The sequence below is a fragment of the Lepidothrix coronata genome, unplaced genomic scaffold (genome assembly GCF_001604755.1).
Source record: "Lepidothrix coronata isolate B3197 unplaced genomic scaffold, Lepidothrix_coronata-1.0 Scaffold84, whole genome shotgun sequence".
Classification (NCBI taxonomy): domain Eukaryota; kingdom Metazoa; phylum Chordata; class Aves; order Passeriformes; family Pipridae; genus Lepidothrix; species Lepidothrix coronata.
The window spans coordinates 2145719-2217429 of record NW_016690264.1 but is presented as its reverse complement, the minus strand read 5'-3'; the positions used below and the strand labels follow the sequence as shown (position 1 = coordinate 2217429).

The 71711-nt window shown below is 43.4% G+C and overlaps 2 protein-coding genes across 12 annotated transcripts in view; one reads left to right on the top strand and one right to left on the bottom strand.

Moving 5' to 3' along the window:
• The window catches only part of LOC108500118 (glutamate receptor-interacting protein 2-like), a 41015-nt gene extending 31842 nt beyond the window's left edge, over positions 1-9173 (top strand). For 2 of the 4 annotated variants that reach the window (XM_017820661.1, XM_017820663.1), the window contains 3 exons: positions 2463-2699; positions 4429-4575; positions 7029-9173. In XM_017820661.1, coding sequence (XP_017676150.1) covers positions 2463-2699; positions 4429-4575; positions 7029-7226 — 582 coding nt within the window. In that variant the 3' untranslated portion in view covers positions 7227-9173. Of the gene's footprint in view, positions 1-2462; positions 2700-4428; positions 6239-7028 lie in introns of all 4 variants that reach the window. The other 2 variants (XR_001875756.1, XM_017820662.1) reach the window with 2 other exon arrangements.
• A 2427-nt stretch (positions 9174-11600) lies between these two features.
• On the bottom strand, positions 11601-69045 carry SLC6A6 (solute carrier family 6 member 6). 8 transcript variants are annotated; one of them, XM_017820554.1, is made up of 17 exons: positions 68778-68850; positions 64376-64411; positions 61762-61827; positions 57354-57410; positions 44797-45036; positions 44079-44213; positions 41975-42209; positions 36006-36138; positions 32502-32636; positions 30474-30577; positions 30235-30359; positions 25663-25775; positions 22883-23020; positions 21720-21822; positions 20713-20813; positions 19864-20034; positions 11601-18401 (listed from the first exon to the last, which is right to left on the bottom strand). In XM_017820554.1, exons 3-17 carry the CDS (start codon positions 61814-61816, stop codon positions 18261-18263), a joined length of 1986 nt encoding a protein of 661 aa, XP_017676043.1. In that variant the 5' UTR covers positions 61817-61827; positions 64376-64411; positions 68778-68850; the 3' UTR covers positions 11601-18260. The 8 variants fall into 8 exon arrangements, with proteins under 8 accessions (XP_017676043.1, XP_017676041.1, XP_017676044.1 ...); XM_017820552.1 differs by lacking the exon at positions 68778-68850 and adding an exon at positions 68186-68395; XM_017820555.1 differs by lacking the exon at positions 57354-57410 and having other exon boundaries at positions 68778-69045.
• Between the last annotated feature and the right edge of the window lie 2666 nt (positions 69046-71711).

Here is a 71711-nt window from a genome sequence, read left to right as displayed (position 1 = left end):
CTGTTTTGGCCTGTATGGTGACAAGGGACTTACTAATTGTCCTTTCCTCCTTGATCCTTAGCAACTGTAAGTGGATGAGGAAATCTCAATTAAATTTATTGTGCTGAAGCATGAAATGCTGTTTTTATTATCGTAGACACTTAAGAAAATGCTGACTTAAAAAGAAAGCAAATCACACAAAATCCCAAATCCCCAACCTCCCCAAACTATAACTTTTTCCCTTGATCACTTATTTCCTGGACCTGAATGTATTTAGAAATGAGCTTAGGCAGCCACTAACAAATTTTCTGAACAGTTATTGACTGCTTAAGAGGAAGTACTCCTTTCTGTGATGCAAAAGAAGGGATTTTGTGGACTCCCTTTCCTTTTCCAGGCATCTGTGATGCAGTTGCTGTTTTAAGGCTTTGGAGCTTTGACAGTTGTAGCAATGCTTTTAAACATATAAAGGAATTTTACTGAAAGCTGAGCACCTCCAGGGTTTTGGTGTATTTAGCACACTTCTAGAGTATTTTGAAAGTTCTGGGGACAGAAGGGAAGTGCTGTGTTTTTAGCGGGAGTCTGATGGGTTCAACTCCCCTTTTATCAAATCCAAATTGCCACTGATCCGTTCCTCCCTTTCCATGTGCCCAGCCTTCCTGAGGCATGCTGTGGGATGTGCAGTGCTCATTGGGGTTTTTGCTGTATTGCAGGTTTCTCAGCCCCAGCTCTCAGCCTCCTGTGATTTTAGACAGTCACAGATTTGATTTTATTTCATTCTTTCTTTTAAATTTTATTTTATTTTGACCCTTCATGCTTCACATTTGAAAAGAAAAAAAGAGTCCTGCAAGGTGACCCAAGGTAGCCTGGAAACAGGTTCACACATAGTAGCAATCCACTTCCAGAGTATGGGTATGGGTAGAAACAGGCTTTTTCTGGTATGTCTAGTGGAGCGTGTGTCCCTGCTTTGCTTTGAGGGCAGCCAAGACATGGGAAAAACAATGTGGGGCAGCCAAGCCTGGAGAAGTTTGAAATTGCCCTTTCTGCTGCTTGCATTAAACCCAAAGCACCTGGGACATTGCTTATGATGCTGCAGGAAGGATTTAAGTACCTTGAAGATAGAGAAGGAGTCAAACGCTGTTGGGTGCTGGTTGGTTACGGTATTTGCAGCGATGAGGGAGGGCAGCAGCACAGCGTGCACAGACCTTTCTGCTCTCCCTGGCTCTGCAGTGCTGGTGCTGGTACAGCACAGCACAACACCCTGGGAGTGTTGAGGCTGCCTGAGGTCAGTGAACAAACGTACCCAATGTACAGTTGGCTGTACTGCTGTTTGTTAATCTACCTTTCAAGTGTGTGGTAAGTCAGTGTCCTTCCAGCACGTAACAGGTGTTTGAGTTTTGCCCAAACCTGAAAAGTGCAAAGCTGAAAGATTTTCTGTGTTTTATCCATCCCATTTTGGGATAACGTGGGTAGTGCTGGCATTTTCCTACTGCCACCATAAGTCACTTTATTCGCCTTTGCTCCAGCTTGAAGCAAAGAGCTGGAGGGTCTTGATTAGAGACTCAGTTGTGTGATATTTCCCCTGTGCACAGGAGAAATTGCTCTTTGACTTGCCATGGTCAGCGTTGGAGAATTTTGCTATCTGCTCCCTACCTTTCATTTCCTTTCTTCTACCTTTTGACATTTAATGGGACTGCAGACCCTTGAAGACTAAACTTTGAAATTACAGTTTTCATTACGCTGTTTAAATGGACTCTGTGACCTGGAGCCAGCTGAGGTTCCACAGACTGGATTCTTGACTCCTTCGTTAGCTTTGATCAATGTAATCTCATTAGTGAAAAGCATTGCCAAATGGAATCGAAGCTACTTAGGGGCATCTTTTAATGGATTCTATCAAGGATGACCAAGCTTAAATACTACTTAATTTCATATTTTTAACTCAGTTTTGCTCAGTGACAGCTCCCATTTACTGACAGATAAAATCCTCATTTCTCTGCTGAATTGGCCTCAGTGGAGTCCGAGGTATTGACTTCCCTGGGCCATTGCCAGCACTGTGTGATACTGGTGGGGACCTACAGCCTGCAGGGGTAGGCTGGAGAGCCAGGCAGACTGTGGTTCCTCTGGGAGCTCCCTGAGACTGGGATATTCATCCTTCTTGACTGTCGAGATGGTTCCTGCACAATATGAGGTCTGTCTGGTCCTGTTCATTAAAAAATAACGAGATGCTTCACAAGTGCTTCCTTCTGAGACAAAGCTCCCTGTTGGGGTGGGGATGGAGAGCACAGAGTGGGTCAGCTATAGACCTGGAAGCAGGCTCGTGAGGTCTGGGAATGGCTCTTACAGCTAATAGGAAGAGATTTTTGGTAGTTATTTTCCGATTAATGAGAGCAATGGTACCGCGCTGTTGTTGTCTGTGCCGCTTTAGTTGCTGCGTGGTCCCTCCTGCTGCTGGCTCAGCAGAGTGGCATGATGCCCTCTCCCTACAGGCATCCATCATGACAGGGAGTGTGCACAACCTGGGCTTGGAGGGCAGCAAACTGCTCCTGGACTCTGTCAACCCATCGGGAATGAGCCCATTGAGGAAAGCGAACTCCAGCTGTAGCGACGGACAGACTGAGGGCAGCAGCTCCCCTGCCAAGAAGAACGAGAGGAACCTGGACATGAAGAAGATCGAGAAGGAGATGCAGGAAATCATGTCCCCGACTCCCCTTGAGTTTCACAAGGTTTGTGTTGCCAGGGGTCAGTCTAGCTCTAGCACTGCAGTACCTTGATGGTTAAGGCTGTAGAAGCTTTACAACCCTGTAAAAAATCTTCTCTGTTCAGAGGGATCCCGGGAAAATGTTCCTTGTTAAAGCTGGCCCTCACCAAGGTCAGAGCAAAGGTTTCCAGAGGGTCAGATTAAGATGAAAGGGACTCTTCAGAAGAGTAACAGGATTTAGTTGCCATCATTCAACAGGGTTCAAACCTGTGCTTTGCTGTTTCTCTTAATATATAAGATTTCCAGATCCTTGTGTTCTGGAATTCATTAATTGGTACTACAGATAAAAATGAAAGAGCTCAAAGTGTGTCCCTGTGGAGATACATCAGCCCTTTTCCTGAAGCACACTCCATTCAGTAGGCCACTTCCCATATAAAAAATAACTTATTTCCCCTCCCCTTCCACTCCACCTCCAGTGTTTCCTGTAGGGGTGACAGCGGTAGGACTTCAATGGTGGGATACTGGTTTGAATTCAGCATCCGGATGAATGTAGCCAGTTTAAGCATGGTGTGAGGCAGCAGTAATTAGAAGAGGTAATTAACTGTTGAACCTGCTGATGCAGAATGCAAGCAGGGAAGGGAGCTGGAGAGTTTTCAAGAATTTGATTGTCTTTTTCTTTCCTAGTGTGACTTTAGAATAAAACCTGCAGTTATGGTAGATGGAAAAAACAACCTTTTCGTGGTTGATCTGCTTTTGCCCTTCAGGGCATGGCAAATGTGTATTTAAATAAAACTCCTTCGTACCTGAAGGAGGAGAGCTGTGTAACTAGGCATGTTATAGGGTGACTCTTCATTCTGCTGGAGCATCTGGTGTTGGCTGTTTGGAAACGAGGTTGAGGCCAGGTGGGCTGCTCCTGTGTGTCATCCTGAGCATTGTCCTTCCCAAGGACTGCACATCCATGAGGCTTACCCAGCCAAGAGCACAGTTATGGAGTTAGAGCCACAGTAGAGATGCACTCCCAGTTCATGAGAGGCAAAGGGAGATTTTGGTAGTGTTGGAGAATCAGTTGTCCCTGGTTCCCAGTGTTACCTCATGGCAAGGCACAGTTCAAGCAGTGCTCTCCTCCTCTAGACAAGGCCAAAGTGTGATGTGCTCAAGGGAAGGGCAATGAGGTTACGCATTTCTTGTCCTCAGTACGTCAGCACTTATCGATATGAGTTTTCTGAAAAGAACTTGTGAATAATATGCAGAATTTGAGATGCTCCTGCTGAGTGATGTATTAAAAATGAGCTGCTTTCACATTTCACTCACTACATTGAAATTTCCCTGAGAACATGTTAATTTTTCGTGTGGTGGTCTGGCACACACGGAGGGTACATGGTGTACCCTGGCCAGGGAAGGAGATGCTCCATTAATAACACTTGTTTGTTGCTCTTTGGGTGAAACAGCAGATGTCTGTATTACCCTGCTTGTGTTTCCTTCCGCATCCAAGGGTGAGGGACTGTCGTGGGGTTGGTTTTATGCCAGTCACCAAAGAAATTTGCCATGTGATCTACCTGAGGTGATGGTGTCAGGTAAATAAGGCTCAATCTGTGTTAACTGCACAGGCTAAGAAAAATCTGCCCAGGAGACACAGAGCAGAATTTCTGTAGGTCTGCATGCATTACCTGTTCTACTGCCAACCTGCCAACCCTGCACATCACCTCCTTACTCTGCTGCATTAAAACATGCTTTGTCTGTTTCTGCCTCTCCAGATGACACTCCACAAAGACCCGGAGAGGGAAGATTTCGGATTCAGTTTGTCGGATGGCCTGCTAGAAAAAGGTGTCTATGTAAATATGGTCCGTCCGGATGGGCCAGCAGATCAGTGTGGCCTCAAGCCATATGACAGAGTGCTTCAGGTAATAAATGCAAAATGCAGTTCTGGAGACTGGGACGGAGTGAATGAGTGGCTGAGAGGAAGAGAGAAGTGAGACCCATCCATGACAGCACTAACTTTAATGAAAGGTAATAGTTAGCCAACTAGGTGAGCTCTTAGCCACCAAGCACTCAATGAGACCTATGTTTTATAATAAGAAATCACTAGGTAGTACCTTCAGGTGGTACCCCAGGCAGTACTCCTATTCCAGGACACAGCCTGTCCCAGCACTGCCTTTTTTGAGCTTGGACTGCTCAAAACAAGCAAAAAACTGTGTTGCTTCCTCTCCTCACTCGGAATCCTTTTCCTGGTTTTTAGATGAACCAGATCATGTTGGCTGATACATGTTCCTGTGAAGCCCCTTGCAGAGTTAAGTAATATTCATGAAGTTTTGTGCATGCCTTTGACAACTAAAGAGTTTTCTAGGAAACACATCCTTCAAGCAAAGTGTTTTATATGGATATTTTTCTTTGAAAGAGACTTGATCTGAAGTAGGTGATGCAGAAACAGAATAAACACTCTGGCCAAAAGCACAGTCTGTAACGTGTGTCCTGGACATATCAGACTACCAGAGGGACAGAAAGAGCGTGGTGAGTTTTGGAGATTGGAGAGGAGCTTTATATGGATGAAAACCAACTATTTTAGCTTTGGGGCAACTCAGCAACTGAAGGAAGTGCAACCTCAATGGAAAAATTGCCACCATTTGGAAATGTAGATATTGTGACCATATTTGGAAACACTCAGAAAGATGTTTAGTTTTACTGATTTCTAGGCGGGGGTTCTTAGCAGTCGGAGTAGAGCCAGTATATTATGTACATCAGGTAACTGGAGGACTGGCAGCACTGTGGGGAACCTTGTTTAAGCTTGTTATGGTCTCTAGCCAGTTGGCTGCTATACAATTACTCCTTCTCAGCTTCAAATAAAACATGGTGCAAGAATGAACAAGAAGCTAATTAGGCTCTGGGCTGCCTTTCTGTTCCATGTTGGATGTGATGCTTTTTTGTGAGTGCCAAGGGCTCTGGGAGGTGTGCCCAAAATCCTAAACAGAACGGCATGGAAACTTTCGACACCCTTCTCGCACATGCTGTGCCGCACAGCTCACACCTACGAGCAGATGAGGTGATTGCCGTGGCGTTGACGTGTGGAGCTGTGAGTGAGGGATTGCAGACCCGGTACAGGTGGCTCCCCTCCAGAAGTACAGAGGTGCATTGCTGAGGATGCTTCACAGTGCTGCTGATCGTGGGCACGGCGATGTGCCTGAAGGCCAGCGGAACACCTTGTCACTGCTGTCACACACCCTCTGCCGCTCGGCTGGATGGATTAACCGGAGCGTGGCATTGTAGTAACGGCACTTCTGCACTGGGACTACCTGGCTGGCATAGAGCAAGGGCAGAGCAAGCTCATTGTTTATCTCTCCTTTTCCATGAGTTGGCTAGAAATTGTCCCTTGTTACTACACTGTAAGGAGCAGTATTGGGGTCAAATGTGTGGACACAGAAGGACATCACTACCATTAGAGAGCCCAGCTATGTGGGCATGCATTAATTCTGGGAAAGGGTTTGGAATGGAAGGGTTGTATGGACTCATCAAGCCCTTATCCAGAGAAGGAAGGAACACCTGGACCAAAGGGTTATGTTCACTCCAAAGGTGGGTGGGAAATCCCTTTCCCCTTTCTCTGCTTCCCTTCCCCTGCTATTTGCCAGCCTGCTCCATCCCAGAGCTCTCGTGCCACCAAGCCCAGGTGTTCTGTGAGCTGTAGGCAAGAGAGCAGGGGTTGTTTCTGCAGATGACCCAGCCCAGAACTGTACTTGAAGGCCTGCAAGAGCCAGCAGTACCTGCTTTCACTGTTGAATCCTATGGGGAGAATTTGCAGCTGCCTCTTGAGCCCACATGAAACGCATCCAGATTCCTGTGAAATGAAGAATGTAAATGGGGAGAGGAAAAGCAGAAACTCTTCAGTATAGTCTCAGTTTATTGCTGTTTGAGCTGGCAAATGGTTGCCAGAAGCCTCATGGCTTTATTTGTTTTCTAGGTGCTGAATACTCAGCACCACAAATTTAGGGCCAGTAAAAGCCATGATGGCAAAAATAAGCATGGAAAACGGCAACCTTTTTTCTACAGGCTTGAACTGGAGAACTGTTTTTGAGCCCTGCAGTGTTTGATACTTGTACTACTGCCCCAGGCACTGGGGTTCAGGGGTCATGCCTGATCCAGACTTTTTTTCCCCCTTCCTCTGCATCATTCCTCAGCTAAGCAAGGATGCTCAGTCTGAAGGGGTGCCTCTGCTCTGCTCCATTCTGAACCTGGAATCGGGGACCCCCAAGCGTTGTGTGTTTTCCCGGGTGTGGGTTTAGCACTAATCTTTATATTTTCTGACTAACAAACGTGATCTTTCTCTTGTTCCTCCCCATGGCACATCCTAAATCCATCCCCGCAGGTAAATCGCATCCGAACAAGAGACTTTGACTGCTGTCTGGCCGTTCCCTTGATTTCGGAGGCTGGAGATAAGCTGGACCTGGTGATTAGCCGAAACCCCTTGGCACTGGCCGCCAACGCTCCCTCGGAGGGGAACAGAGAGCTGCCGGTGCAGGTGTCCCTCGGAGCCGAGGTCAAGGCAAGTGTCCAGACGCTCTGAGCGTCTGGAGCAGAGCAGACGTTGCCCAGGGCCTCTGCTGAGCCGTTGTGGTATTTGGGGTGTTTCTCCTGTTTTTTGCACTGGTATTTGTAAATGCTGTGTGTACCATAACCTGCAAGTGGGGAGGTGGGTCTTCAGTGAGCCTGTGGACCGCCAAATATTGCTGGGAAGGTCAGAGCTGGATGTGCATCTGGGGGCTGTGGCAGCGATGGCGATGGGACGAGCTGCCGACGGGAGGAAGGAGCATCCACAGCCATCTCCCATGGCAGATCATCCCCCTGTGCCCCAGCCATTGAGTGTGAAGGGTCCTGCCTCTGACATCCTCCTCGCCCTGAAGGCCTTGGCCATCCTATAAACACACATGGTGCTATTATGTTCCTTGTTTGCTCACTTAATTGCATACAGCAGGACTGAAATGCCTTTCCTTTTATGTTGTGCCCATCTCCATCCTTCCGACACTCCTGACAAACCAAGTCCTGCAGCCCCTTGCACTCCCGGTGCAGGGCAGTGGAGAGCGCTGGCTAAAAGACATTTCAAAATGTGCTGGAGGGTGGCTAGATTCAATTCTTGTTCAAAAATTGGTATTTGCAGCTGCCTCCTGACAGCCCTGTCCACACTCCCCCAGGCCTGGCTCGCCCCACAGTGGGATGAGGGACCTTGTCTTGGCATGGATTCCCATGAACAATGTGGTTACCTGTGCTGCAGTACTTAATACAGAGTAGAGGCTGTACCCAAGGGTAAAAGCCTTGAGTACCTGCTCAAATCCCCAGCCACCTTGTTTGTCTGAGCTTTATGGAGATCTCTTGCTTGCAAACCTGGCCTGTGCCTGCAAGTAAATAGCAGAAAAGCGAAATTCCCAGAGCTGCCCCTGATGTTTTGAATTAATGAAACCTTGTTGTCTCCCATCAGGCAGTGGCATGACAAGCCCTTTGTTAGGTGGAGGTTGTGTCCCTGTGTCCCATGGGAGCTGGGCAGTGTGTGTTTGCCTGTTGCTGGCCTCATGTAGCTTTCCAAGCGTGATGCTCCCCTCCCTCCCCAGAGCCCCCGGCCCCGCCTGGAAGAGGGGCTGTGATGTTTGCATTGGTGCCCTCATCTGCCTGCCATGTTCCACCTATTAGCACTTTATGATGATGTTTGTGTCCTGGTGGTGGCGTGATCCTGGCATCGCTTTCCCCGGGAAGGCTGGGGCACAGTGGAGTGGAGGAGCCTGTCAGTCGGACACCGCAGCCCCGAGCCCACTGCGCCCGTTCCCTGCTCACCCTTTTGGCTCCTCCATCACCACCTCGAGGGGTGCCCATAGGTTGTTGGATGGGTGTACAGCACATGTGTGTCGCTTTGCTGAGCCAGGACTTCTCTCCCCACTGTCTGTCCCTGTCATCCCTCTGTGATAGCACAACGTATCAGGGTGTTTCTTCCAGACACGTGCCCGGCCCCATCCAGCTATTTGTCGTCGTAGCCATTTTCTCTTTGAGTATGCAATATCCCATACCATTGCTGCCACACCTAGATAATGTGCCATAATTGATACTGTGGAGCATTGACAGTGCAGCCGAAAGTGTTTTTATATGCAATATTCTGAGCAGTGGAAGCTCACTGGGGCTTCTCACAGGTTTTTAATGAAGACTTTTATTAAAGGCTTTAAAAAAAAAAAAAAAGGAGGAAGAAAAACTTGGTCCTTGTATCCCTTCCTATGCATTTTGAATGATATGAAGATGAAATGCATTACTTAAATGTGTATTTTTATCCATATATTAGAGTGTATTCCTTGTAAAGTATTTTTATATGCTAATTTTCTTATGTATCTATGAAAGCACAATATTTAAAAGTACAGCATTTCAAAGAATATTTTAGTCCTGTTTTGGACCTATTTGTAAATCTCTGTATTTAAATGGGATTGCAATGACTTTGACTTTTTTTTTTTAATTAAATAAAAGCAAATGAAATGCATTTGTTCTGGTTCGTGTCTCTTTCTGCTGCAGGACAATAGTGAGGCAACGCTCTGCTTCCCGACAGCATTTTAACTTGCCAGAGGACCCCCATTTATGAGAGACCTTGAAGGACAAGGGGAGGACATGCAGAGGGTTTTTCTGGGAGGCCACTGTTTGTAGGGCTACCAGTGTAGGGCTGGGGTTGTCCCATGTCACCACACAGCTGCAGGACTTGGGTCGCTTCCCTCCCTGTGCACATGGAGGCAATTTTGCTGTAGCTGGTAGCAGTAAGAGCTGGAGATGCACATGCACGTGCTTACAGCACTGCTTGCAGCTTTTCCACACTGGAAATATTGTTGGGTTGAAGCTGAGCTACTTCATGACAAAACACTGATGTAGCAAAGCACATGGTTGCTGTGACGTGGCAGTGTTTGCAGAGCTGTGGTTAATCTCTGGGGATGGGTTAGAAAACTGCTGGAGGACAATGTGCTGGCAGGAGATGTCCCATCTGATGCTCAGCACCCTGCAGCTCCAGTGGGGTGCCTTGGGGAGCTGTACTGTGGTAGTCAAATTACTCCACCCCTGAAACTAGACATCCAAAGACATGACTAGAGCATGGTGCTAATAACACCAAAGTCATGGGTTTGATCCCTGTATGGGCCATTCATTTAAGAATTGGACTTGATGATCCTTGTGGGTCCCTTCCAACTCAGAATATTCTGTGATTGCCATGAATCCAGAACATAGTTACTTGTGTCCCTATGTTGAGAATTTCTTTCCTATGCTATTGCAAAGGGGTTTGGGGTGCCCCTATGCTCCCAGTGTGGGCAGTACAGGCTGGAATACTCCCTGGATAAGGCCATAGGGAATCTCTGCTCACTGGCAAGGAAAGGGTGAGCTGGGTTTGGCAACCCTTCATGGCCAAGTGGGTAATGCAGGAATTTTCGGAGACTGAGCAGGGTACGGAAATGCTCCTGGTTAGACCTGGGGAATCATTGCCACGTAAACAAGCCTTATCTGACAGATTATCTGCCATCTCTGGCTGCCTTCCTGGGGTAAAGACTTCAGAACAAGGCCCTTCGCACATTTGGCACCAGGGCCTGGCCAACCAAGGCACTGGAGCGATGTCAGGTTGAACCAGTGCCCGTGCAACGTGACCCACAGGGTTTTGGTGTGTACCAGGTAAAAGGTTAACACAGTGCTGCTCCCCTGCTATGTGCCTTGGTGGGCAACTTTTCCTCCTGCTGATGTCACCTTTTATCCCGTGGACCTCAGCTGATGGAAGCAGCTGCAGCCTTGGGCAGGTGACGGCCGCCCATGGCAGGTAGTTGAAACCCTTCAGCAGCACCTCGTGGCACTCAGCGGCTTTTTTTAGTTCCTTGTTTATTTATTTTAACCTGAGGCACACTGCAGTTGCTGTCTGTGCTGCTATCAGGCTGCTCAGCCCAGGCGTTGCAGGTGGTGCCAGTGAGAGGAGAAATCCCTGACAAAGTCCTCAATCACACCCAGCAAAATAACCAATCAAGCCAAAAAACACTAACTAAATACAGGTGTGGGGCTGATCATGGGCATGGGGTGCTGGAGGCTCAGCATGGATATTCAAATGCTTTGCTTTTCACAAGTAGTAGCCACCTACATGTTGGGTTTTTTTTCTTTCCCTACCTCAAATCAGGACTTAAGGAATGGCCTCTCTGGTTTAACCTCCATCTGTTTGACTGAAGAGGTCATCAGCGAGCTTGAAATCAGCAGTCCCATACACCAGGAAAATAAATGTTGGGTTTTTTTTTTCTTCCTATTGTGCTTTCCTGATGTATTTGAACCCTCGTGGTAGTGGTGTCATGCATGGGCTGGGCACTGGTTGGTTAGAGGTGAGAAATGGCTTTTGCATCACTTGTTTTTCTTGGCTTTGTTTTTTACCTCTTTGATGTTCTTTGTTGTGGGTTCTTTTAACCCTTTTTTTAAAATTATTAACCTGTCTGTATCCCAACCCACGAATTTTTGCACTTTTACCCTTTTGATTCTCTCCCCATCCCTGCTGGCTGAGGGGATGAGTGGCTGCGTGGGGCTGAGCTGCCAAAAACAAACCAACCACCCCAAAACAAGTAATAAGTTTAAATGAAGAACTGAGCTACTCAAACACCAAAAAAACCATCCGAGAGCATGGCTGGTTTATAAAGGAAAATTTTATTTTCAGTTATAAGGTGATTACAAACTCATCTAAAAAAGCAAAGATGACTTAAAAATATCCATATACATTTTATTTATCTAAAAAGCAAAACAGAAACTGCAAAATACAAACATTTACCATATACACAAAGGTTAGAGGGTTTTAGGATTAAATTACACTCCAGGATTTTTTTTTTTTCAAATACAAATATTCCATTTTGGAACACACAAAAAATGTTGTAAAATGTTTTAAAAATATTTTTAACGTTTTTTTCTTTAAAAAAAGTTCAGATGACATTTTTAAGGAGGCTATTGTTGTCCTCGCCTCCTTGCTGTATGTGCTACTCATCACATTACTGTAGTCACAGTTGCTAGGAGTTTAAATAACAAAAAAAAAACACCACTGTTTTTTTAGCCAAATACATCAAACAAGATGGACCACCTCTTACAATGTGAAGTCCCTGGCAACATTATCAGGTAACAATCACAACATTACACTGGAGAAAAACAACATCCTATTGAACAACAAGCACTTCAGAACAGTACTGGGATGCTGTGATGCTGAGAGACTGGTGCTGGCTTCCAGGACAGGAGCAGGTGACAAACTAACTCAACTTGCCCCCTCAGGATTTTTTTTTATCAGCCTCTCAACATGATTTTGCCACTGTTTTTTTTTTTTTCCTTTATATATTGAAAAAAAAAAATCAAATCTTTTTAACATCTCAACTGCAGAAGCAGGCAGAGTTAGAAACGGTGTGTATCGTGCTCACAGGGACTCTGATACAGGGCTGAAGCCTCCCCCCACATATGCACACACACAGAGCACCTGCACAGCTCCTTAGCAGAAATCAAGTTTCACTTTTTTTTTTTTATTTTTTTTTCCCCATTATTTCTTCTGATTTCTCAAGTCAGGCCACATTTTCCCTGTGCTGCCAATGGGAAAGTGAGCAGCACCATCCCGCTGTGCACTGCAGAGCCAGGGGGAACAAGCCTGCAAAAACTTGCCCCTTTCCACATGCTTTTTAATTTACTTTACTCCTAAAGCTTGAGGTAATTAAATTCTGACACTTTTACTGATTATTTCAAATTAAGACACAACAGCTGTGTCTGCTCTGACATTCAACAGTCCAGCAATACCAGCAGGGTCAGGCTCTTTTCCAGTCACAAACCCTGTCACTAAAGTTTTCCACCTTCGATGGGGATGAGTGGGGTTATTTGTTTTCTTAATGGTTTCAACCAGCAAAATTTTGAGCCTGCCTCTTTTTTTGGTGAAATGGTGTCTGAAGCTACTTCTGCTCCTGTTTTAGGACATGGGTAAATTGAAATCACCAATTCCCACTGACAATTGGAAAAAAAAACCCACACAAAAATGTGACCTTTTCTATTTATTTTTTTAATAGAAACAAACAAATTGAGATTTTTCTTTTTTTAACAAAGAAGCATTGTCCGTATAAACATTTATTTTGGGCTGGCAGAAAAAAGCCACAATCCAGTGGAGGGTGCAGGGCTGGAGAGGGCAGTTTTCCCGCAGCGGCTGGTGCTGGTTATACTCAAGTCTTTCTTGAGCAATCTTTCCCATAGACTCAAATTGACCATTAATACCATAATAAAATTTCTGTGACCAAAATACGGAGCTCAGGGAGCCTCTTTTGCATTAGTTCATGGGTTTCTTAAGTGTCAAGTGTCACTGAATCGACTGAATACTTTGTTTCTTAAGCTTACCTTTGATTATAAGAAATAAAACAAGCTACCAGGGTCTGACAGTTCCTGACCTTTGCTCATGCAAATATACAAATACACAACTACATGTCAATCCTAACCACAAGGCTTTGGATGCTGATTTTGGAGAAAACAAGTCCAAGGCAGCTGCTTGAACCCACACCACACCCAACCTACTATGCCAGGAGCCATGTAATGCCTACAAGGAGCCAGAAGAGCTTTCAAGTCCAACCTTAAGGCTTCCTTGGAGGGGCCATGGTCCAGGATTTTGTCATTACTTTCCTTCTTCCACCACCCTCATTTAGGAGAGACCATTTGGACATGCTGGTAGGTTGGCTCTTTACAGGCAAGTGGTGCCTAAACCTCCTCAATCCTCATCCTGAACAGCTTGGCAAGACTTACACACATGATTTGCAGCCTAGGAATAGAAGCAATGTCCCCACTGTGTGCGTGCATATGAGGGTGGAAGATTTCATCTACTAGTCTACTTAAACACAGATTTATTTTTATTCTTTTTACTGAAAGTGAGCAACTTCCATTGAACTTCCTTGGAAATGATGTCAGGGTCATCTTTCTTCCAAGTGTACTTGAGCTGCTGAACTAACTTTTCCACTCCATTCAATGCACAGCTTATTTAACATTTTATATACATTATGCCTCCGCGAGTGATCTTGCAGTGACCACAAGACGTGGAAGCTAATAATCAGTTATTCAAAAATGTTCAAATCCTTCTCCCATGGATGGAAGTTTGCCATTGATGCAAAAAGTGGGAGCTTTGAACCCAAGTGTGACAAGCACAACCTCAACGAAACTGTAAGTCTCCTTAGCAAATAAAATCAGACCAGGAGGAGACTTGGAAAAGATCTATCGAATGGAGATGTCCATGTGTCTTCAGATGTACTTGACTTATCTAACGCTGAGACAAAGAAGAGGAACCAGGAGCATCTGCAGTTGAGAAAGGAGGATGCACACAGGACTGAAAACAGCTGCAGACGGTGCGGTCCTGACGGTGACATTAAAGGCTCTGCTGATGGTTGCTGGGTTGGTTTTTGGGGTTTTTTTTGGTGTTACAACAACTGTAAGGCTGCACTTTTTTTTTTTTTTTATTTTCCTCATTTCCTCCTCTCCCCAAGAATAGCAGCGAAAATCAGTTTTGCTGAGCTGTTCCAGCAGACTATTCCTAACTCCCCTCCAGCCCCTAATTCCAGGAGCTGTGCTGCTGCTGTAGGGTGACCACCAGCGCTGTTCTAGATGGCAAATACAGCTGACAGACTTTTGCATTTTCATTTACAACACAGGAAAAAAATCCATTGTGGACCTACTGTCTCAAACTTTAAAAGAGGACTTTTCTAAGTGTGCGGATCTGTTTGGACCAGATGAAAAAGAAAGCTATGGATGAGAAGGAAAATTAGAATAATAACAACAACAACAATAAAAACCAGTTCTATTTATGAAATCATACTGTTTAAATACTGAGATACAGACTACTGGTAAAGTCCCTTACAATAGATGCTCATTCAGTGAGATCATCACTAGTGACAGGTGAACTGAAAAGGTCTGGAAAATTGGAAAAAATAAGAAACAGATCAGAAAATCTCATGGGGAAAATGTTCCCCTTTACATTTCTACTATTTCTTGATTACAGTTCAGCTTGAAACAAATACTGCTGAAATTCTGCCGTTTTCAAGCCCAGAAGAACCCATGAATACAAAGGTACATGAAATATGAAAAGGTGTGCGTTTTGTCTTGGTTTATTCTGGCTTTTATCTCAGGGAGCTGGTTCTAAAGATCTCACACCAAAACTACACTAAGTTTTCCCTGGATCCAAACCAGTTCATCTATGACTAGTCATGATACTTTATAATACAGAGTTCCTCATTTACACAAAACAGGTAAAATAGGTCACAGGAGTTTAAACAAGTAAATATATGAAAAAAATCAGTTGTATTTGCAGTCAAAATAGGTAGAAAACACAACCTTTTTTAAAAAATTATTTTTTAATAAATTTGGCAGAGGATCATGTTGAAATGCAAATTTATCACCAAGAAAAGTTTAGAAACCTGATAAAATTGTTAGGAAAAACCCCCAAACTATAAAAATGCAAATGTTCTCACTGGAACTCAAACCCCAGATAAAACAAGAGGAATTAAGTATATATATTTTTTTTTTTCAGGGAAGAGAGAGAGGAAAGAAAAACTGTTTTCCAGAAACAATAATTTCTTGGCTCTTGGTGAGTCCCAGACCTCCCTTGCAGTTGTGCTGAGGAGCACAGCAGGGCCAGAGAAGCTGACACAGAGAACACTTCAATGAGGTTGTTGCATATGTGCGAGACATTTTCACTTGGAACATGGAAGCGACTGATTTGAATGGCACAGTTTGTATCGAAATGGGGCTGGGTTCTAGTTCTCTAGTAGTTGTATATTTAAAGGTGTAGTATTAGCCCTCTGGTTCTTCACACAAACACACTCTTCCCAACATGGGAGATGTTTAAATACCCAGCTGACTTGCTGGAGATATCTTTGATGTAGCCAAACCATTTTTCCCCCTAACTAAAGCTTGTCTCACCTCTACAGCACAACAGTGATGTGCAAACTATATAATCTCAAACACAGTTGCATGACAATGTATATATATATATATATATAAAAAGAAATAAACATCAGTGTTTCATCTGCGCTCACAAAAACCATTAATTTAGATCCCCCAACCTGCTACTCCCTCTTCACCTGTGCCTGTTTGCTGCAGACACTAATTGTAACTCAAAAATGAGAGTCCAAGCTGAAGCCCACTAAGACAGTTATCTTTGATTACACTTCCTTGCCTTTGATTGTTAAAGGCTATTAAAAAAAAAAAAAAAGCTGTATACATGTTTCTTTATTTTGGGCACATTTGATGACACTCTGTGGCTCTGAGAATTCCTCCTGTGACCTTCGATGGCTGTTGCCACTTGCTCAGGAAGTGTCATTAGATGTTTGCCATCTCCAGCTGTGGAAAAGTTTCATTTAGAGCTCTCATAATACAGCAACCAGAAAAAGAAAACAAAAGTAACTCTACGGTGGCTGGTTTTGTTGCTGCAACTCAGCTATCTGATGTAAAAATATATACAAATTCCAACTAGAAAGATTTTGAAAGTTATAGATGCAGCCACTTTTTTCTTTCTTTAATAATTATTTTGGTCCATCTCTTAGTTTTAAATCACCCCTTTTCTCTTAAAGGAAAACCAACAAGTTAACGAGTGTTTGTGCTGCTGTGGCCAGTTAGCCCATGGGACAAGAAAAAATAAAATAAAACTACTGTGTAGGAATGTTAAGAACTGGTTATGTTCCTGTTTAGATAAATGACAAACTCTGCCCTGACAGACTAAGCTGACAGCAGAATAAGCAGATACAAACTCTGCTTTTATCAAGCATTTCTTCTAAATACCTTTGGATAGCCTAACTGTGGTACATAAGAAAAAACTCTCTTCCTCTAATACAATGCCCACAAGAAAAGGCCAAGTTTCGCCAGAGAACTTGTTCCCAGCACAACCTGCTCAAGTTTTTTAAAAAAAGAAAAAGGCTTTTGTCCATGTTTTGGACAGTCTTCAGGGATCCAATTCCCCATGGAAACATTCACCTGGACCACACGAAGTGGACTCCCCATTCCTACACTCTTTGTAGTGGTTTCTCTTCACTCCCCAGTCTCACCTGGAATGGTACCCAATTCCTACTATCAATATAAAATATTTCAGTGTTACATGTTCCCTTTAATTTAAATTCCAAAAAGCCCTGTTTCTTCAGCATAGAAAATTCATAAATATGTCTTCCATCCTCCTTCCCCCCTAAAACTCAACTCAAATCAAATCAAACCACGGTTTAACCCAATGATGAGCAAGGAGACCAGGGGCTCTAGGTCCACTACTGCTATTAAGTAACATGGGACAAGGGACAGAGTCCTCTTGTCTGTTCCTCCAACAGCAATGACTGACACCCCCCTGTCCCCCCAAAAATACATAGGTAAAGCAAATTCTGGTTACCAAACATGGAAAAGCATTTTTGAGATACATGGATGAAAAGCACCTGTTTGCTGTGTGATATTATTATCATCATTACTATTATTATTGTGTATATCATGTATAATGTGTCTGTTATCAATACCAGTTCACCGGGTGAGTGGTTTTGTTTCTCCTGTCATGGATGACCTGGTCTGTGTTCACTCCTGAATGGTCAGAGTCCAGAAATTATTCTTTTATTTTTCTGCCCCAAACCAAAATCCAAATGAGGAAGTGAACATCTGAAGCACCCAGAGGGCAGGTGCTGCTTTTCCTCTCTCGGCTCCTTAGTGCTCATCCCACTGCCACGGGGGCAGGCTGCCATCCCAGTTTGCAGAATTCAAGTTTACACCAGTGTCACTGCATCAAAATATGCTTTTCTGGAAAACTCAGGAGCAGGTACTCAACCTCCCTGCCCATGCACAAACAGCAGGCATTTCATTCAGGAAAAAAAAATAATTCTAAAAAATAATTAAAAAACCCCCCTGAAAACCATGCCAAATCCTGCTAATGCCTTCCTCAAGTCCTCCTCCATCAGCGTGACAGGCTCCCAATGCTGTCCTTGGGAGGGATGGCCACAAGGCTTTTCACACCCAGCTTCTCTTGCAAACTCTCTGCTCCAGCTGTTTGGCCACACCCTTATTCAGGGACTGTGCTAAACAAAACCCGCTCCCTAAAGTGACCCTGACGCCTGTCATTTACCACAATTGAACCAGAGGGTGGAAATACTACACCTTTGAAAATTCTCTTGAAACAGCATTTTTTTACAAATTGTATCTCTCAACAGAGCTCCTTTTGTGTGTTCTGTAGGTTACCCTGCTCCCAACCATACCAGCACCTAAAATTGCTTTCTGAGACTTGAATGTATTGCTGGTAAGACAATCAATTCAAGTGGTAAGGTGTATAATATTTAGAGATAAAGATATATATATTTAAAAAAACCCAATAATAGTAAATTCCTGTAATATGTCTAGTCTGATATGAAAGCTCTCCCTCTACAGAGAGACGTCTGCTGTGATTACCTTACAAAATATTAAAAAAAAAAAAAAAACCACACACAAAAAATAACTTTCTCTGTGAGAAATAAAAATAAATCCTAGTGCAAATATAAAGCTCTGTAAACCTGGTCCTATGAGAATCTATGGTTAGTAAACGGCAGTTAAAGCAGGTTTATCCTCTCACAGAGAGAGCTCACATCATGGTTTCCACAATGATATGAGTTGGCTTGATCAATCCGCCATTCGAAGTTCCATTGGGGCAGAAGGGGGTGCCACTCTCTGTTTCTTTGGACCACCGATTCACTTCCTTGGGGGCAGCCACCGCCTTTATCCTCTGAAAGAAAGAAGGAAAGCAGAGGTGAGACGACCAGAAGGCCTCTGAGTCTCCACGTGCAGGACGGAGGATGCAGCGACCCAAGGGCACTGCTGGAGCCGTGCGTACACCCCACGGCTCTGCAAGGACACGGGGATCTGTGGAGCCCTGCCTTCAACTTCTGCTCAGCTGCAGAGCCTGACTTGACGCAGGGAAGACAGATAGGAGAGGATATTCCTATGGATATGTTATCCAGCATCCTGCACACTGGGCTTTCAGTGCTGCTGCTGCTGCTCAAATGATGTGTGATCTCCTTCCTCATTTAGAAACAGCTCTGCCGGTCAGCCCAGCCTTCACTGCCAAGTGGCAACTTCTCTCCTACATCTCAGTTCACAAAGGAAGAACTAAATGGCATCTGACCAATGTTTACTCTTCTTTCCTTTCCTAACATAGTCTTTGAGCAGTGTTTTGGCTACTTTTACACTTGTCTCTCATGGTGACAATGGTGACAATGTAGGCAAGAAAATTAACACTTATGCCCTGGCCACAGCTGAAAAAGACCATTAACACTAGGATGAAAACAAATGCGAGTGTTTGTGCTCTGGGAAATGTTTGGTTTTGGCATTTTTTTTTATTCTATTATCTCTTTTTAAATAACCCAAAGTGTCCCACTTTCTCCTCCAAGAATACCCTGGGCTGCATTTAAGATCATCTCATTAGGCAAAAACAAAACTAATCTCAAAATTTAGAAGAGAATTGCTAAGTTGCACAGTCTCTAAAAACTTTAAACTGGAATAAAAGCAAATTAGGGGAACCTGCACTGAACTGCAAAGGGCAAGAGACCGCCTGCAAATCCAAACCCAAGGGAATCTGCACTGTTAAGTCTGAATCAGACTCAGTTTTCCAAAGATCAGGGCAATCTGGATCCAGTGTTTCAATTTGAAATAAAACAGCAACAAATTAAAAAAGCTAAAAAGTGAAGTCCACTGGCAGGAGGCTTTGACTTCTATTTAGTCCCCCACAGGGAAGGCCACGCCTGAGAGCCACACTATCCCCAGGTGTACCCAAATTTCCCTGAAATTCACTGAGCTTTTACACAACCAGGTTTGACCCAGGTCTCTCTCTCTCTCTCTCTCTCTTGCTTTCTCTGTGATTTTCAGCATGGTGCTTCCACGTCCCTGTGGGCTGGAGAAGAGAGACCTGATACTCAGAAACACCCCAGTCCTTGAGTGTTTGTCTGCACGTGGAGGTAATAATTTGCCAAGCTGGCAACTGCACAAGTGGGACACGAGTAAAATCACTTGATGTTTGTCTGAGGACAGAAGGCTTTGTGTTTGTTCTGTTTTTACTGTTTGCTGAAAGGACAGGTGATCTTTAACAGTCCTACCTGGACAAGGTGGCAGTTTTCCAAACATTATTTTGTATAAAACACAGTAAGTTAAAGCCCCCTTTCTCCTCTACACAAACAACTGGTTGCTCTTACCTCAATGAGCGACCCATCTGACTGAATGATGCGGATGACCATCACCATAGGGATGCAGATCATGGAGGAAAGGGCAAGAACCCAGCCCAGGCCAATTGCCCAGTCTGGGTATGTGTAGACCTTGTTGTAGGTCAGTGGTTTGTACTTGGCCAAAGAAAAGATAAAGCACCCCTGTGGATGAGAAGGGAAAACAAAGTGAGGCTCAAATAATAACAAAAGTAGTGGGGCTCTGGTGCTACCACTGGCCCTGAGGAAGACAGGCAGTGAAAGGCAGAGCTGATGGATACCCTATGTATTTTAAACCAATGTGGGAATTATTCTTCCATTTAAATAATTAAAAGAGCATCTGCATCTGCTTATAGCATCTGCTGCTTGAAACAGTGTTAAGAGATGGTGCTGAACAGCTGCAGTAGGCTGCCTGTTTTTATTCAGGGCTCAACTATTTGCTGTACATTGCAAGGAGATTACCAGGATGTTCTTCCCACCCAGTGAAATACTTCATGCTGAGATCTGCCTCAGACTGCTCAAGTCTATTTGTTACAACAGCTCAGCAGTTCTGTGTCTGCTCTTTGGAAAGTGAGTTTTCTCTTCACGATCGTAGCATTTTGCCAATCCTAAGAAAAATACACTGAAATGTAACCAACTGCAATCTGCACAGGCACAGCAGAGAGCTGTCACGTTAGCAACTGACATCTGAGAACATAATGACTTTGAGGGGAATGTTCAAGCCTCCAGATTCTCTCCACAAATTGGCCTCTGAATGCAACAGCTTTCTCTTGAAGAGAAGCAGTAAGAGGCAGCTCAGCACTGCCATGTGTAAAACTTGAAAGAGCACAGGTCAGTACTCACCACGCAAAGAACTGGTGTGATCACAATCCAGCTCCATTTCATCCAGGGACCAGGTCTGTATCCAATCATATCCTCAATGGCATCATAAATATTATCAGCGCCTGTAAGAATTGAACATATAAAAGCCCTCTAAGAACTGCTGGATTAAAGCTGCTTTCCTAGGCCTCAAAGGGGCATTTAAAGGGAAGATGAGGGTGTCAGATGTATTCTTCAAATGCTTCCCACAGCTGTGAAGTCCTACATGATTTTCTAGAGAAGCCAAGGGTTGAGGGACTCTCTCATCCCACCCCTTCTGTCACTACTCGGATGCAGGAGTGCCCCCTTCACACACCCTCTCCTCTCCTCTCCTCTCCCAGACTCTCACTGAACTTGCCAGACGGATCACCTGGGAAGGAGCTGACAGCAAACAGCACACCCTGCTTCCACAGGAATCTGACTGCTGTGAAATTATGGCTTTGTTTGTTTTGCTTTTCTAAGGAGATGGAGTACATAAAGAATCAGAGAAATGACTAGTCCTGACCAGTAAACATCTGATCCCTCCCCAGCTCAGGCAGCTACAGAGGCTACTGTCAGACCTTGGTACTTGGCACTGCCTAAAAATAATGGGGCAGAATACACTCTTCTGTCAGCTCCCTTTTTGTACTCTCTGTTTGGTTGGCTTGGCCCTGTGGACGCTGCAGCCCTGAAAGGAAATTCTCTGAGAGATAAAGAGGAATTTTCATGGCTGGCCAAACTTTCAACTCTCACCTCTAAACTTAACACGTAAATGCTTAATTGTGCCTTTATTAATTAGCAATGGAAAAATACTAATTTTTTTGTGGAAAAACACTGGAGGTTGGCTTCATCCCAGATGCAAATTTGTCTCCAAGAGGTCAGGGCAAATTTATTTTAATGGCAAGTGTCTGTTGCTGGGAAGAAGATTCTGGGGCGGCTGATGATTAAATATTTGGCAAGCAAAATTGTCACTGACTCATCAAAAGGTATCAGAAGAAAGGAGTCTCACTTACCATAAACCCAGGCTACAGCAATACATTCAAAGAATGCAACCCACAAAAGGCATACACCACTAGCTGCATAGTAGTCAAAGAGTTGAAAAACATACATGCCACCCTGTAAAAGAGAGACACAAATGATTGGGATGCAACAGGAAAAACCCAAATATTTCAGGCCCAGCTCCCAGCAACATCTATCAACCTATCTCAATGACTGCTGTCTAATAAGAAGCAGTATCAAGCAAGTATGGAAGGTAAATATTTGGCATTGCCTTCCCCACGGAATATGCATGTTTACTACGGGAAGAATTCCAAACAAGACAACGATTAAACAAAATTAAACCACTTAGTATAATCTACTGACACACTTAAATCTTTCCTTCTCAAAAGCATTTTAGGATGGGCATTTAAAGAAACCAACGATACAAAGAAATAGGTCGTCTCCTAATACTAACACCTCCAAAAGACTGAAAATGGAAGTCAGTTCATCAGGAGGGCCTTCATTTACTAATTGAGTGAAAGGACTTTTTTCATGAGAATAATTCATTTTCTGCTTTCTAACTCTCTTTATTTATACTGTGCTGGTAGACTATTTGCTCTCACTACACTGAACTATATATACCTGCACTTCCACATCAAAACCCATGTTTGTCAGGCACCTCTGTTACAGGTGCTATTTTACCTCTCACATTTGTGCTCTTCCAGTTGTTTTTAAAATCTGGCTTGGATTTTATTTTGGAGATAAATATCACAACAGTGCAGGCACTGGAACATATTCCTGTCTAGTTTATACTAGAATAAACACAGTGGTATTTAATTAATTCAAATCTGTGTAACTAAGATAAAAATCTCTTTCCCTGCATACATTGGATAGGTTCTTAATCTGCTCTGCTGAAGGTTTCCAACGTGTTTCATCATTTAGAGCTAGATGTTAATATACTTGTACTCATGTTGATTGGTACCTGAGATCTGATTGAATTTAATGAGATTTCATGTCTCTGTTCCTCTGACTAAAAAGCAGGTGTATATATAGCTCCCTTTCAAAATGCTTTCAGATCTAGGGATGAAAGATGCTCTGTAGATCTAAAAAGCACTGCTCCTCTGAGTGGCTAAATAGCTAAAACTGGCCTGGAAAATGGCTAGCAAAGAAGGCAATTTCCAGCACTGGTGGTACTTACCTCAGTCACCATAGTTAGTCCCAGAAGATAGCTAAGGAAACACACTATAGCGATGAAGATTTCCCGTCGGTAACCCTTCCTTAGGAAGGATGGGTGCAGATCAACTAATGACGTGATCTGTCCTTCAACTTCAACAAACTAAAGGGGGAAAACAGCAACAGAGAAATGTGACTTGAAGAGTACCCACTGTACATTTCATCCAGGCTCCTACTTGAACAAACCCTCTCCAGCAACACCCCAACTGCACTCTGTGGCAAAATGCTGCTCTGAATAAATAAATCAGAAGCCATTCCTTTGTAACTCAGAGGCTGAAGCGTGGGGGTAGTTTTCAGGCTGGAACAAGCTTTCAGAATTGCTGTTTATTTCCCAGCAGCCTTATGAGCTACCAAAGGGGCTTTGTAAATGCGAGCCACAAGGATAAAGGAGGTTAATTTGATGACAGGAAGGCACTTATGTGGCTTTCATGTTGTCACTGTTCCAGATGAATATAAGATGTATGCTGGAAAAGACGCAGAGAGAAAACACTTAAGAAAGTCCAAGCTAGGACAGTACCTCCCAGCCTTTTTTTGATGTGCCAGAAAACCTCACAGACACTAGTTAGGTTAATTCCACAATTTGATATAATTCTACTCTTGGGTTTGTTAGTGAAAATCCAGCCAAGGCAGACTTTGACGTGAAATAGCAGCTCTTCTTGACTGAATGTGCCTTTTCTGGATCTGTGAGCAGAGTATCTCTGAGTGAGGCTCTGGTCACTTTTGCAAAAATAATGGAGTTGTTCATACAGTCCCCATAAAGTGATTTGGCAAAGTATTTGCACATGTAAACCAAAAATGAAGCTCTGAGTAGATGAACTAAAAATCTTTATCTAGCTTCACAATATCTGTATTTGTACTTGTTTGCCTCTGGAAAACTATACATTTAAGATGTGTAACTTCAGTTAGCCAAATAACCCAAACTGGATTTAAATAAAAGTTTAAATTAATCAAAAAGCAGATGCATTTTGCCCATGGCAGAAAGCAACTACTGAATTTCCCCCAAATAAAACCAAAGACAGGATCTTTAAAGTGATCCATACTTTCAACCTGGGAAGGTTGAAAAAGCACAAAGCTCACTGAAGACATGAGGTATCCACAAAGGCTGCCTCTGTAGAAATGATCTTCACTTTAAGTAGATATATCTTCTTATAACTAATAACTTATGACATTATTATTAATAGATTAATCTAGGACATAGATTATTTCAGGAAAAGCTGCCTTTTCCTACCTGGTACCTCTATCACTCTTACAGTGCCCAGAAGAGCCCTTTAACAACTCTACCCTCTCTGATCACAAACTGAAGCTCTATTTTGGAAATACAGACTGTCCTGCAAACAGATTTTGTCCTACGCCAGATTTTGTTACCTCCTGTCTTGTTACTTTGACTTTTGTAAAACTAGTTTTCTTTTCTAATGTAACCCTTTCCTTTGGGCTGATTTGATCTGAAACTGCTCTGGCATTCCAGAAACCTGCTTGACTGCACTCCAAAAAACCAGAGGGGTGGAGGAGAGAAATTAAGCGCTCCAATTAGTTTTAATCATTCCATGCAGTGAGGAGCTTTTTAAAATTACTAGACAGCTTCCAATTTGCATAAGCATAGGGTTGCTGAACCACGGCATTGGGCACTTTCACATTTACTTTGGAGCGACTGAAAGTTGCTCACCAGAGTTCAAAGATTAAGCCATAAAGAGCAATTTAGGGCAAATGAAATATAAAAAAATGTAAGAGATTAAGTACACAACAACCGGTAAAAATCCATTTACAGAGCTCCCCTCATACGAGAGAGCATTTAGGCTACATAAACATTTCATCCTTACAAATCCCTTTTTTTAAAAAAATGTTAATGACTTTCCATTTGAGTGCAGAAAAGTTTGAATTTTGAATATGCAGTTACTGCATAATCCCTGGTCACCCGTGTTTCCTTGTAAGTGGACTATCTAGAGATGATTTACAGGTTCCTTGGCCGCACTTAGTCCAACATTCCTACAAGCAACCACTGGGAAAAATAACCTAACTTCTTGGACTGAACATTTTGATTTTTTCATGCTCACTGATTAATAGCAGTGTGTGCTTTCAAATTAGTACAGATGGAATATGAGATGCTTTCTGGCCTGTTTGGAGGTACTAAATACACACTGGTGACGTGAAAGTCAGCAGGATCCCACATTCCTCAGCACCTCCAAGCCCAAGGCCACCGAAAAAGGCTGTGGCTTTGTTCTCTCACTGCTCATGAAGCCACCCTGTACAAAACATTTTGTGCCTTTTGTATCTCATGACAGCTTTACTTTTTTGGCACTTGGCAACTATCAAATCCTGTCTTTCTAGTGGTTATTAATTCTTAAGGTGCTTTAATGATGGTGTATACACACTGCAGGTAATCACAACAGCACAAAGTACTCTGTGGAACTGACTGCTGTAGAGTTGCACATTTTAAAATGATTAAGCTCTTCTTCAAAAGAAGAAAATACTGCACTCCAACTAAAATAGTGGTATTTTGTGGTCAGATGGGGACTGAAATTTAGGTTAAGGAGTACTGGCCTAGTCTTGTGGACTCTGCTAACTCCTGATGAGAAAGACTTACTGAGCAACACCATATTACGAATCAACATCCACAGATTTATCAAGTGCAGCCCCTCACTAAAAACCAATACAGACAAATTCCTCTTAATTCATGCCTTAACTCAGCTTTTCTCAGTCAGCAGTGACAATACAATAAGCCACATATCCCTTACCCATCATACTAACCTGGCTATCCAGTCCAAGCAACAGAAGCATAATAAAAAAAAGGATTGCCCAAAAGGTGGGCAGTGGCATCATGGACACAGCTTTTGGATAGGCAATGAAGGCCAGGCCTGGACCTAGAGAAAGAGAAAATAGGGAAGGGGAAAGGGAAGGGAAGAGAAATAGTAAGTACCAGCTCTTTGGTAAAGGTAGCCACCCTCACATTCAGGAATGCCTGGTTCCGTTCAGATAAATCCAAACGCAGCTGGAAATACCAGAAGTGAAACAGTTTGGCTGTTTTATCTGAAATCGAAGCACGCATGACTACAGCAGAAACCACAGGCAAACCCCCGAGGCCATTGCTAACAGATCACCAGTTTTAACATCTGTCTCAAACATGCCAATAATGGAGGTGTCCTACATCTGCCCTGCACAGGACAGTGTTGGGGGCAGGGGAGAGAAGGGGTGACCCAGGGGAATGGCAGAATCCCACTGCTAACCCACATGGTCATGATGAAGATGATGGTGATGAAACTCTTTTGCATGCAGGGAAGGGGACTCTGCTGCAAACATTCCCCGGGATCTTCACTAATGCAACCGCTGCCTACTCTCTGTATGCAACCTCCAAACCCAGCATGGCTTTTCTAAAGCAGGGTTTGCACTCCAGGAGTTTGCTCCTTTGCTTCTGCAAACCCTCACTGCTGCACTGATTAGGCTACTCCTAATTATATCAACTGGGACCCCTGAAAAAATGCTTCCTGCTGTTGGGAACTGCTGGGGTGTAAAATCACTCTGTATAAAATTGCTTCCCCATGCTGTCACATCACCTGCCCCTATCCAGCCAGCCTACACGGTCCTGCCACGGTGACACTGAGTATGACCGACACCAGCCCCAGCTGCAGGATGGATTCTAGCAGTCTTGGAGCACCAGCGGGGCTGGGACTAAGTGCCTGGCTTCTCTGCTCTGGAAAACAAAGCATTGTGTGCGAGGGCTCCTCTCTAGGCTGGGTCTGGTCTGCGCTCTGCACCAGACGGGATCTCACTCACACCCACACACGGAGCTCTCGCACGCTCATCTCCAGAGGCACTCCCACCTGGAGCCAGGTGCTGTTGCTTATGGGAGCTTTTGTGAAGAGGGAGAGAGCCCCTCCACAAGTGGGAGACAGGAACACTGGCAGACTGGCATTTACAGCAGGCTCTCAGAGGGGACGGAGAAATTGGTGAGGCTGACAAAAAATTCTGAGGGCAGATTTAAATTCAGATTAAACCCAGGAATGCCTGGCTTGTCTGCTTGTTTACTTTAAGGAGCCTTCAAAATCCTGGAAAATGCCAGTTATCAAGTGTACGCATGTCATTTTCAATGGAAAAGGGATTTTTTTTTTTTTGAACTGCTGCATTGCAGGGCCAAAAAAATCTTATCTCTGATCTGTAAAAAAAAAAAAATTGCTAACGCTGCTCTTCCTAACTCCCACTTTTCCTTTCCAACAAGAAAGACAGAAAAAGAAGCAAGAGAAAGAGGTAAAAAAAGATGACTTTTTTTTCAAACTAAAGAAAACTTTAAGTCACTGAAAATATTTGAACAGAAATAAATACAAATTAGTCAACAATCAAGCAACTAATTTTATTTAAAATGAAACGCAACTAAGATTTTATACGACAGAGGATACCAAAAAATTGGTGAATGTCTCAAATTTTGGGGGGCTTTGCTTTTTTCCCCCTTAACTCAGTGGATACAGCAGATCTTCCCTAAGGGAGAACTGCTACCAGATGGCATTTGCAGCTGATCTGTGCAATTGATGAGACAGATGTAAAACTGCTCTCCTCAAAACTTGCTCAATTCTGTACGCTTTGGCCAGTGAAACTGTTCTTGCACTGTGATACCAACTAATACAAAGTGCCCTAAGCCCTGTGCTAGTTTTGATTTTCCTTTGAAACTAAGTGTTGAAGTATAAAAAGTCCATGTGAAAGAAAATGTTCCTGGCAACCCTTTAACTGAAACATAAATAATCTAAAAATTGTATTTAATTTGAAACCCTGTTCTTTGGAAGGGTGTTTTGCAAAAGTGAAGCACTTGTGGCTGCTATTAAAAGCTGGTGAGGACTGCCACGATCCCAGCCCACACTCTGGCCCTTTGCCATGGAGTGCTGTGGCATGGCTGGAGAGCTGCAGAGGCAGAGACCGGGCAGGCATCAGGAAACCCAAGGCACTATAGCCAGACCTGTTTAATCTGAATTTGTTTGCAAATGGAATTTTAAAAAGAAAAAAAAAAAAAGCAAATCTTGTGCTGGTTTAACCCTGCTACAAATTGCATGGGTGGTAGAGTATTTCTTCCAGCCAAAGAGAGGCTGCACAGATTAGACAGGACTCACTATGATTTTGTTGAGCCTCCACTGCTTTCCTTTCTGCCCTTAAAATAATTTCAGAAAAAAAAAAAAGAAAAAAGCTATTCATTAAAAATCTGTTTTCACGGAGAGGCCAGAGGAGTCTAAGTTAACTGTTGTGTAAACCCATTAAAGGCAGTGAAGGCCAGCAGTGACCAGTGCTTTCAGCAGGAGCCAGACCTGGCTGACAAGTGTGTCCCTGGCACACGGCACCAAGGCTGAACTTGGCAGCGGTAAAAAATGTGGCCATGAGATTCTGCTGTCAGCAAATTTGTGGATGTTCCCGTGGCTTGCAGGAGGGCAAACAAGGAAACAAGTGATGCCATGGATAGGGCAGGAGGGATTTAACTCCCTGGGGGGAGAAGGAGGTCTGTGGACACCATCCTCCCCCGAGTGCTACAGCCAAGTGGCAGTGCCTCTGCTCACCTTTTTCCTGACCCAGGGGAGCAGTTCTGACCTTGCATCATAAGAAACCAAAAAAAGGCAAGGCCAGAAAAGACAGGCTCAAGTGCCTGCTGGATGCCTCTGAGCTAAGAAGCAGCACTGAGGTAGCAGCAGCAACAAGAGCTTCCCTCACAGCCCCATGTGGGTCCAGGGACACTCATCCCAGGGGGACCAAGTGTCTTCAGCAGCTCTGTAAGAAATCAGAAGCCAAATCTGGAAGCTAATCAGTGCCCCTGTTGTATAAAATTCCTCCTTTAAAAAAATGCTTTTTGAGTTGTTGAAAAAATGCTATGTAAACATTTTGTTAGTTAATTTGTGTTTAAATGTTTTTTAGCAATCCAGTGTTACTATAGAATTGTTTAATTTTAAAAATGTCAAGCGCTGCCAGTATCAGAGATTTAATAATAAAAACTAGAATAAATATTGACCAGATAAAAATCTAATGTGCAAATACTTAAAATACTACTCTTGGAATTGATCCACCTACATACAAATAAAAAAATAATGGGGCTATTTATGATTCATTCAATAGGATTATTCCCTTGCTTCCTGTTTCCAAACAAAGCAATCAACCTCTGATCAAAATAAGCATTAAGGCCAAGACTGTTAACTAATTGCACTTGCAAGAGGTCTGCCAATTGCAGCCACCCAAGAATCCAGCAGTGCTATCAATGTCATTAGTTTTTCATTAGCCCTTGTGAAGTATTTTTCTAAAAGACTTAACTCCCAGAGCCATGTGATTAGAAGATATATTGACTTTTTCATTTTAATAGCATGTTTGCAGAGGAAAGCTTTCAAATACTATGCATGTGAATTAAAAGTGCTCAAAAAAAAATCAGAAAGAAATGTCAAAAGTGCACTCAGGTGACATTGTTATTACTTGAATCTGATTAGCTTTAAGCCTCACGGCTGTCAAGGTCTGATTCATTATTTTTCCATGGTAATTCCCATCTAATCTGTCTGTTCTACGTGAAAACACATGGTTACACCTGCCTTCATGGACAAGAAATGCGCAGAGGAAAAAATGTCATCTGTTTTGTTTGAAACACAGTCACATGCTATGAGGATTTAGCCTTCTTCATCTGCAGTGCATAGCTGATTGTTAATGGGAAGAACCCTTCTGAAATAAGGGAGGAACCTAAGTGTACATCCAGTTTCAAAATGGACTTCTCACAGTTCTGTCAACCTCACCCTGAAACTACAGAGGACAAATGCAGGATTGCAACAGCTGAAGTTCCTGTGGATGAAATGGTCCACAAAACCCTAGAGATGGAGTTCTCCAATTTCTCTTGCCTTTCAGTGAGACTTGGGAATACGTCTGTATGACCCTTCAAAAGGCCAAGGTACTAATTCTACTCTAGTGCTGCAAGTAAGCAAAACTAAGCTATGAAAAATATATAAGCACTGGCAATTTGCATTGGAATGAAAATAAAGGTAGTCTGAAAAGAAGGATGGAACAAACTCTCGAGTCAATGACATTCTGGACCCTAGATAATGGTCTAGTTAACTCTGATCTCAACTCACATGGGTTAGCACACTCTAGGAAATGTGTTCGCTGCCCTGTTAATTAAGACAGAGTAAACAGTATAACCCCGGCTAACCCTCACTGCTCTAGATGGAAGCCCAAATCAACAACGTGCTTATTTTTTCTGGAGATTATGGGAAATCTTGTTCTATTTTATCGCTTAGATGTTAGCTGATTGAGTCTGCAGAACTTTGCTCACACGCTAGGCGGCAGTGCCCACCACCACTGCCACCAACACCATCGTACCTGACTCTGCCACATCAGCAATGTTCACCCCTTGCTCTTGTGCCATGAAGCCCAGGACGGAAAAAATTGCGAAGCCAGACACAAAACTGGTACCACTGTTCAGGCATCCCAGCAGCAAACAGTCCCTAAGTCACACATATGTCATGGAGCAAGTTAATTAAAAAAAAAATTAACCCATTGTCCCTACTTTATTTACATCATTTAGCTAAAACACTAAACCCCCTTAGATGGAAACTTGCCTATAGCAGTTGTATTTGTACTTGTTGTAGCTCCCCAGGGAAGTCATTGCTCCTAAGCAGATTGCATATGAGAAGAAGATTTGTGTCCCTGCATCTATCCAGACCTAAAGGGAAAGATGGAAAAACTGTTATTACCAGCATCATTGCATTGCAACACTCTATGCAAATACACAGTTCAAACTAAGCAATATCAACAAAATAATTGCTTCCATTGAGGGTGAAAGCTACAGGATCGGGGAGACAGGGAAAGAGAACATCACATTTGCAAGTTTGGCTTTCACAGGGAAAAGAAAATTGTTAGCATCAGAGCCCAAAAGAACATAATCAATCTCTACAACAGTTCCTGTTTCCCCTCCCCAGAGATGCTCAGTATTTCTAGTTTCTTAGTCATTCAGCTGATCCTTCCTGTTGGCGCAACAATAAACGTGTTTCAGTGCAATAGGAAATGCAGAAGTATTTATAACATTGCTCATTTCTGTTGTAACTCATTTCAGTTAAGAGTAGGCCGGCAGATTCCTTAAACTGAGGATGTGAAAAGCTTGAGAAACAGGTTTGTGTATTTGGTTTGTTTATTTTTCTAGCTTTCTGGTTGTTTTTGTACCTGTTCAAATGCAAGATAAAAAGCCATAGGGGTGAGGGGAAAACAAGCAAAACACAATGCACTTTATAAGATACATATCCGATCTTGGTCTCATGATTCTTTGTCCCGATTACATTAAAAAAAAAACATATACAGAGTGAAATAACCATACACTATGAACTTCTTGGCTAGTAAATACATAGAGAACTATCAAAATGTATCCTCTGAATCCCATCTGTTCTCCTCTTTCTGCTAATGCAAATCTGCAAACACCAGTAAAAACCACCCAAGAGTCTGAATAAGTAAGAGTGAAGACTGAGGACCATTACCTTCTCCCTCCCACCACTGCTTTCCAGCACCTTGCTGACTAGTGTCTCCTTGGAGTGATGTTTTTGCTAGACTGTGGGAGGGGGCCTGTCAGCTCACATCAATCTCTTCTCCATTATCAGCTGATTCTCTGGTTAGGGCTAACAGTAGATCATAAAAGTGATAGAGTCCCATAAAAGAAGATTAATTCGTAAAATACAACGTCTCCTGTGAAAAAGGTGTCTTGTAAAAGAGGGCAAGACTAGAGAATGCACCTAATTTTCACAGTGTTTCTTTTCATTACACTTTTTCTACTTCGGTTATTTAACTATCACTGGAGTTCTATTTTTACCAATTACTCAATAGAAAGAAATAGCAAAGACAGATGTTATTTCCTATCACTGCGACAACATTTTGTTATTTTCAAAGATCCCTTGTTTTTGGTTTTTTGGAGGAGGGTATTGCTTTTTTTTTTTTCATTTCTCATGTGAACACTATTGGCTGAAATGATGCTGGTCTGCTTGAGTGTCCCACACTTGCACTCAGTCAGCACAGACAGGAATTTCTATCTATACAGTAAGAGTAAGCCTGGCTCCCACTAGCAAGGGGTAAGCAAATGGTAGTTCCTGTGCCTCAGAAAGCATTTTCTTCACCTTTCCATGGGTTTTCATTCTTCTATAATTCCATCCACCTCTCTCCCAATCTCCTCCTATTGAGCAGTGGGAGGTAAGTGACACTGGTACTCACAGTTGTTGCTTGTTGTTCCATCTGTGAAGTTCATGTGTCTCTCCTTTGAAACTAAAGACTATCCTCATTAAAAAAATGCATCTCCCTTACCTTACCAACAAGAAAGCTGAGATTGTATAACGGGACAGAGTCTACAGCCTCAGAGTCCTTTGACACAAAAAAAAATACACACGCATACACACACATACATACACATGGAAAGATGCATTAACACATTTAACAGTGACCTTCTCAAGCAGATCTCTGGAAAATATAACCCAGCATTAGTGTTCATGCTATATTTGGACCTCTAAAGACCATGGAAAAAAGTCTATTGCCATTACATCACCACCGTCACCCTCCACCATCCCCCTTTGCGTAGGAAATTGTCCCGCTCCCTGCTCCTGGTTCTGTACCTGTGGGTCAGCTAACCGTGAGATATCAGGGTAAAGATAAAACTTGATGCCTTCTGCAGCTCCAGGCAGGGTCACGCCACGGATGAGTAGAACAAGGAGCATGATGAATGGGAAGGTGGCAGTGATGTACACTACCTGGAAGTAAAAAAAAAGAAAAAAACCCCAAAAGTATGGTTAGCCTGGGGCAGCCAAAGCTACACCTCCAAAACCAAGAGAGTTCTAATGAGGAAAATTCAAAGCCCCCTCATATCTAAAAAGGACCCAACCTGAGTTTCTGCATGTACTTTTAATGTTTTTTTACCACTTTACTGCCTTAGGCCTAAAGGCAACACATGAACACCTCCAGAGCCCCCCAGTCAGTGGTCATGTCACTCAGGCAGAGGACAAGCACGATTTTATACAACTCATGACTTTTGTTCAAATTCTGCCTTTGCCCTGTTTGTCCTCCTCACATGACAAGTGCACCTCTGCCAGGGAAGTGAAGAGGTTTCCTCACTGAGGGTGCCTGAAACATTACCTCATTCTTTATTGGAACTTTAAAACTTACAAACCGCAACCTGTTTCGCAAGCTCTGCTGCTACCTCTGACCTTGCTGTGCGGCCCCACTACTGCTCCTACAGGCAACTTCAGCAGAGATTAAGGTAATTTAGTCCATGCTCCCATGTCTCCCTTCCCATCATCTTGAACACAAGAGGCCCTTCAGGTTGGCATCAGCCTCAACAGCAGTAATTTCCAGTCCCATAACTTCATCTTGCCCTTGCTGCCTATTCAGCAACATCATTATTGGAAACTAAGGCTCTATTCATCCAGTTTGAGAATATGTCTTCATTATCTTTAACCTCTATTCCCACTCTCTTTGAATAACAGCCTACTTCTTCTCTTCTTGTTATCTCCTCATTCATTTGATGAAAGACCCCTTTGCTTTCATCTCCAGCACGAGGGTTAATTGAGCTTGCATTTGGACAGTTCTATCTTTAGACCCACACTTTTTGACCTCTAACATTTTGCTTTCTTTGCTCATCAGTGCTTTCTCTCATTTTTTATATAACCACTGTGTTACAGTCAAGAATCACTACTGTCCAAGAAAGGACATTTTTCTTGGAGTCAAGATGATTCCCCCAGGTAATTACAGTTTGCTGCCACGAGTTAGAATGCATTTTTGTTTTCCAGAATTTGCTTAACTACTGCAAAGCTCCCGAAATGCTCCATTTTTCTTCTTAAGTGCGTCCTCTGAGAATAACAAGGAGAACTCAAAGCCTGCATTGCCATAATAATTCACAGAGCTGGACTGATTTCATAGAATGAAAGGAAATCTTTTCATACATGTTCTTTTTAATTCTATCCCTGAATTTTCTGTATATTTTCCACTGACAAATAATATGCATTACACATTAGCCTAGTTTCACCGAAACCAGAAGATAAAAAGGGGGATTTCTGCACTTTCTGATTTTTTCTAACATAAATCAGGCCTATGAAAAGTCAAAGTTTTCTTCCAAAAATATATGCCTTGACATATTTTCAGGAACGGAGTAAACAACACTCACAGAGAGGCCTTTGCATTGTGGGTAGAGATTCTCTTGCAATGCCACAGGAATTTTTAAGATCAAGCACTTTATCCAAAGCATAAGCACAACTATTATTTTTCACCATGATTTCATGTTTACTTGTCCAATCCTCTACTACAAGATTTAAAAACTACATCTTTCCCCCTGCCCTGCTCTCCAAAGAGCCATTAACACACTGGAAAGCAGGGAAGTGCTATAAACAACCATCTACTAAAGTAAACTTGACTTCTCAAATAATTCAAGTCCTCCATTAGAATTTACAGTTTACTTTTGTTTGACCCCAAAGTTAATGGAGTCAACCAGAGACTTTCCAATGGTTTTGCTGGGCTTTGGCTCCACACTCGCACGAGCTCAGACGCCACGGAGAGTGGGGAGTGAATTCCTACCAACTGCCTTGTTTTAGAAAAGAGACCATTTTGCAGGATTTCCAGAAAACACAGATTTTTATATAACTAATTTTAACAGACCTTTTTTCAACCTGTTATCCTCACAAGGACTGGAAATAGTGTACCATAGGGAGCGTGGGATGTCTCTCTGTGCTACCGTAACCTTTACTGAGCAGACACCAGGCTTGCCAAAGGTGCTAAAGAAATGTGTGCTTCCACTTGGCTGCTGTGGGACGTTTACTGCATTCACCTTTACTATAAAACTTACACGATCACCTCATGGGGTCACATCAATCAGAGGGAACAGAGAAGCAAACGTTTTTTCCAACGTGTGCTTTAGAGGCGTGGAAGCTGTTTTTTGGGGCAAAGGTGGCAGGAATCCAGGGTAAGGCACTAGCCTTTTAAGGAGGCTTCAGGATAAAAATCACAGAAAGCAAGACAGATACTACAGTAAAGCAAGAAGTTTAATTAACAGTGGAACTGATAAGATCTGGTTTCCGATGGAGTTTTGTCTCCTGGTTGATTTTGCAGTATGCAACAAGCTAAAACTCTTACACGAGGCTCTTTTTGCAGTTGGGGCACTTGCAATTTATCCTCCTGACTTCTCTAGGGACTGGTAAAAGATAAATTCACACTGTGTCCTTTTTCTCAGGAAGGGCACTAATGGGGTCAACTTCCTTCCACCTAGCTAAGAAGAAACATGGGGGAACTTGGTATCTTGAGGTCCCTCTCCCTCTGTCAGACTTATCTGAACGCTGCCTCAAGCAACAGGTTTGAAAGCTAAGAATCACACAAACACAATGGCTTCAAAAGCCTTTTCTCACGAAAATAGGTATAAAACCACTACTGAAAGCAAGGGGCAATAACATCATGCTTCATGCTAAGTGTCTGGCCAAGGTCTGCTGCAATTTGTTTCTTCAGTTGGAGCAGGATGAGGTTCAGGAATGATGTAACTGTTATCCTTTAAGGAAAACATGATTCTGAAGAGCACGCGATGGGACTAAAGCCACAGGCTATCGAGGATCTCTGTTAATGATGGTGCTTCTAAAGGAGTACCTAAGTTTAGTCTTCTGCATCTCCACACAGCTCTTCCATAAGCGAGCGGCATTTCAAAAATGCCATGCATCCAACAGCTTCCACTGACTTAGAACACCCCTACCACAGCTATGTTAACATCCCTCCCCCTGCACTGAGAATGAACTTGACTGGTGTGAGAACACAGACAGGCCAAGCAGCCTCCACCACAAGCCTAAGACCTTCCATGCTCATGGCATGAATCAGTGGGACACTTGTCCTGTGAGAGGCAAAGTGGTACTCAAACCACATTTGTATCTGCCTCTTGATGCCATTCCAGTAATGGCTACTTGACTCACAGGCATTTTGGGCACTAGTAATGACTTTCAGATTGAAAGTTGAATCTGAATTTCCCTCTTATTCAGTACAAAAATACATATTTTTCCATGAAATGGCGAATATCTTCAAGAACAGCATTACTTAGTATTCCTAACATCTGCTAACTGCAATGATTATAGAAAGGGTAAAAGAGGACTTACTTTCCCAGTGGATTTGACTCCTTTCCAAATGCAGAAGAAACATATCACCCAGACTAGGAGGAGACACAGTGCTAGATCCCACTTGATAATACCAATATCTTCAATTCCCGAGGACAAGCTCAGTACATTGCGCCTGAAAGGAAACAAAACGAGAGAGATGCAGGGGCTCAGCTTATGCAGACTCTGGTTGTGCTGGCTGAGAGCACAGGAGGGTGTGCAGGGCAGCCGATGCACAGGCAGATCTCTGACCTTGGAACACTGCTTGCTAAGTCAGTGTGGCTTGTGTGAGAAAAGCTGTGCTTTGCAACCCTACATCTCCCCTGTGCCTGTGGGACTCTTTTGTTCAATATATTCCACAACGTTTTAAAATCTAAGCTCTTTTTAGCAGCCTTTGACCACCTCAATATGAGATAAGAAAGTATTTGCTTCCTTGACGGTCCAAGACCACCTCACCCCAGTGTCGCAACTCACCCCGGCCCTGAAGCCACCCAGCAGCAGCGCACACCATGTCTCCATCATGGACACTTGCAGCTGGCCTGTAGCCTCATGTTTCTCCTCCTTTTCAGTTCATTAGCAAGGCTGCCACAAGGAGGACAGGAAGAAGCAGCGCAGGGAACACTCACGCCCCGCAGCTTTGCAGGGTGAAGGCTGGAGCCATTATCTATTCTCCCCTTGGGGGCCCCCCCACACAAACACTGCCTGGGCGCCACCACCTGCCCTCAGCACCCCCGACACGGGGTCTTGTTTAGCTACCACTAAATATTTGGGAAACTTTATTCTGTCACTTAGCTTAATAAATAAAAAGAAATTCCTAAGCTGTGTCTTAAGGGAACAACATCCGACCATCAAAATGCTCTGGTCCTGAGGGGGAATACCCACTTAGGTTTCTCTCTTCTGGAAATTGCCATGGCTTTTCATTAAATAGTGATTTAAAACTGTTTTTTTAAACTTGTTCTCACACACTGGACAGACATTGTTGTACTAACACTTGCTTCATTTGTCAAATACATAAGAAAGAACAAACTGTTTCTTACTGTTCATTGAGCTAAAACTCCTTTGCAAATGAACCTTCTAAACTCTGAAGAATTTCTGCAAGGTGTTTTTCAGTAAAGGAGTAGTTTGACCTCAATTACAAGAAAAATGCTTTGCCCCAAGACTACAGAAGTGAATTTGTTACCTAAGAAATTGTTAATTTAGTTTTATTTTCAGGCAGCTAAAAAAATCAGGCACTTTCCTTCACCATAGTCACAGAGAGCAGAGCCCAGAACAGTCCAGCTGCTGCACCAGGGTCAGGCCCATCTGTGGCGTGCACAGCTTTGCGTGTGGATCCAGTACAAGACAAACCACTTTGGTTTGGTTTTCCTCTGAATTAAATTTTTTTTTTTTTTTTTGCTATTACCATGGAAATAATAGTAAATGAAGTCACCAATGGAAAATTTGCAATTAGTTTTTGGAAAAGCCCTGGATCGACCAGTTTAATGGGACTCAAACCCTCACCCATCTGTTTTTGCATCTCTGTTTGCCAAACTCACTTGGATTACCTGTGACTGTGTTCTCACACCAAATGCATTATTCTCTCTGAACGTACGTGTATTTTGTTATGGAAAAGGACTAATGGCACCAGACAGGGTAAGTCTGCCCTAATCAGCACAGCTATTCAACAGTTATGAGAAACCCCTTGGTAATGAATATTTGGCATAAAGTTGCAGTCCTGCTTCACCTGAACCTAAAGAAACAAAGGAAAAACCCGCTGTGCGTATACAAAAGAAGAAAATACATTTATAAGATGACAAAGTTCAGCTGCAATCTTCTGTGGCTTTTTTAAAAATAAATGGCAATTTTCCAATCGAAGTGGCAGTTCATATTAAAAAGGCAACCTATAGAGCTGGGTCTCGGGAAACTGCGAATAATTAACTGCAAATGCCTTTTGGAATAGGGAGCCCTACTAATGCATTCAGCTAAGACTTCTTTGCTTTTTATTAGGGAACTAAAAGCAAGTGGTCATTCTCTCCTAGAGTTTGCTCCAGGAATTCTTTCAAGATTTTTTGGAGGGCACCCCAGTGGGTTACTGAGAACCAGATATCTTACTTTTCTATGGTGAGGCAGCAAGCACCCTAAGTGATGTGCTGGCTTTCTCTGTCCAGGGTAATCCCATCTCACAAAGACCAAATACCTCAAGGAATCCACTCAGAATTACCAGGGGAGCCTCAGCACTAAAACTGTTCCATGAGTTCTAAGCCAACGTATTTTCACAGAAGGGGAACTCAACCCGGTTTTGTGATACCCTGTAAATTCAAGCTCAGGAAGGAGCACGAGCTGGGCTGTGCTGATACCTCTTTAGTTTTGTTATATAACCCACTGCTGCTGAGATTCAGCCAAGCCCACTCAACTACCTTCACACCATTTATGCATAGAGTTGTTATTAATTCTAATTTATAGTCCTGATGCTGTCATTAACTGTCACTCATATATAATCAATGGGACAACAGGCTGGGGCTGAGTTTGTTGTAAACATGAGCTCTTGACCCTTGTTCATACACTAATATGCTCTACTGGTGTGCAATATGGAAACGTAACAGGAGCTGTAACTGGCTCTAGAATATAAACAAAAACAAAATGAAGAGAGTTATGCAACCCTTGAAGGATATTCCAGCTCATTAATCAAGTGAATGCAGACAGGACCTTTCGAACCAGGAAAGGTGAAGCACTCTTTCACATTGGATGGACAGGAATAATTAACCCTGAAGTAGTTGTAGAGAAGACTATTAAAAGGAGAATATGAAACAATTTTTAAAACTCTCAAGTTTGCCCTCAAAGGCAGAGACAGCTGCTCTAGATTTTGTTTAGTTTTTTGTGTTGCTCCTTTTAAGATTACATGCCGTTAGCATGTGATGGGCTTTCTTGGGATTTGGACGAATAAAGTCTGCTGATTACCAAATATTTATAAACACTTGGCCAGCACCAGACAATCAGAGGTTTTGTTCAACTATAATTACCCCATTACACTTATCCCTTATGTATTAATATGTGTGTAAGCCCTTAAGGTTTTGGACTTTAAAATAAAATCTTCAGAAATAAACCTGAAGCATGTGATACCAAGAGGTAAGTCTCCTAATATAAAGCCTGATTTGCTTAACCCCCTTTTATTGCTGCTCAAGCAAGCATGTGATTTGCACAGAACATTAATTTAAACGAACTGAAATGTCAGGCTGTACTATACATCCAGCCAGGCTGAGAAGTTCAACATGAAGAGGTTAATGCATCAGTGTGGTCAATTATATCCTGGCAGCATTAGTTTTACAAAGCAATACTGATGAGGACACTATATAAATGTCCCACAATAAAAATGGCATTGGGTTTCAGAAACCAAATACTCACAAACCCCTGAATTAAACTGAAATTAATCGTGCCACAAAGCAGATGGATATCTTCAGTTAAAGACTAATTATTTACCTGTCCTTTCGATGTGGGTGGCTGGCTGGTAGCCAGCATTGTCTACGATGGCAAGCGACCTGAAAGTTCTTAAAATTATTTTTAATTTCAGAACTATAAAGAATAGTAGCATGGCTGGGAAAAAAATGGGGATATGAAATGCTTACACCATGTAAAAGCTATGCTACTTCGATTACAACAGTGCTGCGTGATCTCTGCCCTTACTTTAAGACACCAATAGTTATTTATGCAGAGAGAACAGCTATTTTTAATACTTCTCCAAGTGTCATGACTGCTGAAGGCAGCTCACTCTGTTAAGGACAGTTTTGCCCATGATGAAACAGTGAGTTATGGGCAGTATGTCTGTACTAGTAGGATTATGGAGCCAAACTCCTCCCTAGTGTGACTCCAGGGAAGAGTTCAGCTCACAATGTTTAAAATTGTTATTTGAGGACACAAGTTAAAGTGTCTGCAAAGTGGAAAGAGAGCACGAATCACTGAGCAACCTTTGCTCCAACTGTGCTACAGACACAGTGAGGGCACGATGGAGGAAAGGGAAGTGCTGTGAGGATCAAGGATTCGTCATCCAAATCAAAGTCAGGTACCTCCAACCTGAATACATCAGGCTGTGGGTACAGGAGGATTTTGTTCAGCTTGCAGAGGAGTTTTCCAAAAACAACCTTTCTAACGAGACTTTCTCTTAGAGGAAAGTTAACTAAAAGCTCCACCTCTAACATGGTCCCCTGTGGGGACATTGTTTCCCCAGCCCATGGAGAGGCTGCCTTGCCATAACACCCTTCATCGCATACCTGCAGTGTTGTTACCCACGGAGAGTTCTGGTGTTCCTCTGGAGCCCTCACTCTTTCTTTTACAATCCCTTTCCCCACTCCCAGCCCTATTCCTTTCTGCTATGGTATCTTCAGTCTCCCGAAGTGAACATGGGGCCCCAGGGAGACAACTCAGCCTGCAAATCTGTGCATTCCACGAAAAGAAACTTTTCAGAGTAGCAGGACAATCCTGTGGCCACTTCAGGAGGCTGCCAAGCTCGTGGCTGCCCCCAGGTACAAGAGAACCTGTCGGCAAAATTACTGCACAAAATTGATGATGAATGCAGTGCTTTGGACGTCCTGGGGGAGCAATTATTTCAGGAGCAATGCTGTGGATCTCTGCTTTCCCTGGAGGCCTTGAGGAGACCTTTGAACATCCTACCAAGCCAGCCAGTCAATTGGATTCAAGGTCTTCAGTCCCCCAAAGACATTGTGGGAGTGTCCAAGAGAGTAAGAGTTGCTTCCTCTTCTACTGCAACTTGCCTCTAAGTTCTCCTAAAATACCCACAGGTACCATTTACTAAACATTTTCCGACTTTCTCCATATTTACAAGGGAGGAAGTCACCTGGGAAAAAACCTGTCCCTTAACATGGAAACACAGTTCTCACAATAAAAATGACTGCTCTTACAGCCTGAACCCCATCCCTCATACCAGCCACCAGTGCCTTTTGACAAACCGCTGATCCAAGATCCAATCTGCCCTTTGTATTTTGACTCTTGTGTTACAAATTTTAGCACAGTTCATAAGACTATTTTTTCTAAACCTAACGCATGCCAAATATCTTCAGCATGAACACCATTCCTGCTGGGGCTTTGGTTAATGCTTATTTTTAAAAATAGAGAAGTAGGTACAAGTTGATCAGGGACAAAACTGGACTTTAAACATGCTGAAAAAGTCAAGCTGGGCCAGAAACTAATTCTACTCTTAAGTAACTATATGAGCAAGCCCCCCCCCTAAAAAAAAATAAATTATTGCTAAGGTGTTTGTAGATCATTTGGATTTAAGTTTCCCTACAGGTGTCTTCCTCTGCTGCTATGTTTTGACACTTATGTAAACACATAGACATTTGAGGTCATGCCTGTTCAGAGATCACGTTATGCAATATGATTTAAAACTTGAAAAATAAAAGAGAAATGAGAATAAGAAGCTTAGGACTGATGAAATTCAGGCATCTGGCAAACCAGTCTCCTCAGAGACTGCAGAGAAAAATGATGTAATGAAGATGACCTGAGAAACCTGCAGTACAGGACAAACAACGTTCACCACCTCTGTCAGATTTATTACTGAGCTCAAAGCCTTGCTGTATTATCAGACTGAGAAGTGTTATAGTTTCACAAAGTGTACTGCAAATGCTAACAGTTGGGGAAGAGGCAACCACAAAGGTGATGATTTGTCACTGTTTCCATAGTAACTTCTGCTATCAGGGCATCTGCAGTGACTTATTTCTGTTCTCCTGCTGCACTCAGAGAATCCCAGCCAAGAAGGAAACGAGTTTTCTTCCAAACCAGAAGCTGCACTGAGCTTTTAGGGCTCTCTGTATGCTCTAGGATGAAGACAGTTACACATCTAACACCTCCCTCCACCACTCCCAGACTTAAATGCAGAGCAATTTCCCTATCTAACACTCCCCACTAGGCTTCCATAAAATCTCAGGCCCTGGCATGCCACCAAAGCTCGCCAAAGACACCACAAAGAGGGGGGTACTTACTCCCAGAACTCTGTGACAGGAGAGGTGAAGTTAGTGGCATTCAGTGATATCCAAAGTGTTTTGTTCTTCCTGAGAGTGTCTTCCACACAGGTTGGTGTGTTCCACTTCTGGTGGCAGTGGGCCCATGGCAGGACGCTCTGGAACGACTGGAACAGGTAGTAGAGTCCCCAGGCCAGGATCACAATGTAGTACACGTTCAGAAGGGACACAATCACTATGGAAGCATAACCAATTCCTGGCGAGAAGGAGAGAGAAAAGAAAAACATGCAGACGTGGACAGCTGCTTCTTCCTAGGGCACCTTGTGATCTCGTGGAGCTGCTGCTATTCCCACTGCATCACAGACTTGTATCCTGCTCTACCATACTCCTGATGGAAACTCAACTCAACTCAATCACATGTAAGCACTGACCCAGCACCATCTCTGTTACTCAGGGATGAGCTTCTGGCAATGTTTTGCTGACATTGAAGGGAGGTCTGCAGGATGTCTACCCAATGTAACACTAAACCAGCTATTTCAAGTTCTAGTAGAAGGAATTCAAGGCATCATGCTTTGCTCATCTGGGATTTACACCATCTCACTTAGGTGCCTACGTGGGCAACCTTATTCTTGTCACACTGTCCCCCAAACAGCTTCCTTGGCAGCAGCTCAGCTGGGCAGCCCCTGCACTACTCAGTTATGTACTGGCTGGGCTCAGTCTGTGCGCAAAAAAACCCCCCAAAAACAAAGACAGTCCTTGAATGAGTTAACAAGGAAAATTTTGAAGGAATCAATGGGAAAGCTGTTGTTTCTGCCCCAATTTCACTTGTGTAAAGGAATCATTGTATTTGTGGCTCTTAACTGGATCAATCTCTGCTTACAAAGTTCACCACTTACAGGCAAAAAAAAAAAGGATTTCCTTAAAAAACTTAGAGCAGTCTCTTACAAGAACCTATGAGGTTCCCTTTCACATCACTCTGACAGCTATTCCAGCACTTGGGATACCTGCCCCCTAGTTTACAGTTTAAAACCTTGTGGTAGCAGGAGTCTTTACCACCAGAGATTATTTTTATGCCAGGTGGAAACAAGCAAAGCAAGTGCTATTTATTCTGTACATTTGCATTTCCTTCAGGATATACAGCTAGTCACATTAGCTACACTTTCTCTTTATGGATGCCTGGGAGATTGCTATTTAAATAAGGAACATTCCCTCCTCTTAAAAAAAAAAAAGGCTTCATAACAGTGGGAGGAGGAGGAATAAAATTAAGCTAAAGAAGCACAATTACATCAGCTTCAGCAGTGTTCTGACTACTAGGTGGGAGTGTGAGCCCCAGAGAAAACCTCCACTTCTGCCTGGGGTGAAACAAGGGAAGAGAGATGCCTGGAACAGCAACAGTGGCAGAACTAGAGACACACCAGTGCCCACTCTTTCCAAACAGGATTTGAACAGTGCCACATGTTTAGTGTAGTTACTCCAAAGGATTCTGCCTGTGCTGTCCGACTGCAAAGGGCAACCTACACATAAGATAGGCATCCTTGCTCATTTTTCTAATCTGTCTTTCATTTTTCATTCTAGTTTACTTCCAGAGCAGCCTCTGTATTGTTCCCATGAGTGGTGAGTCAGGCAAAGGCCCTTCGGTAACAACACTCCTGTTTGCCAGGAGCTGCTCAGTTATGACTAAAGTCCTTTTCCAAAAATGCAGTCCAGGTTTTGGCTGCATCAGTAGCAGAAGGATGATGTCAATGATCAGCTTTCATATGGCAGGGGGATTTTGATTTCCAGACCAAAATAACATTCCAAAGACGGTTTCATTAATGCCATCCAGCTTTCCAAGGCAACACTTTCTCTGACACCTGTAAACAAAATGTGCAATTGCCTTTAAAAGGCTTAATATGCAATTTCTTTCTTGCTTATGGGCAGTTCTGCCAGTTAACAACATGATAGCATCAAAATCAATATCTCACTTTGTCCTTCAGACTCTCTGACTTCTACCTTTCCAGGAACCAATATCATACCCTAAATTACAAGAGCAAATAGCTGAATTAATGGACATGAGGGGAATGGTGTAGTTACATATGGTCTACAGAGGTTCTTTAAGCAGCAAAGCACCATAAGATGTACTAACCAGTGAAAATAGGGCAGATCTTTTCCCAGCATGTAATTCCACCTTCAGAGGTATACTGTCCTAGCACCACCTCCAGGAAAAACACAGGAAGACCTCCCCCAAACAGGAAAATGAAATAAGGTATAAGAAATGCACCTGTTGAGAAAATACAATAGCACAAAGTTGAGATGAAGTGAGTGAACTTACAGAAGGTCATCTAAAAAGTGGGAACAGGCATATATAAACAAAGAAACATACTTGATACTTTAATACCATTATACAATAATTTTATTCTGGGGTATTTTTGCTCATATTCTCTGCAAAAAGAATGGGTATTTGTTGGAAAGGGCATTTTCTTACCTCTTTAAAGTGAAAATCTGCAATAACAATGGCAGATTGTTAGGCACCAAACAGTTTCACGTGGCTCAGAATGCTCTTACTCTGAAATCCCCTGGTCTGAAATCCTACTGGTCTATATTGATAGCCTATCTTTTGGTTAAAACTCAGACTCAGTTGCAGCAGAAAAGGTTCATTAGTACAACATTTTAAACTGCTGTTGTTTTTCCCTAATGAAGTTTTAATAAAAACTATCAAGTAACAAAACAATCTCTCCTGAAGACTGGTGAGGAAGGCAGAAACCAGGTGTATGACTATTCTTACTAAAAACTGGACGAAGGCACAGAAAAACAGCAAGCACAAGGCAGACAGATTGATTCCTGAGAACAAAATAAAAACTCACCTCCGCCATTTTTGTAGCAGAGATACGGAAACCGCCAGACATTGCCTAAACCAATAAATCCACCTGCCACGGACAGCAGAAAGTCAATCTTGCTCGCCCACTTCTCCCGCTGGGGCGGCTTCCCTTCTGCCTCATCCTCAGGCCGTGTCCCCGGGCTCTTGCCGGGGGAAGGTTTGAGGATGTCCTTGTGGAAATCTTTCAAGCACTGAAGCTTTTCCTTTGTTGCCATATTTCTGCTTTCTACACAGAAAAAGAAGAAAAAAAAAAGGGAGGGTGTGTTTATTAAACAGTCTTTTCCAGCAGAGCTCTCTTAACACTGTGAGAACTGTTTAGACAAACTCATTCAAAAAAAACCAGTGTTGTTTATCAAGCTGATGTAGGAAAATACATCTGATGCCTTCACTGACCAGGAGAGACAAACCATCCCTGAATTCTGGGGTCACCCCTCTGCTGCCAATGAAGCGCAGAGGACAGCAAAGCTTTGACGCCACTTGCTGCTGCAGGGAAAAGGTGTCCCAACACTGCCCACTGTGGAAGCATCAGCACAAAGAATTACTGAGCAAGTGTCTCATGCTACTTCCATGACCAAAGTAAGGTACAAATCACTGCATCTGATTCCTTCTCAAACATTTACATGAAATAAAGCAGAACAGTAAATCTCACCTTTCCAGATAAAACCCATTCTTCTATTTCCCAATAACCCAAGCGGTCCTGTATCATTTATTGCCTGCCATTTCCATTCCCTGAAGTACTATAAAGCTTTCAGAAAACTATACATTCATAAAAACTGGAATGGAAAGCCATTTGTTCTAATAATCCTGCAGGAACTGAAGGAATCTTTGCAGTTTATTCCACTTTCATAACTGCACTGTTTTCCCTTGACATCAATAAAGGGACAAAAACAAGCCTTTATATTCAATTATTGTGTTACACACACCTATGCAACTGAATAGTTTGCCAAGGATGATGACTCCTTAGTTAATTAAAAAGTCAGTGGCATGAGTCATACCAAATCATAGCTGGATTTATAATTTATATATGTAATTTATGATTAAAATAACAGAAAGAATTATTCTAACAAGTGCCTTTTTATGCAGGATTTTCTAATGAAAACAATTTAGGAATAACTTGTAGCTTTTATGTTAACTCAGATCTCAGACATACGAGGCCAATTCATTCCCCACATAACTCAAGTGACATTATTTGGATCTGACCAGTTACTTTTGCATAGTGTTTTATACTGAAATTTTCACCAGAACCAGGCAAACCAGCAAGTTTATTCCAGATCACAACCATTCCCTGCTTGTACATGTCATTAGGAGTGCACAGTCATAAAAAAATTGTGCTACAGATTATCCTGTTTGATAGCTGCAAGGTCCCTCGTACCTGCGTGCTGGTTTTGATCTCTAACCTGATTTATCTTGTGGCAGTGACCTGAAGCTTGAGCTGACATTAGCTCTGCAGGAAGTTTTTAATCCAGACATGACTCTGAGATAGATATGCATCATGGTGCTCGTAAATCTTTCCATCCACCACGGAAAGTTTCAGAAGGCTACACTGTCACAACCCACGGCAGCTCGATACTTGCCCCACTGGCATATTGGTGGCCTCTGCAAAGCAGGCAAATTGCCTATCAGGCCATGATCTATTAAAGGGACTTTAATCTCCACAATGTTAATCATTATGACTTTCTACTGGTTTTTAAACAAGGCCACTGGTGAGTGCACAGAGGTGACACGAGCATTGCAATACCTCGTGGTCAACAGCAGAGAGAGCTCACAGGAGGAGAAAGTGAATCCCAGGGAGATGGACCATCACTACCCACTGCAGGGGGATGAGGGCAGGACACATATTCCTCTAAAATATCTCCTGTTGGTCACTGTTAGAGACATGGTATGAGATAAAGTAGTGCAGTAACTGAATAAAAATGGTAGGGCCAGCTCTATAACAGCCTTTAGTTGCTTTTGGGACTTAATTCACAATAGCTAACTTGAGTTGTGGTATCATGAATGGAGATTAATGAAGGTCTGAGAGGAATTCACAACAGCCTTAACCTCCCCAAGACATCTGCATCTCACTCCAAGCCCCACACAGGCACCACCCTGCATAATCCCCTGGAGTCATCTCTTGAGGGAGGAAAAAAAAAGCAACTGCTTTTCTTCAAAGAGGTACCTACAAGGTGGCTGATGTCCTGCTCTCACTGCAACAGCTACCAGGCATGGAGAAAGCACAATTCCATTTTCTTTTGCTATTTGAATCCCTGTCTTTCATCTTGGATGTCATAACCATCAGGCAACAGGCTATTCTGAGCTGAGGAATGGAGGGCATTCGGACCATCTCATGGAAGCTGTTCTTCATGGGGGTTGTTGAAACACTCATCAACAGGAGAAGAAAGTGTGTAAAAGGGAGAGTGTCTCACACCTAGTGTTTAGTGTATACTCTTGTTTTACAGACAACTTCTTGGTGAACTGCTGGGACAGCCCTAAACCTGCTTAACAGGGCACAGAGACATATAGATTCATAGATCTCTGTGGGATTAGGTTTGAAATAAGAGCTTAACTGCTCCCCATGGGGACTGATACTGGAAATACTCCAAAAGAGAATAGTGAGAACACAGGCTCCCCTTATGTCAAAAAAACCTAAGGGGACCTACAGCATTAGCCACCTCAAAGATTAAAAACTCTTCAGGATTGCAATTTTTTGCAATCTACTTTTATCTTGTGACACAGAGTTCTTTATTTTTCTGCCAGCTCTAATCCTCTTGCCTGCGGATTTACTTTGACCCAGGTGTTAGTTCTACCCAGAGTCTGCAAGGCTGACCAGTCGATTGCATTCTGTAAACCCTGACTCTCCCTGGGACAAGGTGATTGCCCTGTGGTTTGTCCCAATTACTTGCACACAAAGAGTGAAATGCTGCCTTTCCAGACTCCTTCTTCATAACTGAGTGGAACTGCATTTTAAAAAAGGGATTTGTAATTTGTCTCAAGATACCCCAAATTAATGGCTGTGCTTGAAAAACCTCATTAGTGAGCAATTAGTTTCACCTTAGCTGGAGTGTGAAGATGGATCATGATCTTTCCCTAAGCCCAAGAGCACAAACCCTCAAGGTTACGGTTGCTTTCTGGGGTGGCTGTTTCACCTTACGGGTGCCAGGAGATGGACCACCACAACTATGGTGGAAGTCACCAGCTCTCAATAGCGGGGCACAGTACAATATCCAATGCCTGCACAAAATTAGTAACAGCCCAGTTTACTGTGTTTAGACTTGCTAAAATCCCAATTGTGTTTCGAGGGCCGGCAGCTGTGGCTGGCAGGCACGTACCGTCCACCAGTACCACAGGGACTGTCGCTAAGCGGCCACCTGGGACTGCGGTCCCAGCCCATGTCACGTTCAAGGGATGTCGGATTTATCCCCCTTTGCTGCCAACCATTGGTGTCCACCCAGCCATTCCCAATTACAGGAACTGTCTACAAAGGCTGCAAGGGTGGGGGGTACAGGCGATTCTCCTTGGTGAAGAAAAGCCAAGAAAATCAAGTTTGTTTAGTGAAAGGCATTGTCTTTTTCCTTAATGGGGTTGGAGTTTCATTTCCTTTAGTTATGTCCCACTGGGTGAGGTTAAAATGGCTCTTGAAGGAAATAGTCTGACAGAGATGCTGAAACAATATGTTGTCACCGCCCAGGTCAGAACCAGAGAATAATAGGTTATTTTTACTGTATCACTTAGTGTGGATGGTATCCGAGATCTAAGTCCATCAGATTACCCCAAGGAAATATATTGTAAAAAAATGCTCTTACAACCAGAGAGTCCAAAAGGAGTGATGCAAGTCTGAGGCATATGTTTGCCTCCCAGAGACACACGTCTGCCTTCCAGGAGCCACATCTGCCTGTGAGAGTACCCCCTCCAGGAAGCTTCAGATGGCCCCAGGAAGCTCTGGCTTCATCTGATGAACTTAATATGGATAAACAGAAAGCAGCAGTCAAGCCTGCTATTTACAGTGTGCCAGGCTGAGCACAATCACACTGCAAGAGCCTGATCTGAAAGCAAGGGGAGAAAGGATACAGACTGGGCCAGGCCCAGAATCTGTTCTCACGTACACTGGTACAAACCCACGTTAACAGAGGATGGAGTTACCGATTGTCAAACTGATGCTGGTAAAATACGGAAAAAACACAACAAGGGAGTGTGCATGGGCACACTGTGCTTCTCAAGCACCTGCTCACCTGTGCCACCAGGAGCACCTCAAGGGTGCCTCTCCTTCCGCAGCAGGATCTGCGTGTGTCCCTTGCTCAGATTTCCTTAGGTGAAATACCCTGCGCTAACCCAAGCCCTTCTGCCACCCCCTATGACTGACCAGTCCTTGGTGCACAGCTGAAAATACCAAAAGACCAGCCATAAGTGGAGAGCTTTCACAGCCAACTCGGCTTGGGCCATCCCCTTGGCTGCAGAAATCAGATCTTCACACGTACAGCCTACATCTCAAATAACCCATACCCTTTAGAAAAATACTGGCATTGAAATGTAATCCTTCATAACATGCAAAAAAATGAGGGGTAGGGGAAGAGGGAGGCACTGGACAGAGGGGTCAGACGGTGAGCGATGCAGGTGGGGAAAGGCACCAGCATGGCCAGGACCTGCTGGTTGTCAGGACACAACTCACATTACTACGGAACCACTGATTTTTTTTGAGAGACAACCCACAGATTACACATCTGAAAATACACTGTGATCAGTTTCTGCTTTGGGATTACAGTAATGATCAGCTCCAAGCTTCTTACAGCCGGAGACAAGCGACCAACGCATGTCAAAACCTTCCAGGAAGAGCCTTGAGGATAAATCCATCATGGATGCTACCTCATTTAATACTCTCTAAAAACTGAGTCTTCCAAACAGTGGTTTTCAAAATGTTGATGGAAATGGGAAAATCAAAGTGTGCCTGTACACACAGATATACGTGTGTAAATATTTAGGCATGCTAAAATGCATGCCCTATCTTGCATCTGAACATCAGAAACCACAGCAAAGCAGACACTTCTCTTTTGGTCAATTCATATAAACTTTGTCCAAAGATTCAACATACTGAAGTGGTGACTAGCATGCTAACTGAACATTTTTTTTTTCTAGCTTCTTCTGTTAGAAAACTAAAAGCACAATACATATCCAGAGTACCTCTGACCTTGATGGGAATGCTGCCTGAGGAATGTCTGTATGGCTGTCCTGTATGGACTATTTTTGCAGTGTGATACGTACCACCACTACTTTTGCTTGCAAGGAACCTTCTCTACTAGAGTTCAGCCTGTGCAGACTGTATGTCTTGAGCTTCTCAGTGCTCTTTCCTACTCTTCTGCCTCAAGGACTTTTGAGAGACATCAGTTTACCACATTATAATTAATTTTGCTAACCCTGCTTAAGTTCACTGCCTCTTTAGATATTATCATCTCTCTTATTTTTCTGTCATTTTTTGGTTTGTATCTTGCAAAGTGAAGTCAACCTCCCTTTAAAAACTGAACTTTCCTAGATCTGCCAATCTACCCGTGGATTGGTTCTTTTTCAAATTATTATTATTTTACATTCATATTCATGAATATTTCAAAATTAGCTGCCCTGATTGCTGGATCAGAGCTGCTCTTCAAATAAACAGCTTTCACTCTCATTGAGAGCAATGGAAAAGCTGCAATTGATTTCAACAGTAGTAGGATCAGGTCCCAAATAAAACTGCATTTATTATGTTTGGCTCATTTCCTGGGATTACTTGGAACTTTGAAAGCTGTAATTCTTGATGTTGACAGCTCTCCCTCCCTCCCGGAGCAGTGTGGTTAAGCCAATCGATACATGATTAAAATAAACAGCCCCTTGATCAAACTTACGGCTTTAGTGCAAGTCTTTCTGCTCTGCAGGAGAAAAAGCCTTTATGTTTGGCCACCCTCAAGGCCACACCAGTACCCAAAGAGCACCTGACTTCACTTATTGTCCTTAACTCATATCCAAGTTCGTTCTGCTTCATTGAACAAGATACCTACATTTTCTGAAAATAATACGGCTCCCTTTACTGCACACACTGCCTCTCTTCTTCTTGAAAGTGCTTCTAAAATTTCCCTGAATTACAGCTCACTGTTCTGTTTTTAATGGACTCCTCTTTTTCTGATTACATTTCCCTGGGTACAGGTGGTTATTTAAACATCTATCCATTTTTGCTTTCTTCTTTCTCAGTTTTCCCTTCAACTTTCTTCATCTCTCCTTCTCACTCCTTCATCATTTCCTTTTCTTTCACTATGATGCTTTTTTTAGTCTTCTAAGATTAACTGGAAAATCTGCTATTGAAAATTTTCTAAGAGCAAAATGCACTTCTTTATACCGCTGGAGTCTACTCTGAAAGGAAAGCCCAGGGCTTAACGCAATTTCTTTTTCATCAGTTATGGTCTGGACAAAAGATATCTTTTTTCCCTACATGCTTTTTTCTTGCTGGTGTTTCCATTCTCTTCAAACAGGCACCATGTCACAGCACTGAGCTGTTATAAAATCCTGCATCTTTGCTCAGATTTCAGCAGCAGAAAATCTGCAGTCACGTAATACTCTAGATGCTCATTTTGTTCTACTTATTTATGTTAAAGAACAAAGCAGTTAGAACTAAACCCAGAACAGGAGGAAATTAAAAACTCCTTTCCCGTTGTGTGGGGTGGAAAGGAGGAAAATTAATACCCACAAACTCCAATGTATTTCAGAGGGAACATGACCCTGTCCCTAAACAGAGGCTGAAGCAAAAATAATGCTTCCCAGCCTCAGGGATTGAGCCTGATTCCCAGGGAGATGGCTCAGGGCAGCCCTGGCCTCCACAATGGTCAGTGTGGAAGAGGATGAGAGGCAGTGAAGTAGGGGACTGGCACACTGAGTCACACCGGTTGCAACTGTCCTTCTGAAATCTTTGTGGGCACAGTGTCTCCTGTATCCTAGTGAGAAACCAAGTGACCTGCCCTGGAGAGTCATGATCCTCCTGCTCTGTCCCCTCCTCAAAGAAGAATGCCCAGGGGCGACTCTTGCAAAGACAACAGCGAGGAAGGAGAGCATAAAAGCAAGGGTTGGCAGAGGCAGAAAGAATGAAGGGAAACTGCTTGTCCTTTTTACACTGTATTGGTAATTATGTGGAGGAGAACAACCAGTTAAAACTTGGTTTTGTTCACGTGAAGCCAACTGCTGACCTAATTTAATGCCTCTGGGTGTGCCAGCTCACAGCCTCCTGACTGTCAATAGGCTGGAAAGAAACACCAGCCCTCCACTGCCGTCCCTGCCTGCTCCCTCTGCTCCACCAGCTCTCATGGTGTGGAAGTGGAAAAACATTAATTTACTGGGTGACACCACCTCTTGAGGCCTTTGTCCTTATGACGGGGCCCTTAACAAAATGCAAGAGTATATCCACGTGGTGTGGCTTTCCAAGCAAGATGGGCATTGTCGAAGAAGATTCAACAAGCTGTGCATATCCTTGACTCTTCAACCACCTTATACCCTGAAGTTACACCTTTTGACCAAAGGAACAAGCACTGTTATATTTCGTTTTCAATTCTGAAGGTCTGCTCTTGAGTGGACTGCAATTCTCCAGCAAGTCTTGGTGTCAATTAAATTAGTTCTATTGCCACAAATAAACCACACCAAAATCAATAAGGGACGTCCTTCATCCTGCTATAAAAAAGGCAAAACCCTTAAAGCTCACAAAGCTTATGAACTTGACCAGTCAGTGGTGTGCACTGTGCCTATTGAATTTTTTGCATGTGATTAATGGCATATTGATCCTGTGTGACACTTCTGCAAGGCACTTACAACACGTGATAATGTCAGACAGCAACCTCTGCAAGCTACGATAACTGAGCTGTGCCTCAGCGCAGGAAAGAGAAACAATAAAGTAGCCATTTAGTAAAGCAAATGTGCAATAAGATGTATGAATTCACTATTTCACAGTAATTTTTTCTGGGGGAATAAATGATTTCACCCTCGCACGGGGTTTTTTTTTCAGCTAATTCCAAATTCGGCCTTAAATTTACTAAGTTTACCAATGTTAATGTTCAGGGCTTTCTCGTAATTGAAGATTACTGTACTTTTTCAGGATGTTTTCTAAGTAAAAAACAGATATCTGTATAGGATAACATGTTTTTGGAAAAACAAGTAGAGTCTTCCATAGCTAGTGAGGGCTTTGATCAGCTGTTGCTGTATCTGCCTAGACCACCTCCACACAAAGCTGGAGTTGTGTTTTTATTGCCTCTATCCATTCATCTTAACTTAATAACTGAGGATAGACTTCTATCCCACCTGTGGCAGCTGTTTAAACATGTCACCCAGTAACTTATTCCTACAAATCTAGATCCCCGCACCATCGGTGCAAGAGAACAATCCTTTCCTCCTCTTTGTTCCTGTGCTCCATGTGCATAACACCTGATTTTTATTTTTTTCTAGAATAGAGTAATGGAAGGAAGAGTTGTGCCACACGGCACCGTGGGTGGAAAACAGCCAGCCAACCTGTACCAGGAAAACAGCTATTACACGCACGCGATCCGCAGCGTTAGTCCCATTACAGGGCTATAAAACCTGAGCCGGTTACAAAGCCCTGAGGGCTGGATCAGGAGCACTAAAACTTAATGGCAAGAGCGAGCTACTTTTCATTTTAGCCTTGACTTCTCCTCCACGCTGGCAGTAAATATCAGCAAAAATATGATTCAGAGACGGAAATGAGCTGTAATCTTTTAAGATGTGGAGACACAACCCTTGCTGCTGAACCAGGGGTACTCAGGTGACTGGGGTGCTCGGCCAGGGCACCGATGCTCAGAGGCCTTCAGTCATCAGAGATTTCCCAAGCACCCTGAGGTTTAATTTACTGTTGTTGTTTTCTTTCCTTCAAGTAAAAAAAAAAAAAAAAAGGAACAGAAACTTTCAGCATATGAAGTTTCACACAGGAAATGAAATCGAAACCACTGATACAGCAGCGCAGAACAGCGCGGGGGGGGGGGGTCCTGCAGAGGATATGCTAAAAGAAGAAGTGGCAAAGCTGGTGAACAAGCTCACTGAGAGCCCAACTTTGCAAAACAGGTTGGTGAACTGTAGACTTTCACACACACAAAAAAAGCGAAGCGCTGGAGACACTATGATATTTATTTGCTTTCATGCAGCTGGTGCCAGGTGCTGGCTTGCACGGCTGGACAATGGTATGTTTTGTTTAATCCCAGAACAGCCTTGGCTCAGTCTCCAGCTGCAGTTCTGTCCTCTCAGCTTCCATAGCCGTCCAGAGCCACTCACCATGCTCCTGGAGGGCATTTGAGAAGGAATACTGCTATGATCTACAGGCCTCTCAATGGGCATTATTTGATCAAAATCACAAATTTTTGATCGCTACCCATCTGCTTTGAAGTTCTGAGTTGGAAGTAAAACCTTTGGCATTGACCGCTAAACCAATATGCTTTTAAAGATCATGTGACTCACACTGGTTCCCAACCAGAGGTGTATTTTCAGTTCACTTTTGCCAGGGCCTCTAACATCAGCTTTCACAGACCAAGAGCTGTGCTCGTTTTTATGTCAAGAGATATGAAAACCAAAGAGTGCCAGAACAAATACTTCACTTTTCCAAGGAAACTAACATACAAACCACTTCTGCATACCACAGTCTGCAAAGTGCAGAGCACACACCAAGCATGAACAAAGCCCTGAGCCCACACTCTACTTGGACAAAAGCCCCACAGAATTCACCCTGGAATTGCTGCCTCCAAAGGGAATTCTGTAAGAGCAAAGGCTGACTCCAATACAAGAAACAAGTATCTGCAGTCCCACCTTTATACCAGGGTCAATCCCACTGGCTACAGGCACTTGTTTTCTCTGTTGGCTTTTGCAGGTAAGCTTCCCCAAATACAGCATGACAATATAGGAACAGCCTGAGTACTTTTCTTCATCTCTTATCTTTACGAACAAATGCCAGCTGATGGTTTCACTGCAGGTTGCTTTTATAGCCCTAGCTTGATTACTGTAAACTCACCTTACTCCTGTTACCAGCTCAAAGCTGAACAGTTGAGGATTTCTCTTAGTGCAATTTCACATCAGTGAACATGCTTACATTAGATACCAACGTGGCACATTAACCTTTAATATCTAAAGCTGTTTTCATCATGAGTACAATTGTCTTTCATTATTTGCTAATTAGGGACAGGTGGTTAACTGTTTGCAGTTCCACTGTAAACGATGGGCACCTGACAAACAGCTGAGATAGCAACAAAAACAATTCATATGTAAACTAAAGGTAGAAAGTGAGAGACTTCCTTTTGTTTACTTGGCTGAATTTTTCTAAGTGACTACAAAAGCTACATGAACTTGTGGTAGTTTTGCAGGAGAAACCTCGGGGATTCAAAGTCCAATGTATTGCTTTCAATTCCTCACGTGATTACTATCTTCCTATTAAATTTGACTTGTAATCTATAGCTTGTATACTGCACAGAGTGGAGAAGAGGGGACCTTCAACCCTATTAAGCAATAGCATCTTCCATTCTACATTTCCTCTACATGGCACAACACCTTTTTCACATTTGAAAGAGCAGTCCTCTACATCACCTACGGAGGTTCTGTATGAGGAGAGAGTATTGATTTGGTTACAGAAAAGGGAGGGCAGCAGTGAAAGCAAGTCTGTCCTGTTAAATCTCAATTTTAGAATCCTGCCTTGTATAAAAAGGGATAACAAAGGCTTTTGGTTGGTCATGTTTAAGTCTTTCCACAATCCACTATGGTAGCCCCATTTGTAAACTTTACTTTTGATAGAGCCTGATGGGAAATAAGGTGTTTGCATAAGCAATATACTTCTTGCTGATAAAGGAGAAATACCAAGAAAAAACACCTTATCCTGTCAGACTTGGAAGAGCAACCCTATGAAATTATTCTCATATTTCTCTTTCCTAGTAAGGGAGTTTTGGGGTTTTTTTGGTCCCCCTAGAATAGCTAGATAATTGTTGAAAATTCCCTAAGCTGACATGGTGAATTTAAGTGCAATTTTGCTTGCTTTCATCACAATTATAATAACACTATTCTGACAAAGGGTGTTTTTTGGCCAGCATATGGGGCAACCCATGAAAATTTGCTACCCAATCGAGCTCACAGATGCCCCTCTGCACATCCAGAGCTCTCTGGTAGACAGCTGCAGGGCTGGGAAGGCGTTTAGCTGAGGAGCAGATGCTCTGTGCAGCATTAACTCCCTCACGTGGTTACAGCCACATGAGGAAACCAGCACGTAATGGCACAGCGAGGGCAGTTGGTGACTCACTAAATCCTAAACACCCCAAAGCTCTCTCCAAGGCTGCTAGAGAATGGGATTTGTAACTGAAAGGGGGAAAAGATGATTTTTACTCTTTAAATACTTATTGTCCTGACATAATTATGCATAAGACTCTTCAACTGATAACTTCAATTGGCACTTACTGAGGATTGGAAGAGAACTGGAATGAAATCCTGGTAAAAATTTCAAATCATTTCAGAGATACCCAAATTTCACCTACTAATCTCACCTTTTTTCAAATCTTGATTTTGTACCCATGTGAGTAAAACCACTGTCACCTCACTGACCTTCAGGAGTTCACTCCTGTTCTATGCTGGTATGAATGACTGACAGTGATAAGGAGTGAGGAGTTAATGACATTCACAGCATCATGGCTGAACTGGAACAGGAACTGCATAATAAACAGAACCATAAAGTAATTCAGGTCAGAAGGGACTTCTGGAGGTCATGAAAGCCCAGCTTCTTGCTCAAAGAAGGGCCAACATCAAAATCAGACTGGTTTGCTGATGGCCTTATCTGGTCAACCTCTGAAAATCTCAGTGTGGAGACCATACAGTCTCTGTGCAAACCCATCCCATTGCTTCACTCCTCTCAGGGTGAACTTTTTTTCCACATAAACAATCTCAATTTCTCTATCTGACATAGAAAGAAGATGATGAGGAAAAGGGAGAAGAGGATTAACACAAAATGGCAAGACAGTACCAAATGGAAGGCTCAATCTTCATATTCTGGTGCTGCACACGTACAATACAAGCAGTTGGAATGCAGAAGGTACTGAGGGGGTGTGAGGTGAGTGACAAATGGGTAAGCTCCAGGTAAGTACAAAATAATCAGCAGTCTCTGGTGGCAGCATATCAGACAGTACTCATTTTATTGTCAGATTAAAACATATTCCTTTAAAAAACCAAACAAAAAACCCTACTGAGTGCTCCAATGCATGCCAAGCAATTATTGTTTTCCACAATGTGTCCTGTGACTCACTGTGCCACAATGAATTGGCATGTGGTGCTCATTCAGGGTATATAACTCACACATTAGCTCTGAAGAGCTAATAGTTACTTGGACTGTAGTTAATTTGGGGGGGTTTTAATTTCCCCACGGCCATGCAATAAATGTCATGCTTATTATTGTATTATTATTATTTAAAAAAAATGTTTTTAGTGGCAGGCAAGTGTCATTAACGCCTGAAATTTCTTGTATGCTATGAAAATTAATTCAGACAAACTCTGGCATGCGAAAGCACATAAATAATTGGTAAATACTACCTGTGGTCTTCTGGGTCCAGATTTGCCTGATGCCAAGAGCAATCAAATCCTTTTTGGCTGCAAAGGATAGGAGGGCACTCAACACCTTGCAGAAGGCACTCAGTACCTGGCAAAAATCAAGCTTTCTGTGTGCCAGCACCCCATGAAAGAGCAAACCTTAGCATGTGCAACAGAAATGGTTTTCTTCTCTTGCAAGGGAAGGCAACCTCCAAGAGAGACACAGAGCCAGCTCTCTGTAGGGTGACAAATACTCTTCCTGTCTGGAAAAGGGGTACTTTCTATGGTCACATGGCTTAAAAAAGAGCTTTAACTCTCTTATCGAAAGAGACATAAGAAGTAACAGAGCATCTGTCTTTCGGTGAGTTTGCCCAAGAGCAAAAAAAATCCAGTTTTTATCACGGAGAAGGCACCAGAGATACTTAAAATAAGGGACTGAGTAGTAGCAAAAGAAACTGTGTGCGATTACAAGAAAATTCTTCTCCTGTAATCAAGATTACTCAAATGAGCCCAGGCTGCACCATGACTTGTGAATATGACCAAGAGAACATGACTCCAGAGGGCTAATGGAGCTTTCCACCATATCGAGATGATTTAATGGGGGTAAAACCCCTGTATAGGCAAGGTCTATGTAACACTTGTACACATTTGACACAAGTCCACTGAAAGCAGTGCTATTCATTAGCAAAAGTGGGTCAGTAAGATGGAAGTGGACCATTGGGATTTCACCCACATAGGGACTCAGAGCTACAGCAGAAATGCCACAGGTTTCAAAGTCAGCAGGACTGATTCCTGAACAAGGAGATCTCACTTCTGACATTATTTACACAACGATAAAGCAATAGCAATGCTACTGGAATCAACAAAGCTACGCTGGAATAAATCAGTTCAAAATTAGATCCTGAATTTGTATGTCTTTGAGCTAATTTCACAGGTATCAAACAACATTAACATCTCAAAATGTGACTTGGAAGGAGAATATAAACAAACATCTCAGCCTACAGCTCTACTGCTCCCTGATCCCTGAGGAGGCAATTATTCCCTCGGTGGTGTCCTGTATAGCCCAAATGCAATGACTGCCAATACAAATATTTTGTTCCTGTGTTTATGCTTTACAAAACGTGAATTTGGACTGTGTGGCCTCAGGTGTTCTCTTCAGTGTTTAACACAACAGGACCCTTAGCATGAAGAGTCATGGTGAACAAGGACCTGCTCTGCTTATTTCCTCACTTGGAATCTCCTAAACCATTTACTCGTATGGGAGACAGCTGAAATTGTGCCTGAACCAAGACTGCCAGCATATGACCTTTCTTTCACTGCTACTCTGTAGGTTCTTTACTAGTGGTCACAAGATATTCTTCATCTCCTCAGAAATTTCTTTGGTTTATTCAAACATTGGTTGCATCTCCCTCACCTACGTTCCTCTGGGGAGAAGTACATAAAAAGGGCAAAAAGTACATAAAAACTAAGTAGAGCCAGTCAAAAGTCATATTCATCTATGCAGAAATGCCAAAGTCTTCATTTCACCCAAGGAGATAAAAACAGTGTTTAGATAATAACACCTTCTCCTCAATGCAAAGAGAAGGAAATGCTGCCCTTGCCCAGATCCCAAATATTCATTCTCTTGTTGGCTAATTCATGACAGTGTTAGCTAGATTTCATTACTGAGTATTATTTGTAGCTGCTGTTTTCATGAAGGAGCTGTAATAAACAAGTGAGATTTATGTTCTTTTTTTAAATTGCTTGAAATAATTAGCACTGTTAAATTTAGACTCTGAAAAGCCTACTGATTTCTCTATTTTTTCAATACAGAAGCTACAAAGCAATCTACCACCACCAGTCAGGCCTGGGCCAGAACAGTACGCACACCATATAACAACCAAAATGTTATTATGAAATAATCTAAGTTTTCTAAACAACCTTTTAAAAGTAAATGATGGCTGTGCTGAATTAAATGTTTTAACAATTGCACTTTGTGTTATTCTTCTCAAGTCTAAATGCAGACAGGACTTTGTTTCATTCCTATTAGTGTCTGTACGGGTGCAAATGGGCACGCTGGACCTGGACCACGTTGATAAGCTCAATGGAAAGCAGGGCCAATACTGAAACCCAGACCCAGATCAGAATTTTGCAGCTGACTTCCTAGTTTGATGGTTTATACTGATTATTTATACTGCATCTAAAGCCCTGACCCATGCCAGACATTCAAATACCAAACTCGGAGCTTGTGGTTTGCCCTCATCTCTGCATCATTTACTTTTTCCACTCATTGCCCCTCAACCAGAGCTTGCTGTATTGACAGTCCAGATACTTATTTAGAATAAGTAAACATTTTGCCCTCTCCAACCCAATTTGGCCATTTCACAGCCAGTGCTGCATTTCAGAGCCTAATCCAACAAACCTGCTTCAAGACATCACCAAACAAACAACCTCTAAAAAGCTTTCCACTCATAGTTGAGGTTTTTTTTGGTTGGTTGGTTGATAGTTCTGTGACTCATCAGCCTTACAGTGTTTTTCTTGGTGCAGGTGCCATGATCTTGGCAGTCCAGGTTTCCTCAGTGCAGTGGGAAAGACAAGATGAAATACCAGGGGCCACGACAGAACTTGGCCTTAACAGTTCTACAAGAAGGGACTGATGTCGAGCACTACAACCCCAGAGGAGATGAGGAAAAGATGATCTGCTGTGGGAAAGACCACATCATGCCATGCATGGAAAACATACAGAAGCAAGATACTAATTCTATAATGAGGAAAGGTACAAATGAAGACAAGGAGAAGGCTAAACCTGTCAGTTTTTACATAATGAACTTTTTTAACTAGAGGAAGGAAAGGTTAGGGAAGGTATATAAACAAGAATGATGAAGCTGAGAAAGGAGTCCATACTAACATGCAGAAGACAGCTGTAATAGGTATCAAAATATAAAATCATAAGTACTTATTTGCTCTATATATGATAAAACAGTAACAACTTCTATGTTAACGATAAAAACCCAGGGCATTAAAATAACCAAAGGGATGCTGTCTTAAGTAATTAATGGACAAAATAAGTGATTATTTTATCACTTATTTTATGGGATGGGGATTTAGTGCTAGGAAGGATAAAGCCCTACATCTCAGGAGAGCAGTGACATTGCCTGAGGAGCAGCTAGCAAAGCTGTGAATCCAAGAAAGACCTAAAGGTGATTGCAGGTAAGATTAGCCAAGTAATAGAGTTTCTCTGTGTGGTGCTACTGATTGATGCAGAAGGGTCAAAGGCCAAGCTATTTCTGGATGTGTACATGGGAAGGGATGACATGGAAATCTAAAGCATAATGCTGTGTCAAAACAACCACAGTGAACAAATTATGACCTGTTCAAGTCTCCACAGATTAGAAAGGAGATAGAGAAATTAAAGGAAATACAAATAAGGACAATAAAAGTGATCTAAGGAAAGAGTAGCAGTGCTAAAATTAATATGTTCTATAAATGAGAAGACTCCTGGGCTGAGATCCAGCTATAAATACCTTCAAGGTACTGTGTGTAGAGGAAGGTAATTAATCTAGCTCAAAAGATAGTAGGACAAGAAGCAACTGCTTGTATTTAGGAATGGAAAAATTCAGGATATATAATAAGAAAAAGTTGTTTGAAGAGACACATCTGCTCAACAAGGTAGACTCCCAAGGTGATAGCTAAGGCACACTTACTGTATGCAATCCAGAACAGGTTGTATGAGGAAGGAGCTCTGGGAAATTTTGCCATCATAGCTTTCTACTGTCCAAGGAGATCACCACAGTCCAACCTACTTATCTTTTTGTCTTGTTCTTTATGAGTTACCTTAAAGACTGCTTTTCTATTTAAAAAACCCCAAGAAAACACTCAACCTATATATCCATGTAGTGACAATACATCTACACCAGAGCCCAGAAAATGGGGGTGTGCAGCGCTCCAATGTGTACGTCAGGTAATGGCAAACCTCTCTGACCCTCTTCTGGCTATTCAGTGGTGTGTGCAATTTGAGTCTGTTGGGTGCCGGGCATGAGAGTGTCAGCAAGAAAAAAGTGCTGACCCAGAGCTCAGATTATTCCAAATATCTGAACATCGAGATCTAAGGCCAAAGTGGGAACTACCTCTTGTGATACTCGTGGTCTTCCTCAGCCTTGTATTAAGACATCCTGCACAGAAGCTTTCAGTGTCACTGCATAAATTATGTACTTTGATTTATGATTAGCTGAAAACCAACTCTAGCAGTATTTTAACAACCCTCAGGAGCTCTTAATAGAAAATAAAGAAGAAAATAAAATAAAAACCCCCACACATTTGCAACAGACCTTACAGTTTTCAATGACAAATGGGTACACACAAACGTGAGGAATATAAACCCCGAGTACCGTTATACCCTCCCTTAAACAAATCCCATCCCAACTGCACTCACCAATCGGGACTTCTGTCCCCTCCTCAATGTAGATGGGCAGTGGTGATTCCTCCATAGGATGAGGCACTGATGGAAAGTAATGAATTGTGGTAGTATTTGTCGCAAAGTGACTACAATAAGATGGTCCCTTTCTTATCATTACAACTACATATGGCTGGTTACTATGACAAAGAACCCTTTTTCAAAGTGGTCACCTCCTGTCACAGTGATCGGTCCAAGTCAGAGTCTGAGGGGTTAAGCCCCACCGAGCATTCACTGCCACAGGAGTCAACCCCCTCTGAATAGGGCCTGGGAGAGATCCCTGCCCTGGATGCTTCACCATCCTGCCATTTCCTTATAGCCTCACTACTCCTTTCCCTGGAGTTTAACTCTCCTTTGGAAACTCACACAGTTGAAGAAGCCAAGGGGAGCCAATGCACAGACAGGCACAAATAGAGTTATCGAGTCAAGGTCATAATATTTCATGCACAGAACCAGAAGAGAGAGGCTCTGATGCTCAAAGCTTGCCGTTAGCTGTTGAAAAGCCACAGCAGGTGATGGAAGGCTGCACTGCAAATGGCCTCTGGACCACTGACTTTTCATTACTCATTTTGGAGTGTATCTATTGGAGTTAAGAATTCTCGATTCCTTCTTTGTGATACTGCAGTCTCCAGGCAAAACTCTTCAGATCTGCACTGCAGGCTTATTCTGCAGTTTCCAGACACCACACAGTCACTGCTGCAGGGTTTGTCTGTTTGGGTTCTTCTCTATTTGCAAGCTTCTTCTCTTAAAGGTGTTTTTTTGCACTATTTCCCATTTATAATCTCTGGGAAGCCTATGCTTCACAGGATTTTCAAGAGATTTGAACTTCCTACACTAGAATGAAATAATAATGAGCTACAAATGTTGAAAATGGTCACACACAAAAAGCTTTTGGATTTTTTCCTTCTCTGTTACCTTTTAAAAATGATGATGTACCTTCTCAAAGATACAAATGCTTAACCTAGTCTCAGCTAGGATTCCCAGCAGCAGGGAAGGAGGATTCTTTAATCCTTCGTAGGGTATCCTTCACTTACTACTGGATTTTTAGTTTGGTTTTTTTTTTTTTGAAAGAGTATCTTATGATATCCATAAAACCAGCCAAAGAACACTTACGGTTTAAAGCTATTAAATAAAGCATCTTACAGTGTTTCTGCTAGCAACACAACCAGAATAAAGAGATTTTTTTAACAGATGCTTGACTAGCAATGGGCGTAATATAAACCCCACGCTGGTGCTTTGTGGGATGCAAAGGGCTGCCAGTTCCCTGCCTTTACCTAAGCCCACCCCTCGCTCCCGTGGAAGATGAAGGGAAGCACAGGGGAGAGGAAGAGCAGAACACGGTTGCCTACAGAACTACTGTACAAGCCACAGAAGTCATGGTCTACCGGGACGCCTTGCGCAAGCCACGTTTATCTAGAAGCTGAACTAACATTCCAGCTCAACAATAGCAAAAAAACATTTGTTACCACACGGCGTTTTGCTACATATTAACCAGCAGTTGCTACGCAAGCATAATGGAGTGCTGCAATTCTGAGATACATGTTATTTATAAAATAATAATAAAAAAAAAAAATGTTGACTTATGGAAAATCAGCCTGAGGGGAGTGCTCGTGGGCTTGCCATGCCACTGGACACAGTACATGCTTGGAAGTTATGCAAAGCGGGCCCTGCATTGGGAACAATGCAGTCTTTTTCCTTGCTAACCTAATTTTGCATAAAGGCAACGAGAGTCTTCATCTATGCAGCCCCTTAAAACATTTAATCAGATTTATTTACTAGGAAGAAATACCAGAGCAGAGCTTCCTATACTACTCAACAGCTTTCAAATCTGAGATCTGCAAAAAACCCAGGTCACTAGATGGTGTGGCAAAAAAAAGCCTGTTGTATTTTTAAGACATAACAGCTTTCTTGGTCCCATGATGTACACTTTACCAGGCTCCCCCTGACAGAGCAGCCAGGCTGGAACCAAATGCTTTCACAAAACATTTGCAAGAGTATTCACCAATGGCTGCTGGCATCTACTCTTACTTTAATGGGTATCACCATAGGTTGTAGAAGAGACCTGAAATAACTGTAGGCTATTTGAGGCCAAATACACGTATACACACTCTCTCTTACCCACACGTATACAGGCACACACTAGTACACGTGCACGCAAACAAATGGCTCTATAGGCAGAACTTGGATTCTGTAGGATCCAAGGCAGAAAAGCTGATTTTTGTCACAGGGTTTGGGAATCAAGGGCTCTGGGGTGCTAAAATCAAGTTCTCACTTTTGGGTCTCCTCTGCTTCGGGCAAACCAATTTAACATTATCCCTCTGGGATTTACACACCAACTTTATGGACATGCTGCTTAAATGTCTGCAAAGTGCTTTGCAACGGTTTCTAAATTCTGCAGTGATATGCACAGAAGAACTGCACAGATAGGTTTAAGATAACAGTTGCTGAGCATTATTGCTGTAAAACTACAGTCTATTTTTACATGCTCTATACTTGGTTTCTATAAACAGATGGTAAGTGTTCAGTATTTGAACGTTTTAATGAGCTTTATAAGCCTTTTGTAATTTCATAAACAAGCATAAATAACACTTACATGAAGTAGAGTCTCTCCTGAATGTATTTTCTCTTCCTGTTTGGGGAAAAAAAAAGAGAAAAACAAAAGGGAAAAATATTTTAAAGGAAAAAAATAGGTCTAGCAAGATAAGTCAGACATGTTTCAATGTTATCATGCATCATTTTTCTTAATTTCATCAGTATGATCTTATACTTGAAGAACATAAAGACACTGAACATAGTACCAATGCCAAAACAGGATATCATTTCTCGTGTGCTTCATCCCATGTAAAACATTGCAGAAGATTTGCCTACACTATCTAAAAAGCAGGAAAATTAAAGCAGTGAAATAAAATGCAAATGCCATGTGATCTGAAGCAAAAAAATGAAACAAAAAAAATGAACTTTTAACTACATTCCAGCTCAGTGATAACCCCATGGCTCAGCGTACTGGTTGCTCTCCTACCCGTGGACAGCCGACCTGCACCAACACCCTGGAGCAGGGCACTCCTGCTGTGTTAGGGCACGGCATGGCACCGTGGTTTTTCCATGCACTGGCTCTATTCAAGCTCAGGTTGGGAAACCACAGCAGCGAAGGCATCCTTCGAGGCTGCGACAACGCCGAGCGACAGAGAACCACAACAGGAAACCCAGTAACTGCTAAAATGCACAAACCTTCCCAACAGCTGATGGGCCTTAACAGCCACGGGCTTCCCACCCTGCTGCCTCCCACCCAAAGCTTGGTGGCATTTGATTCACATTCCCCTTCCACCAGCATAGCTCGTGGGTTTGGTGGATGCTCTTGGAGCAGGGTTTAGGGCTGCTGTAAATCCAGACACACTGAAGAAAGAGAGACTGATAGAAATACAGAAGATGCTGTAGGACACCAGCCATGGTTTCACATGGTGTCATAGACTGGCAGCACAGCAGCCCTTCCAACACTAGGTTTTTGGGGAAAAAAGGACAATGAAGAGCAGCAGTTTCACTTAATTTCTACTGCATTACCTTATATCAATATTAGCTACTGTGTAACCAACTTAAAGGGTAGTGCCTTGGGATGATACTCAGCTTGCACAAATCAATTAAATCCATGGCACTGCAACAGCTGAGGATTCAAGTAAATACGCATGTATGGAAGAAATTCAACAAATATTAAATCACCACATTCTCATCCTTTTCTTCCAAATGCCAAGGACCCAATCCTGCAAGCTGCACGCTCAGAGTAGCACTAGAATAAACTTGAGTTCTGTGTATAGAGCTTTTACTGAAGTAGACTCAGGATTACTTTAAAAAACATAACCCTGATCCATTCTGGTCATGTAAATTAAGTTAGTGATGAAAGAAGTCGAAGGCACTAATCCTACTGAGTAATCTATTCAAAGCTTCACTTCTTAAATGATCTACAATTTATTCATATGACCAATCAAATAAGCATTACTTACAAAAGGCTTTAACTACCAGCACTTTCCCATCCATTTTTATGTGTTGCAATACGGTTAAATTTAAAAGAAACTAATCAGCATTATCTTTTCAGAGTTGTTTGCCAGCATGGTTAAAACCCCAGGCAGGGCACCACTGCTGACTCCCCTTACTGGTGGAACTGGCAACACTGCCATTGGGGCATCGGGGCAATGTTGCCCTGTTACCCACTGCGGCAAAACTATGGGGCACTGGAAAACCTAGAAAGGGCAAAATTAAAATAATAGAGGGTTGCCACTAAGTCTTGAGGTGCACTGATGAAAATCCTGGGAGTATCACTGCCTGGGAAACATGGCAGCCTGTTGAAAGTGCCTGAGAGTCTTTCTGGAAACATTCAGTCCATAAGACCTGGCTGGAAGCCACTAAGATACACTAAGAGTATTGATTAAAAAAACCCTCACTGAAATACTAGCAATGATTAGCTGTAAGACAAGATCCTCACTGAGGCTTTACAAACAGGATTCTGCTCAGGCACAGGAGGTTTCCCAAGCACTCTGTAGCAAGAGCAAGCCAATCTAAAGTGTCTTCCTAGTTTTCCCAGGCAATATAACACCTCTTCTCTACCAGCATTTCACGCTGACTGAAGCCTCCTGCTACAGCCCCAACATTTCACCTCTGACATGAAAGCACCAGGCAACCCAAAACCTACACATTAGGGATTACCAACAAAGAGCTGAACACCAAATTTAGCTCCTGGTTACAGCAAAATAAAACAAAAGTCAGTAGCATTTGAAAGATTCCCAGTTTCTACTGGACTCCAGAACAAGATTCCTAAGCAAACAAGCCAAATGCCCCAGGATTTTGATTTAGCATCCCCGAGCACGCAACCACCTTCTTGGGGCCTCCAGGTATCACGGTGCCACCTGCAATCTCCTGTCTTTTGCGAAGTATGACAGAAAATAACCCTCGCAGCGCACGGTGAAAGAAGCAGGTTAATAAATGACAGCAAGAAGCGGCCTTTCCTCTCCCGGCCCCGGGGTCGGGGTCCCTCCCCGCCCGGGCAGCACCTAGGGAGCGGTAAAGGTGTCTGTCGCCCTCCAGTGGGAGCTTCCTTAGCACAGCCCAAAGCGTGAGAGGTGGGAACAGGGAGGGACAGAGGTGAAAGGCAAATACGGGGGGAAGAAAAAAAAAAAAAAGAACATGCAAAGCAGATAAGAGACAGTTGAAGAAGCAGCACGAAGATACTGTCTCTGAAAGTGCCAAAAATAAAGTTTCCAATGTCAGTTTAACCAGGCAACACAGCCATTCTCTCTTCACACTCGTGCTTCAGCCTTGACTTAGTCCAGGCAAGGGACACTGTCATGCTGCTGGCTGCCTCAGCTGCTCACGCATTTTGCTTTAAAAAACCCCCCCAATAACCTTCGGGGAAACCTTTCCGTAACACAGCAGTCAGCTCTCCTGAATGTGGACCCAGAGGTAAAGAGCCCGCTGTCAACAACCATCAGAGTTTTCACCAAAGCCTCTCCCCTCCAAATTCCACCGCAGCAGGTTTTAACGGGCTGACTTACCCTCAAACCTAAACTCATAAAATCTAAACTGGTAGCAACTGTCATCTGAGCCCCAAATTACACAGCTGATGACATATGCCCCTGTCAGGGCTGCCTCACTGTTTTCCTAGTCCAAAACTCAAAACATTTTCACATGCAAGCAATAAAAAAAAAATGCAGTTACCAAAATAGCACCATCAACGTAACCAGCTCCTCTCGGCACATTTTCTTAATGCCTTTCCCAATACGGTTAAAAAAATGGGAACTAACAAAAAAAAAAATCCATCTTTACACCTTGGCACAAACTGTGCTGAAATACGTGTGGGGTTGTATTTAGTTGTGCTTATCTGGATTCTCTCCCACTACTTTTTTCCTGTTTTTTTTTTTGCTTCATCTATGCTTCCCTTTTAACGCAGCTCTTACTAAACAGCAGAAATCAGCTTTTACAATTTCTAAATACCAAGTTTTGTCACTCTCGGAGCTGCCTAAGGATAACACAGCTTGCCTTCAGCTTCATAAATAACACATACTCTGCACATTTCTTCGCCTGGGTGAAATAAATTCTCCCATGTTCTTATATGGAAACCTTGTGAGTCCTCCCACGTAGCGCCTGGTACAATATTCAGGCAGCGATGGGCATTCATTATCTTAAAGCCAGCGGGTGAATTTCGGATACAAGTTACCCCCAGACGAACCCAAAATTATCACCCCTTCACACCACGCTGAGCTCTGTAACCTGCTCTGTGCAGTCCCTGCATTCTATTTCCAAGCCCCAATCACAACTTTGATTTCAGCATCAAACCAACGAAATAAATGGAAAACGAAGGGAATAAAAAGGAAAACGAGGGAAACAGCAAGAAAGCAGCAGCAGCGTTATTACCCACCAGGTAGGCCCATTAGCATCAGATGTAGCATTGCCCGTACCAGCCTCTTCACTCGAGGTTAGCGCACGGCAGCCAGAGAAAACACGGCGGGGAGGGGTGGGAAGGAGAGAGAAAATGGACAAAAATAGCCGGGGAGAGAAGCGTGCGCCCTAGATGTGCTGGAGGGCCGCCAGCAACGGGGAATTGCCGAGAACTGTTATCGCCAAAAAAAGTTAACGCAAGGTGGGGGGAGGCGTGGGGTAAATAATCGCCGGGAAGCAAAAACCCCGCCGGGGTAATGGGAAAGCTGGGGAGGAGGGGGCTGGAAGGAGAAGGATGAATTAACAAATAAACGTAAGAGGGGGAAGGGAAAGCGCGCCCGCGGGGCACCCCGAGCCGGGGCGGACAAAGGGACGACGATGCCGCCGCCACCGGCCCGGCTCGGTTCGGCTCCGCTGGGCGCGGAGCGGCCGCCCCTTTGTTCGCAGAGAGGGGGGATCCGGGGCGATCCGCGCCGGCCCCGCCGCCGCCACCACCGCAGCGGCAGCGGCAGCAGCGGCAGCAGCGGCAGCCCCGCCGCCCGCCCGCCCTCCCGCCCGGGAGGCGCCGGTACCTGCGTCCGCTGGCCGCGGTGCCTGCGCGCCGCTGCGCCCCTGCGGCGGTGCGGCGCGTCCGGCGGAGCGGTGCGGCGCGACTAGCAGCGCCGAGCTGGAGGAAACGGTAATTTATAAGCGCTTTCTTCCTGACCTCTCGTGTCTGTTGTCTAATGAGGGAGCTTTGAGCATCACCCATCCTGCTGAGTGGAAAAACACCGGCACGGCCTCTTCTTTGCTGGGGAGGGGGGAGCCTAAAGGAAGGGGTGTGGGGGAGGAGGGGCCATGCCGCAGACACGGCGGCGGAGCCCGGGCTTGGCAGGCGGCCGCGGGGCGGCGGGGAGGGGTGGGCGGGTGCGGGGCAGCGGCCGCCGCCACCCGGGGGGGCCGCCCCGGGCCGCCCGCCCTTCCCCGCGGCTGCCGCGGGCAGCGGGAGCGGGGCTGGCCCGGGGCCGGCCCGCGTCCCGCGGCGGGGAAGGAGGGGAACGAGGGCTCCCAGCCGTCGCTCTCCTCTCGCTATTTTTTATTTTCGTGCGTTCTTTTTAATCGTTATTTTTTTATCTTCACACAAAGAGCGCCCTTCTCGCAGTTAAAGCATCCCACGGCGCTGTCACCAGCTCTGCCCGTCGCTGCGCCCGGGTCCTGGCTCTGATCTTCCGCGGCCACTTTTCTTCCCGGGAAACTGTACTCTGGACCCGGTGCCGCCCTGCCAGGCTTTGGAGGCGTTTGGTCTCGGCAGCCGTGTGCTGCTGGAGAAGGCAGCACGGGAGCGTGGCCTGGCAGGTGCCTGGGCGGCCGGGATCTCCTTGCTCTGCTCTGCCGCCTCCCAAAAGCGCAGTCCCCGACACCGGGCAGTCCCAGTCGCAGCTGGAGAACAAAGTACGGCCGGGGCGATCGGCAGGGAAAATGAGCAGGGCAACGTTTTGTCTTGGGTTGGGTTTCACAGAACCGAAAGCTGGTGCTTTTCCCCTGCAGGCGAACGGGTATATGACTCAAATATGTCCTCGCTCTCCTACCTGCATCCCCTCTGGTTCTCTTAATGAAAGGGTACAGCAGCACACAGAGTCGTGAGGAATTTTCATATAACCCCTGCTGAAGACTTAGCAAGATCCTCTGTACTGCAAAATACCGTTTGCATTGTGGGAGCAGAGTAGTGGTGAAAGGATATTTTGGGCCATCTGTGTTTCGCAGAAGTCCCGCGGCGCTAACGACACTGGGAACAGCAGAGATGCACCAAAGAAGAGTGAACAGTCCCCACAGCTCTGCTCTCCAGGCTTTCCTGGATACATGATGCTACCTTCCTACACCACAAACTAGGACAGCAGTCATTGGGAGCCCACCTCTGGAGCCCGTTGCCTATGCACAGGCTTCTGGGGGAACAAATTCCATCACAGCAGCCTCCAGGGAGGTCTCTAGAAAAGGCTGATTTCCTTAGCTGGTTCTTGCAAAAGCTGCACCCCTTCTGCACACTCCTTGCTGGCAGTACAGGATGCCAAACACACTGTGCCACAGTCACACATCCAATTTGCCCTGACTGCAGTGCCCATGTGATTTTCCAGTATCTGAGCAGATTTCCAAAGTGAGTAGGTTTTTAGCTGAAAAAGAGATAGAAGTATAGGATATATGCAGCTAATTGATGTCATATCTCCACTGAACAGCCTGGTTTAAACTTGTAACGATGTAGTCCATGCTGCCACCTACGTCTTCTGATTCAGCTTTCTTGTGTACTGCAGCTTCGATTCGTAGGCATCCTTCAGAAGGCAGCTCACATTTTGTGAGACTCCACGAGGGACTACAAACACAGGCAAGCTCTGGCTACACTAGGGAATGAAGCAAAACGTTTCTCACTGGTGCAGCCACTTGTTTGGTTGCAGTGAGGATGCCTTGATGCAGATTAGGAACAAGCAGTCACATCGGTGAAATGTAAGTAGCGGCTGGAGCCTCATCTGTATGAAGGATCCTGCCAGCACAGCTGTACCAGTGACAGCAGTGGAATATTTTGCTCAAGTTCTCTAGGGGAATTAAAGCCTGTATTTTGTCTCTGGCTTTCTCTGTTCTGTTGCTCCTCACTCATTAAAAATCAGACACACAAAGCACATGGTTGCTCTCTGTGTTTTAAAAAAAATATGTTTGGGGTAAAAAACCAGCAGCCAAAGCTGTTTTGAAGTCAGAGGTGTGTACACAGTACCTGGAACTAAGTGGAATAATAATAATAATAATAATAATAATAATAATAATAATAATAATAATAATAATAATAATAATAATAATAATAATAATTAGTCCTTTTGTGTCATAGATATGCACTGGGCTGTTTGCTATTTCATTATGAGACAGCACAACTTCTGAGAATGTGCCTGATGAATATTTGGGGGAACTCTGCCTTCAGCTGCAGCAGTGTATGGCAGCACTAATGCCTTTGGCTCCTCCACTCTCTTATGTAACTGAAATCACAAGTTGGAGCCCGAATTACAAAGCATAAGCATGTGTATAATATTAAGCGTACAAATAGTGCCTGAAATTACCGTCCTTTTCATGTAGGTCTGGCTTTAATCTGTTAGAATTTTTGCTTCTGCGTAGCTATTGACTTCGGCGTGTGCTGATGCCATTCATAGCGCAATCAAGCCTAACCCCTTAAAAACCCCACCCTGAAGACATTAACCCAAACCTAAACTAAGACAGTCCAAAATCACTCTGGTTACAGGTAGGTGTACTTCAAATGACCTGTGTACCAGACCTCAAGTGTATCCAGTATTAAGAAGCAGAATACCCTATCCATGTGGCTGCTTTGGTGACCAGCCAGAGCGGCAGGTTTTTGCACCCCAGCCCAAGGCACAAGTTAGTCATCACCTTCCTTTGCATTTTCCCTCTTTCTCAGAGACTATTTTTGCCATTACCATGCTGATCTACTTTCTAGAGTTTTAAGGTGTCGGGTGCTGATACAGCGAGTGCCT

Bases quoted from the DNA above. Each gene is read 5' to 3' on its own strand.
- SLC6A6 (XM_017820552.1), bottom strand. From the start codon at position 68,216: ATGCTACATCTGATGCTAATGGGCCTACCTG. The intron at 42,210-44,078 runs GTTAGTACATCT...CCTTCTCGCCAG, and splicing joins GATCTGCCCTATTTTCACTG to GAATTGGTTATGCTTCCATA. The intron at 20,035-20,712 runs GTGAGTACTGAC...TCTCATCCACAG, and splicing joins TCACACCAGTTCTTTGCGTG to GGGTGCTTTATCTTTTCTTT.